Raw genomic sequence first — 72,089 nt, forward strand, 5'->3', positions numbered from 1 at the left:
AGGACCTACAATGCATGTGCTGCTGTGACCTGTGTCTGGAATCTACCATGGCCTGTGCGACTGGGGAAAGGGCCTTCACCTCGGTGGAGTTGGAGAGACTAGTGGATGGGGTCCTACCCCAGTACGGACTACTGCATGGGCTTCCAGACCAACAGGTGAGTACACTGTGAGCACAATGCATGGTGCATAAATGCATGGAGTGCTGTGTGTGAAGGCCTCATGTGGGGGGGGGTTGGTGGATGGGCCATGGGCAGCATGCAGCATGTATGCTGGGCCATGTCTGTACGAAAGAGGATGGAAAGGGCTATGGTGGACCATGAGTGTAACAGGCAGGACGATCTAACCAATATCTTTCCCTGTATATATTTCCTCAGCAGGTCAGTGCCCATCAAAAGAAGGGTATATAGCATGCCATCGCCAAGGACGTGCGGACCCTGGGGGTCTATGGCAGGCAGAGCACCCACTGTCAGAAACGGTGGGAGGACCTGAGAAGCTGGGCACGGAAGATGGTGGAGGCCCAGCTGGGGATGGCCTCCCAACGAGGAAGGGGTGCCTGTCGAACCCTGATTCCCCTGATGGCCTGCATACTGGCGGTGACCTAGCCGGATACGGATGGGCGCTTGAGGGCATCACAGCAGCACAAGGGGGTGAGTAGAGTGCCCATCATTACAACTTATGTCTGGTGGGGTGGAATCTGGGTGGGGGATGTGTGTCTGTGGGTGCCCCTAGACCAGGCCTGACATTGCAGAGTAGGTCCCATGTTGGGCAGGGATCTGATGTGAAATTCCTCCAACCTAGCTAGTAGGCATCCACTACTGGGCAGGGCTGTGTGGGTCCCAGGTATGCTGCAGTTGGCGGTATGTGTCCCTCCCCATGCCCTGGTGACTAGCATTGTTGCTGATAGTGGATTGCATAGTGCGTAGGGCTGTTCCCTGTGTGTGAGGGTAGTATTTACACCAGCAGTGGTGTTGGTGCAGCCATTGACCCAGTGTATCCTTTGTCTCTTCCACCCCTTTTTTTTTGTCACCCTGTCCTTTTATGCATTAGCATCATCTGGCGGAGGAACAAAGGCACTGGCGATGGAGGGAGCTGCATCCCACAGGACCCAGGAGGCAGAGTCCACCGACGGTGAGTGCACCAGTAGGACGGAGGGTGAGGGGAGCACCATGGCGGAGACTGGAGGGAACAGTTTGGACACGGATACCTCCTCTGAATGAAGCTCCCTGGTGGTCTCGGACACCTCTGTGACCACCCCAGCTACAGGTACAGCCGCCACCCCGTAACAGCACTGCCCTCCCAGCAGCCCCTCATGGAGTTGCCCGTGCCCTCTCACCCAGGAGGGTAGGCATCTCCTTCGCCCCAGGCACCTCAGGCCTGCCCCAGTGAGTCCTGCTGCCCTGAGTGAGGAGGCTATTGACCTGCTGAGATCCATCCCTGTTGGGCAGTCAACCATTGTGAATGCCAACCAGGGGCTGGCAGCCCTAATGCAACAGACAAATGCATTTCTGGAGGGCGTTCACTCTGGCTTGGCGGCCCAACAAAGATCAATCCAGGCTCTGGCCTCCTCTCTGATGGCAGCAATTGTCCCTGTTTCTGCCCTCCCCCTCCAACTTCCTCTTCCCAATCCCATTCCCCTTAACCCCAACCTATCCCAAGCATACAGGCAGACGAGCATGCACACAAGACAACACACAAGAGTGGCACAGGCCAACACAAGCACCACATCATCCCACAGGTACTCACACAAACACCATCCAGATGCAGACATACCAACATCCACTGCCTCCACTGTGGCCCCCTCCTTCTCGTCCTCCACCTCCCTCCCAGCTGCATCTACACTCACACCTACATGCACTACATCATCATCCACTACCTCCATCACCAGCACACCTATCAGAACACACACCTCACTGGCAGTCACCACCCCAACATCCATGCACACATCCCCTGTGTCCTCTCACACTGTGTCTGTGCCCACTCCCCCCAAAGTACACGAACGCAAGCACTCAAACACCCAACAGCCATCCACCTCAAAACAGCATCCAGCCCATGCACCTGTACCCAAACACAGAAGACAGACACCTCCTACAACCACTCCCTCTTCCTCGACTCCCAGACCTTCTCCCTCCTCCCGCCCCAGTGCCCCTAAGAAGATTTTCCTCTCCACCACTGACTTCTTCCCTACCATTCCCCCTCTGTCCTTCATGTCTGGCCAGGGTGGCTAAAACCCAGGCAAGCACCTCAGCCACCCAGTCCACAGGCCCAGTAGTGTCCACAGCAACTTGTGGTGGAAAAAGATCCCAGGCACCAGGCAGCCACACGGAAAAGGTGCCTGCCCCAAGTGCTCCTAGGAAGGGCAAAGAGCCCTTCCCAGCTGCTGCCATGAAGGTCAAGGTGCCACCCCCAGGTGATGTCAGGAAGGTCAAGGTGCCATCCCCAGCTGCTGCCAGGAAGCGCAAGGAGAAATCCTCAGCTTCTACCATGAAGGGTAAGGGGCCTGCACCAGCAGGCAGAAAGGACCAGGGGCCTGGTGCTGGGACTCAGTCAGAGCCCCCACCACCAACCATGGTGGTGGAGCCGTCTGAGGCTGCAGGGGATGGACCGAAGCCTCCCCCCACCACCACCAGCAGCAGCACCACCACCACCAGCTCCACCACTAGCAGTGGGTAGCCGTCCGAGGCTGCAGGGGATGGTCAGGACCCTCCCCCACCACCAGCACCACCACCAGCAATGGGCAGCCATCCGAGGCCGCAGGGGATGGGCAGGAGCCTCCCCCACCACCACCACCAGCAGCAGCAGCAGCACCATTGGACAGCCATCTGAGGCTGCAGGAGATGGGCTGGAGCCTCCCCCCACCACCACCCCCACCAGCAGCACCACCACTGAACAGGCGTCACCACCTGCAGACAGTCTGTAGTCCTGCGTCCATGGGCTGTTGTGTGGCCTGCCCCCTGCAAATCCAGTGGGTATGACACCCACCTGAGAGACTGTGACCTTGCGCTCCCCAAGATCTGCATCACGGGGCTCGATGGCCCCTCCAGAACCAGTGGGTATGGCACCCACTCACCCCATCCTCTCCAGGATGATGATCACAGGGCACGATGGCTTCTGGCACCCACTCACCCCATCCTCTCCAGGATGAAGATCACAGGGCACAATGGCCCCTCCAGACCCAATGGGTATGGCACCCACTCACTCCATCCTCTCCAGGATGAAGATCACAGGACACGATGCCTTCTCCAGAACCAGTGGGTATGGCACCCACTCACCCCATCCTCATCAGGATGAAGCTCACAGGGCACAATGCCCCCTCCATAACCAGTGGTAAAGACACCCACTCACCCCATCCTCTCCAGGATGAATATCACAGGGCACAATGCCCCCTCCAGAACCAGTGGGTATGGCACCCACTCACCCCATCCTCTCCAGGATGAAGATCACAGGGCACAATGCCCCCTCCAGAATCATTAGTACAGACACCGACTCACCCCATCGTTTCCAGGATGAAGATCACAGGGCACGATGCACCCTCCAGAACAAGTGGTAAAGACACCCACTTGAGAGACTGTGGCCTTGCACTCCCCAGGGCCAAGCATAGGGCATGTTGCCCTCTCCAGAGCATGTGGGAAAGTCACCCACTTGAGAGACTGTGGCCTTGCACTCCCCAGGACAAAGCAGTGGGCAAATAACCCACTTGAGAGACTGTGGTCTTGCACTCCCCAGGACCAAGCACAGGGCATGTTGCCCCCTCCAGGACCAGTGGTGTTGTTCCATCTGCCGGCTGAGGTGCCTCCCGTTCCCCATCCCCGTGAAGTGCCTGCCTATTTTCAAACTGATGCCCCTGCAGTGTTCTCTCTGTGTTGTTGCAGGAGTCAAGCGGGGACTTGGACTTTGTAATGTGGCCATGTGGCCCACACAGATTGAGGACTGGGCGGTGTCCCTTGATTTATGATGTATTTTTATTATTACCCTCACTTTCATCTATTCCTGTGGACCTTGCTTTATTCCTGTATATATATATGTTATATTGCTGCATCTGCTTGTGTGTATGGTGTTGGGGGTGTAGGTTTGTGTGTTGCGCATGTGTGTGTCACTCTCTTTTTCCTCCCCCGTGTGCTAGGCGGCTGTACTCAATGTGGTTGTCTTCGCCATCGTTGGTGTTCGTGGTGGAGCAGGAAATAAAATATCATGGGAAGATCTGCAGTTCAGGCTCCATGGTGGCGTGGTTCTTCCCTGAGTCTCCAATGGTGAGTCGTTTCCCTTCTGTGCAGTGTTTCTGCCAAGCTTTTGATGATGTTAGTACCGCCCCGGAAAAGGTGGCAGATTGGCCTGTCATAATTCAGTGGGCGGAACATTGGCTTCCTCTTGGCTGTTGGCGGCTACCGCCGTGGTGCCTATTGATTCCGCCCTGGCAGTCGGTGTGGCAAAGTAGCTGTTTGTCTGAGCTCTTTCTGCAATGGTCATAATTTGGGGGTATTTATCGCCAACCTATTGGCGGTATTACCGCTGCTTTATCACCGACTGCCAGGGTTGTAATGAGGGCCATAGTGTTCCGTGCAAGCTTTACCCATTCACAAGCAGAGAGTCATATCTTGGGAGTTTTGTACAATAGGCAGCAGCGTGTGAAGAAGGTGATTAGTAGCCACATGTGACTTGTAAGTGCACCAGTGTCAGTATATTGGCACTGGGTCAAACCGTCATTCTCACAACACAGTGATGCATCAGTTTTCCACACAAAAGTACATCTCTGTATTGTATTGTACATGTAGGACTGTATGGGTAAGGGTCCCCCAACATCTAGCCCATAAGTTGTACTCCATTTAAGTGACACTTATGTGGTATAAAATAGGCGTGCATGCAGGTCCAGGTCAGATGTGTGCTACCATCACTGTGGGGTTTTTGGGAATTGTGTTGGCAGATCAGGTGTTGATGGTTGTCCACAACTGGCCACATGAATGTAGATGTGAATGACCTATGGATACCTTATTCCTAGGTGGCAGCCCTCCTCACATGTGTTCCACTCTCTAAATCCATGTATAAATGGACATGCCTTCATGTGTGTCCTCGACAGTTGTGATGAAGCACAGAGGTAGGGGAACAACATATATGTAGGTAGATGTGATGGTCACAGTGTAGATGACAATCATCTCATTCAAGCATGCATGTGTCCCAGACAACACTGACCCCTTATGATTAGCAACTGCATACCATCCTGCCAATTACATCTACCGGTCACTGGTCTTGTGTGCTTTGAAGTTGTCTCAGATGATAAAGATTAGTGGGCCTGGGCCATGTGAAGTAGTTGCTGCCTTTGCGTTGTGGCACATTGCACTAAATCACTGCACAGATCACTTTATTTGGTCCAACTATTGTTGTGCTTTGCTGTGGTGTAAATGACATGATGGGTAGGTAGTGTTGCCATGACATTCATCAGGGAAATTGTATTATCTGGACTATGATTTGGACTGCATGTGCAAATTGAGGCAGAGTGTTAGATTATCATCTGTACATGCATCACACAATGATGACACTGATGGTTGCCTGTCTCATTTTTACAGATGCCAACATGGTTGTTGCGTAAATCAGGGCTTTCCTAAAGCGGGCAGAGCAATATCACCACATCTTGAATATTGAGTCTGGGTACCACAAGATGGCACGGCGCTATCAAAGAGAGCGAGCCACTAGGGAATGGTGTACTTTCAGCCAAGGGGGACCTTCATTGGCCACAAAAAGTGTACCCAGCACCACACGTACACAGGGGCCACAGCCACCACTGTCACATCTGCCCCACCTGCTGCACCATCAACCTCAGCACCACAGCCCACCAAACCTGCTGCAATTGACATGTCAGCAATTGTAGAGCTCCAGAGGGACATGTAAAAGGTCCTCAAAAGCTGGACAGCATTCAGAAGGATGTTGACAGGAACACAAAGAGACTGAAGGCAATCAAAAAAACAATGAGGAGGGCCAACCTGTGAACTCTTGCCTCCCCTCACTCCTAGTTCAGTCCCCTCCCTCCTCATTCCTCATCCTGTTTTGTAGTGGGTTTAAGGAGTTTAGTGATACGTTAGAGTAGGGTAGTTCTTTAGATAGAATAAGTAGGTTTGGGGGTGTTTTTTCACATTATTACATGTTAGTTTGTGGGTAGGTGGGGGTTAATGTTGGGGCTTTTGTGTATATAAATAAATGAAAAACCAAAATAATTTACAATATTAAAAAATAATAATAATAATTAAAAAAAAAAAAATATATATATATATATATATATATATATATATATATATATATTTGTTTAGTATATATTTAGGTTAGTATATTTTGTCCTGCATGTGTCTCTTCCTATAAGGGGGGTGGGGGGCAAATGTTTTGAGTGTGTTAAATGTGGTAAGCTTAGCATAGCGTAGTTAGGGTAGTTAGGGCCAGTTGTGGGTAATGTATAGTTAGTATAGATTAGGTTAGTATAGGTGCGTCACATAGTTTTAAGTTCAGTTCCATACATAGATAATAAAAATGTAGGTACTCCCTTACTGCATGTGTCATTTGCTTGGGGCTCAGGGTCTTTCAATGAGTGTGGAGTGCCAAATGTCTGTTGGCCTGTAAATTCCGTCCTGCATCCACATCCCTCTCTTGACATGTTAATTCCCACGTCCAAATGAGCTGTCACATTGCCAGCTACAACAAATTTAAATCTCAATGCATCTGCCATCCCTTGTACCCACCACTCAATGTGACTATGGTTCCCATGTATTGGACAGGTGGAGTGTTGTTTTAGCTGTAATTGTTTGGATCCTGTGTTGTGATGTTGAGCACTGTGGGATGTCTGCCTTCAGCCTGGAGTTCATGTCAACACTGCTAAACTGAGTAGTGCCAATTTCAGTTGAGGTCAAGTATACAAATTTCACTCTAATGTGTTTTACTTGTACTCCCAGCTGATGTTATTGGCCAAGCACTCTTACATAGCCATTCCTGTTGTATGTAGTTAGTGAGGAATGTATGTTTTGAAGCATATGTCACATACACAGTGACTTGCCTGTAGGAGATGTGGCCAGCATTGACGTTCATCATGTAGATACCTGGTGTGTAGCTATCTGCCCACATTATTTCTGCACTCTTGTATTGACATTCTGTGACCACAGACATGTTACACACATCACAAATCTCCAGCAAAGTAGATGTGTCACATTACACGGAGACAAAGTGGTTGTGTAGGTGCTGTTTATTTAAAGTGCTGTAGTGCAATATTTACATAGTCCAGGTCTGTGACCCCATTAGTGTAAACCATTCTATTGTGACGCAACACAAGTGCAAGGTTGAGGGACATGTCATTGGACATGCTGAGGTGAGGTGTCGTTCAGTGCAGGCGAACATGAAATGCCAATGGGGTGGTGAGAGACAATTGCAGTCCATAGTGGAAAGGTTAACAGTGTGTCGGTGAAGAGTGCATGTCACCAACTATAGCAACACTGGCATGTTGTCAAGCACTTAACAAAGGGATATCACTGGCCATGTGGCATGGGCTGGTGCTACTGGGTACTCCTATGGGTGAAGATGTTCTGTTCAACATCTTCATCCTCTGATGTGTGTGTTGTCTCCTCTCCTTTGATGGTGGTGCTGGTGGGTTTGAAGGGTCCACACACACTTCAGTGGTTGGAGAAGTGGACACCAAATTCCTGGCAGCTGTCATCTGTGGAACTACATATGGCATCACTGCAGCAAGGAGGAGCTGCTGATTATTGAGTATGGCAGCAACATCCCTGTGGTAGGCAGCCATATCTGCCCTGATGGAGGCCAGTTCCTGGTGCATGGAGTCCTGCTTGTTGTCATGCATGCAGCAGCAAGATTGGGAGGGCAGGTGTTGTGGCAACTCCCTCACAAAATGTTGGACTTCATGCAGTAGGGATTGTGTGACTTGTTTGTCTGCTCTCTGTTCTGTGGACATTATCATGCACATGTGCATCCCCTCAAGGCTGGCTGCCATAGTTTGCATCCCCACCGGACCTCCTTGGCCAGCTCCCACTGTACTCCCACTACTGTCCTCTCAAAGGTGGTCCCTGTGTCATCAGAGTCCTCAGCTGTGTTTGAGCTGGCAGGTTAAACTATTGGGGTGGTGGTTCTTCTGGGATGGCTGCTACATGTATGCTCCTCCTTGTGGAGGTGGTGTCTGGAGAGTTCCCAGGACGTCTTGGAGGGTTTCCTGGCTGATGGTTGTCAGCTGGTCATCCAGGTCATCAGGGTGGTCCAGGACAGGCAGATCCACAGGAGAGCCATCGTCCTCTGTAATGAGATATTGTACAATTAGTGTGTTTGTTTTGTGCCAGTTGTAATGTGAAATCACTGACTTCCTATTGGCACATTGTCATCTTGGTTCCCATGCAATGTTCCTGTCATTACTGTTTGCAGTCTCTCAGCCCTATGCCCCACCTGCATGTCACATGTAGTGAAGGGCAGTTTGGGCAATTGTCTGCATCACATCTTCTAGGTGTGGGTTCTGTCCAAATTGTGGCTTGCCCCCTTCTTGTCCTTATCAACCCTCCCTCTGCTTCCATTTGCATGGTGAGACCTTGCAATGATTGTTGGTGTGCTGATGCCACAGCACCACAGATGACAATATGGCCCTGTCTCAGTCTATCATTTTTCACATACACCTATGCGGTGCAGAGACGTAGCACCACACCATGCATGGCATTTCCATGAGACAAAGCACATGTTACCATTGGTAGTTTCTCATGTTGATGTTTGCGTATCTGGGCTACATTGCATTGCACTAATGGACCTGTTCTGTTTCCTCTTGTGACTGTGCAGGTGTGTTTGCTTTCCTACACACATTTGTCCTCCCCCTCAATGCAGTTGTCTTAGCACTATGATACCTGAGATGTTGCATGGTGGCATTGCAGCTATTGTGACACAGGCACAGGTGTAAAGCCAGGCATGGCCAGCATGGGTATGAGATTACTGGTGTGTACATCATTATGTATGTGACAGTGCCTGATGGTTATTAAGTCTATGGGCATAACCAGTTGACAGGAGTTGAACTTGGATAGGGATTGACGGGTATCGATCACATAGTCATACTGAACCCTCATTTTGAGTGTGTTTGTTCCATGGGCACCTAACTGCCATTTCCTAATTGACCAGTGCACACAGCACAGGTAGTTGTGGCAAATGTTGTCAATGGGGAATGCCGCATGAGCCAATTACCTGAGACTGGGCATTGTCATCTAGCTTACATTCTGACAATATCAGCTATCCTGTGACACCACCAGTTTTATATTCTACCCTACCCTCCTGGTGTGCTTCGGCGTTTCCAGCAGCCTTTGCATGGTGGTGTATCCCCATGCAAAGGTTGTTGGTGTTGTGTTGTGCTGTGCCCCTGGATCCCCCTGCACAACCCATGGAACTGCTATGGGCAGTGCAGTGAGTGCCATGCTGTGCCTCTTTGCCCTTTCCACTGTCTGATTTGCAGGGCTGACATGCATTGTGTAGTAGTTATGTGCCTCCCCTTTCTTGCACTTGACATTTTGGCATTTTGGTCTCCCATGCAACTTAACCTTCATATGTGTTGTTTCCTGGTAGTCTGCGCTTACCTGTCCTGCGATACCAGTGACGATTTACTTTGGGGTGACAGCTGCAATCATCTCCTTCATCTCATCCAGGTCCTCTTGTGGTGCTGGACTCCCACCTCCGGTCTGCAGTGCTGCCTTCCTGTTCCTTGCCATTTTCTCCTTTGTCCTCCGCTTGCAGTCATGCCAGCGTTTCTTGCACTCAGTGACAGATCTCCAGACCTCTGCCACACTATTAATCTTGTCCACAATCTGTTGCCAAATTGCCTCTCTCCTTCCAGTCGGCAATTTAGAGGTGATGAAGAGTTGAGGCTAGTGCTCCGTCACCTCTCTCACCGGTATTTTATGCTCCTCTGTGCTGAAGCAACACTTCCTCTTCTTGTCTCTCCCCTGGGTCTTGTCATTGTCCTCCTAGCTGGTTCCTGGTTGTCTGTGGTCTCCCTGGCGTCTCTCCTGGCTTTGTGGATCCATCTTGGCTCTCATTTGCACTGTTTGCGCTGTTTCCGTTGCTTTTTGGCGTTATTGCAGGAAAAAATGGTGCATTTCCGTTTTGCGACTTGTTTACATTTCGTAAACCGGATTAGAGTAATTTTTCCTGCATTAACGTCATTTTGCCTTACAACAAGGCGCAATAGTTAGCGTCAGGAAAAATTATTCTAACCTCTTCTTAGCGCCACCAAGAGTCAAAGCATAAATATGACGCACGGGTGGCATTAAGAAATGGCACTAGACAGCGCTAAACTTTTTGACGCAAAACTGCATTAGCGCAGTTTTGCGTCAAAAAGTATAAATCTGGCCCTAAATGCCAACTTTCTAAAATTGGGATTTTCTGAATTTTGACTTAAAAGTCAAACTTTACCATTAAAGAGGATTTTAAATTACAATTCCTTAGACACCAACATGACATTTCTACTTGCTCACAAGCAAAAGAAGGCACTTACTAAATGTAATTAGTTAATCCAATGTTATCTAATGGGTGTGATAGGTCTCACAGTAGTGAAAAATGAATTTGTGAGTTTTTCATTACCAGGGCATGTAAAACTTAAAAGTGCATGTCCAACCTTTGAAATACAATTCACGTTACCCTCTGGGCTCTTTAAGTCCTACCTTAAGGGTGACTTATATGCATTAAAAAGGGAGTTTTAGGCCTGGCAAGAGGTCTATTTTTCCAGGTTGGCCAGGTAGTTTAAAACTGTACAAAGGCCACAATGGCAGGTGTGAGAAATGTTTTAAGTGTGTGACACAGTAAGTGTTGCAAGCCAATCTATGGCATTTAATTTACCGGCCCTGGGTTTATGGTGTATCATTTTTCTAAGGACTCGTAAGTAAATATGCCAATCGGGATTTAAGCAAATGTTACCATGTTTAAGGGAGTGACCACAACCACTGTAGCATTGGGTAGCAATCGTAAAGTGCACAGAGTCCTAAGACCAATAAAAACAAAGTCAGCAAACCAGGAGGGGAGAAGGCAAAAGGTTTGGGGAAGACCACCCAAAGGCTAACAAGACTAACACATGTGAAAGAGAATTGTGACTTTGAGTTTGTCTCTTAGTTACCCTAAGTCATTAGAACTGCATACTTCCTTTGTTCCAATTAAAAAAATAAACATTATGTGCATCGGGAGAATACTTCTAAAAGATAAGAAAGTTTGAGGTGTTTTCCCCATTTTTCTAGCTTTCTGTTTTGTTGTGTCTTCTTCTTCCCTCATTCGCTTAAACGTCAGAAGAACTTCCCATATAGCTTTAATCCCTTGACTTTGATATTTTTTCCCCAGTTTCTGTTTTCTCTAGGAGTAGAATAAAAGAATTGTGGAATTCAAGTATTGATTAGTTCTAATTCCAAAAGACTCCAAAGGTCTTCTAGGAAATATGGCTCAATATATGAACTGATTTTGTGATACTAAAAACTGTGATCCACAAAATCACATGCTTTGCAGTTAGAAAACCAGGAGTTGCAAAGTCTAAACATTCTTTGGGAGGGTATTTTTACAAGACAGAAAAGTCTTTCAGATTTGTAATATGCATATGTAGACAGGAAAACCATCTTAGAATGGTATTTTCCATAGTTTAGCTTTGGTTTAGAGCTCCAAGATGGTTGCTATGTTGAGAAGCAACATGTTGGCAATCTTGAATCAATAATAAAGTAATACACTACTCACAATACCATTTCAAGATGGCCACAAAGTGCAATGTTTGCTGAGAGTAATCTTGGAGTGGGATTGTGCATAGTGTATCATTGTTTTAGGGTTTCAAAATTGCCAACATGTTGCATTGAAAGTGGAGGCCAGGTTGGATGTTTAAAATAATGATATATTATGCATAGCACCAGACCAATGCCCTGATTTACACTTTTTTTGCCCCGCATTACCATCATTTTTTTACGCAAAAGCGGCACAAACTTAAAGAATACAATTACGTTTATGCCGCTTTTGCATCAATAAATGACGGTAATGCGGTGCAAAAAAATGTATAAATCAGGGCCCAATTTGGCTTCTTGCTGATATGTTTCTTTTTTTGTTAATTTTCCATTGCAAGCAAATGTCCATGACAGCTGTATTTTTTCTTATTTTCTTCTATTTGTTTTATCTTGCGTGTGCATATTGAGTTTGTGCTTGTGTTTTATTATGGATGGGTCAGTGGGAGAATTCTAGTCAGTGTTTAGGTGACTGGAGGGATGAGTGCAAGGTTGAAGAGTGAAGAGCCACTTAAAAGTATAAGCACAACTTAGCGCCATTGCCAATGCTTGTTTTATTTCATTATTGCAGAAGCCATACAGTCTCACATGACCTGCCACATGACCTTCTTGATAACTGAAGTTAGATAATGATTGGGTGGGGTTAAGTTAGAAATTAAGCAAAAAAACAGGTCTACGTTGAGAACCATATTATTCTACTAATTATCACCATGCCCACAGTATATAAATATGCTTGCTTTGCACCAAAAAAGAAGCTATTCCCACTTATAATGTGTGTCTAACAGTCCTTTGTAAAAGCTGTAGATAAAGAGTATATAGCTGACTCGCAAAAGGAATATTTCATATAGCCGCTAAAAATTGTTCTCACTATTTCTTATGTCCAATGAAAACAAGTGTTTTACACAAATGTAATAGGAATAGGGGCAGCATGGTTAAAATTAAAAAATACTTTGACACGGCTGCCTGCCTCATTTTGTATGTGCATGCGCCATGCGTGTACACACCTACAAAATTATGCAGTTGTTTTTTTTTCTGTTTAATTACTATCCCAAGTTGGATCGGTAACAAACAAGAAATAAAACATGTGAAAGTGTTTTTGTTTTCTTTAAAAGTGGGAGCGGGAAAGCAAGAGGGGTGGAAGCAACACAGAGACAAACGCAACACAGTGCAGAAGCAAGATGAGTGGCTGCAACACACAGGGTAGAAGCAAGACAGTGGGAAGAGAAGACAGAAACAACTTTTGGGCTTGGGTGGGAGAACAAGAAGCAATGAGGCAGGTGGAGTAAAAGCACATTGGTGAGCAGGCAATGGTGGAACACGTAGTGCGGGGAGAGAAAGACATGAAGGAGCTGGAAAAAACAAACTCTCATAGAGTGCTTAACCCATAAAGAAAAAGTAGTGCTTCAATAGCAAGTGATGGTACAGTGACAATGCTCCCTCAGAGGGACAAACAGAAGACTGACAAGCTCGGGCACAAATAAGAAGCAGGCAAATGAGATCTACAGGAAAGCCAAGCAATAGTAAGCAATGAGTGGGACTTCAAGCCTCAGGACATTCTTGGAAAGCTCACAATATGTCTCACAAAAGGCAATACATGCGCTGTCTAGTAGGTGAGACCTAAAAAGGCCTACTCGCAACAGAAGGGAAGTGAATGCAATGTAAATGACAATGCATTTTCAGCAAAAATTGGCACACAATGTATAAGTACCGAATTGGCTCCTGTTTTTTTCTCCAGGTAAATTATACCTCAAATTCAACAAGGTATAAGCTTGGAATTGTAAAGAAATGCACTGTGGGTGTGTAAAAAAATGTTAAAATAATGCATATTTCACTTGGCCACACAAATGTTCCCTAGTCAGATTTTGTGGCATGGTCTGTGGAGTAAATGTTGTGAATCATCTGCATCTGACTGTGCATTTTACTCCACTGATGTTTTCCATGCTACTATGTTTGTGACAGGTACGATCAAAACCACCTCAAGCTGTGTGCCATACTTGTTACGGTAGGGTGACCACTTCCACCCGGTTATACAAAACAATAAAGAGATTTATAAAAAATAAAAAAATAACCAATAGCAAAAACATATATTTTTAATTATTTTGTTTTGTGACATGCTGGACAGGTAGCTTTGACACTACTGCAGAGAGATGATTTGTAAATTAAATCATGAGTATGTGTCACATGTGTATGGAATTCTCATATTTCCAATGGTGTTTGTGAAACTACTGCTGTCTCTGCCAGTGATATAGGATGTGCACAGTACTTTAGCTTTAGCCATTTCGAAAGGGAATGTATGTGAAATCTTTCCCTTCACTAACATTCTCCTCCCAATAGCCAGGATGATAAATTAGCAGGTTGAACTTGAATTGTTAAAACACATGTTGATCTACAGGTTTTATGTTTAAACTATGTCAAGGCAAACTCAGAGTTCCATCATTTCATCATTCCGAGGTCAGTACATTGAGTTCCATCACAGTGGATAATAATAACTGTTATTTACAGTGTCTTTGAAAAGACAGATGTGGCGAATGACTTGCTATATAAAAACAAACAAATACTTTTACAGCACAATATTATTAACTCCCACTAATTGGACATATTATGATATGTAATTATAGGTAATTTGTTTATCTTTTGTTTCCCAACCACTTATAATCCTGATCAATTTTCATCATAATAACTTTAATTGCAGGAATCTGGTAATAGTGGATTCTCTGTATTCTGAGCTAAGTGACATAATAGGCAGGATAAAGGGGGATTTTGTCGTAACATGGAAAGGGGATTTTAACTGTTGACTCTGACCCATTTTTAGTAATACTGTGAGCAGATTATGGGACAAAAATGTAGATGATCACTCGCATTTCCAACATAACCAATGTGGCGGTGCACTAAATAGAATATTGGTGAGGCAGAGTTGGTGTTGATCTTGAGAAAAAACAAGGGGAAAAGGGAAATGGGACTGAATTGTGGGTTGATAAAACTCTAAGAGGTAACCCTGAATAGACTGAATCACCCGGGGATCTGATGTGCAAAGGAACCATGAATCTGCAAACAAGGCCAGTCTGCCTCTTACTGGAGGTAGGCCAAAATTGAAAAACTTACAGGAAAATTGTTCTCCTTTGTTGGAATAATCTCTGCTCTGGACATCTCTTGAACGGCAGGGGTAGAAACGCGGCTTGCATCCTGAGTAGGTATCAGCCTGGTTCTGCTGATTGTAGGAGTCTCTGTTGGGATATTGCCCCTGAGAGATTGGCCGGCAAAGCAACTCCTGCCTTTGCCAGCCCTGGAGAAATCCTGTGAAGAAAAAATCTTTTTTAGATAAAGATGGGCCTTATCCAGAGTGGCAAAGGTAGAGACATATTTGCCCAGCTCTTTGATAAAAGAATCTCCGAATAATAAAACATTAGCCAAAGGCCCCTTCTCTTTGGAGGCCAGAGACACCAGCTTCCGGTCAATTTTCAATAGGAGACTTTTTATTCTCTCAATAGACAATTGAGTATTCGCATTACCAAGCATACAAATAGCCCATTGGGCCCAATTGAAAAGTGCTACAGGGTCTATAGATGACTGATCCATTTTGGCCTCTTCTGCCAAATCAAAAATTCTAGTGAGAGAACCCACCAAATCCAACAATTTATCTTGGCAACTAGACCAAGCTCTATACACACCCTTTTTAAGATCGTTTCTGAACTTTGTAAAAAACAGGAGCATGTTTGGGTCAATAACAGGGTAGTAGTGATGTTGTTAGGTAATGAGGACAGGGACACTCAGACTTCAATTTATTTCTGGTGACCTTGTCCATCGAATGATGTAAATAAAAGGAAACAATCTGTGACATGCTCAGCAGGAAACCATTTCTTTGAATTAGGATGTACCATGAAAGAAGGGTCGAACACAGGTTCCCCAGAATGGTCTACTAACATTTGAGACACAGGGTGAGCGACACCACCATCAGGAGGAGACATTTTCTTCCTTTTCTTCAGAGGCTTCTAAACATATGGATCCATAGATCAGTCTAAATCATCTGTGTGACTAAAAGAGTCATCATCAGTGTCTCTTAACTGTACAATGTGGAGGGGGGAGCAAGGGGGTCCCGACATAGAAACCTCTCGGGTGGGAGGATCAAAAGAAACAAAAACGCCTTTAGGGGGCCCAGGCAGGGTGGCCACACGTTTCTTGCCTTTTGTGGAAGGCACATCATTGACAGAAATCATTTTAGATAAAGAGGCTTCTAAGTTCTTAGAAATGTCCAACATAGAAACAGATACAGCCTCTTGAGCAGAGTCTTTAACGGCCCGCCCCCCTCGCGCCCCCATTCGCCACTCCCTCCCGCCTCCCGCCTCCCAGCTGCTCCTCCCTCCCCCCTCCCTTCTTAATGGCTGGCGCTGCGCATCGCGAGTGAGCGACCTCTGACCTGCCTTAGGTCTAGAGCTCGCCCCCCACGTTCGCAGCACCAACCTGCTGTCTCCTGCCTCTGACCCCCGCCCACGCTGCTGCTAGCGTGTTCGAGGCCCCGGTAAGCCTCATCAGACCCGTGTGACGCTTTTCGCCGCTCTGCAAGTGTTTTTTGCCCACTGTTTCAGCGCCTTGCTTCCTTGCGCTTCTGACCCCCTTGTGCCCTTCTGATTGCTGTTACCCGATTGTATTTTGTGCCCTCACTGTATTTTGTGACTGTTTTTGGAAGTTTTGCCTTCTGATTATGCCTTGTATTTCTCCAGTTTTTTCGCCCCTTGGCCGCTCCCCCTCGCTCCCCCTTGCCGATCTCCCCTTGCCGCTGCCTCCCTGCGGCCCGCCCCCCTCGCGCCCCCATTCGCTGCTCCCTCCCGCCTCCCACCTCCCAGCTGCTCCTCCCTCCCCCCTCCCCCCTCGCCCCTCCCTTCTTAATGGCTGGCGCTGCACGGCCGCGCTGCTGGCGCATCGGAGGCGCACCAGAGGCAAGCCCGTCTGCGCCCATCCGCGCCTGGACCGCGCCCAGCGCCACCACCCCAGGTCCTCACGCCCCCCGCACCCTGTGCCTTCGATACTCGGTCAGCGAACTCCACGCCCTCAACCCTGGTCCCTCCACAGAGTGCTTCCAGGCCATCCCGAAGCACACCAAAGGACCTTTTTCCTGCCGCACCTGCAACTTCTCCTGCAACAGAACAACGAAGCCAGCAACAACCAACACAAACCACCTGCACTGCATCCTCCTCAACACACGCTCCGCATGAAAACACGCCATCGAGCTCTGGGACCTGCTCGACACCACCGCCCCAGACGTGGCCTTCCTGACCGAAACCTGGTGGAACGACTCCTCGGCCCCTGACATCGCCATCGCCATCCCTGACGGATACAAGATCACCAGAAGAGATCGCACCAACGGAATTGGCGGAGGAATAGCCATCGCCCACAAATCTACCCTCAAGATCCACACCCACACGGACGACACCCTCAAGACAGCCGAACACCTCCACTTCCAGATTCACACGGACCCCAACACTACCCTCAGAGGAACCCTCATACCGCCCTCCAGGACCAAGAGCCCCCTTCAGCGACACCGTCTCCGACCTCGCAAGCACCCACGCCCTCGCCTCTCCAGACTACATCCTCCTGGGAGATCTAAACTTCCACCTGGAGAACAACAATGACGCCAACACCGCATCACTGAGCACCAACCTCTCCAACCTCGGACTCCGTCAACTGGTCAACACTCCCACCCACATCGCCGGACACACCCTTGACCCACTCTTCACTTCAAGCAACCACATCTCATTCAGCCACACCTCCGAACTCCACTGGACCGACCATCACTGCGTACATTTCACCTTCAAGAAAAACACCGAACACCACCGCACCCCTCTACCGCCTCACCGCCGCTGGGGAAAAGTCACCGAAGATCAACTAGCCAGCACCCTCGCCAAAAACCCACCACCCGACCCCACCGACCCGGACTCCGCCGCCATCAACCTCCATCAATGGATCCTCAACTGCGCCAACATCCTAGCTCCACTCAAGAGACCCACCGCCAACCAAGGAAAGAAAAAACCAGCCTGGTTCACAGACGAACTAACCACCTCCAAACGCACTTGCCAGAAACTCAAGAAAAAATGGATCCTCGAGCGCACACCCGACAACCTTGCTACCCTCAAGGAAGCCAACCGCGAACACCATCAACTGATCCGACTTGCCAAGCGCTCCCACTTCACAGAACGCCTCAACAACAACGCTCACGACTGCAAAGAACTCTTCTGCATAGTGAAGGAACTTTCCAACCCCAACGCCAACGTCAACGACGTCCCTCCTTCCCAGGAACTCTGCGACGATCTCTCCACCTTCTTCTACCAGAAAATCGCAGACATCCTCTACAGCTTCAACACCTCACCTCCGCCAGACCCCACCCCCAACAACTCCTCCCACGCCTACCGCATCACCTCCTGGACTCAAGTAGACGACGGCAAAACCCGAAAGACCATGAACTCCATTCACTTAGGATCTCCCGCTGACCCCTGCCCACATCACGTATTCAACAAAGCCGACGCCACCATCGCCCCCAAACTCCGCAAGACCATCAACCTCTCCTTCAACACCGCCACCTTCCCGGACAGCTGGAAGCACGCAGAAATCCAACCCCTCCTCAAGAAACCTCAACGATCTCAAAAACTTCTGACCGATCTCCCTCCTCCCTTTCCCAGCGAGTCATCGAGAAGATCGTCAACGCACAGCTCGCCCACTTCCTTGAAGACAACTCCATCCTAGACCCCTCTCAATCTGGTTTCAAATTAAACCACAGCACTGAGACCGCACTCCTCGCCGCCACAGATGACATCAGACAACAAATGGACAACGGCGAAACCTCAGCCCTGATCCTCTTGGACCTATCAGCCGCTTTCGATACAGTCTGCCACCGCACCCTACTAACCCGTCTCCACGAAGCCGGCATCCAAGACAAAGCCCTCAACTGGATCTCATCCTTTCTCTCCGGCAGAACCCAGAGAGTCCGACTCTCACCCTTCCGCTCCAAAGCCACCAACCTCATCTGCGGCGTCCCCCAAGGCTCCTCACTCAGCCCAACGCTGTTCAACGTCTACATGGCCCCCCTCGCACAACTGGCCCGCCAACACAACCTCAGCATCATCTCCTACGCCGACGACACCCAGCTCGTCCTCTCCCTGACCAAAGATCCTCTCACCGCCAAAACCAACCTCCACGAGGGACTGAAATCCATCGCCGAGTGGATGAGCAACAGCCGCCTGAAACTTAACTCTGACAAGACGGAAGTCCTCATCCTCGGGCGCACCCCCTCGGCCTGGAACGACTCTTGGTGGCCCACCACCTTCGGACCCCCACCCACCCCAGCCAGCCACGCACGAAACCTCGGCTTCATCCTCGACTCCGCTCTCACCATGTCCAAACAGGTCAACGCTGTCTCCTCTTCCTGTTTTAACACCCTCCGCATGCTCCGTAGGATCTTCAAGTGGATTCCAACAGGAACCAGAAAGACGGTGACCCAAGCCCTCGTCAGTAGCAGACTCGACTACAGCAACGCACTCTACACAGGCATCCCAACAAAAGACATCAAACGACTCCAACGCATCCAGAACGCATCCGCCCGCCTGATCCTCGACATACCCCGCCGGTGTCACATCTCCCCCCACCTGAAGGACCTCCACTGGCTCCCCGTGGACAAGAGGATCACCTTTAAACTCCTCACCCACGCACACAAGGCACTACACAACACCGGACCCTGCTACCTGAACTCCAGACTCAACTTCTACGTTCCCTCACGCCAACTACACTCTGCCAACCTTGCCCTCGCCATCGTCCCCCGAATCCAGCGCAAGACCTGTGGCGGCAGATCCTTCTCCTACCTCGCCGCCAAGACCTGGAACTCTCTCCCCACCTCACTACGCCAGACCCAGGACCTCCTCACCTTCAGGAGACTCCTCAAGACATGGCTCTTCGAACGATAGCAGCAACCCCAGCGCCTCGAAACCCTAACGGGTACATAGCGTGCTTTATAAATCTATTGATTGATTTAATGATTGATTTAATGATGGACTTGAAATTTTCCTTAAAAAGTTGAGACTCTTCTTCCTCAGACATGCTGAGAAGAGGAAAAAACAGTCAATTTGTTTGAAAATGCTGCTTTAAACTGTAACACCAATTTTAAACCAGCAAAAAAGGGGTTAAAAGTTAAAAATGAAAGAAAGGGGAGTGGCCAATAGGGTGGGACGTGTAAATAAACTAACTGAGTCCTACTGCTGTAAGGAGGAGGCGGTAACCCGGTGAAACCACTCAATTTGAAGTCAGGAAAGGGAAAGGAAAACTACAGCTTTATTTGAAACTAGTCACAGACATTGTGGTCTGCTGAGCCCAGCAGGCCACCGTCCCTGTGAGTGCCGCCATTCCCAAGGGGTTTGCAAAATGAGACCTACCTCATGAATATTTATGAGGTAGGTCATTTGCTACCCCATTTGTGAATTGCAAACAGTGTCATTAACAGTGTTGTACATCAGATTATCCTACTCGCAAATTACGAGTTACTAAGTCTCGCAATGTGCGACTCACAAAACCTGATCTTCCCACATGTGGCCCTTAGTCACACATTTTAGGTGCTATGGCAACCCCTGTGCCCATGCATTTTGTCAATGATGATCAGGAAAGATGCGGTCAGCATACCACATTTCACTGTATCTGGACAGCAAAGTGGGCAATCCATGTTTAACGCTACATTGTCATCATTACACACATATGATCCCTGCCATTATGTTGGCAAAGGGGGCATACCTAACTTATGTGACACTGCCAATGGGGCATTTGTTACCTACATACAACTGTGCCACATCTGTCATGGACCACTGAATGCATGATAAGTGCAGACTGCAATTTGAGCCACATTTCCATCACACTGTAACTCAGTGTCCCTTGATGCACAAGCCATAATACCCGAGTCACTTGTATTGCAGTGCACCAGGGAAGTGCCATTGAAATGTTCACACAAATACAAATCATGCCATGGAGTACCACATTAAATGGATTAGCCACATATGGTTGTTGTAGGGTTTAGCACAACATGATTGTTAGGCCCAGTGCATGTGTGCAGATGTGTGGTTATTACTCACTGGAGTGTCAGTGTCAATGTGAGTTTGCAGTGGTATGTCTGTTGTAACGTCTACTTGCAGGATCACCAGCTCACTCATGTAAAATGTTACACACTGTGATATGTTGTCCGCATGTATGTACAGTGATCTGATATAGAGCATATATTTACTTTCCATGTCTTACAGGTGGACCTGCCCCCTATACCATTGGGGAAGTGGCAAGATTTCAGGACCCAAACATATCCAGTAAGTGTGATAATGTCTGTTCCATGTAGTGATTGTGGTTGTTGTGTGAGTGACTCTTGTATGTTGCACTCATTGCAAGATATGATGAGCTGGCACATGATCTGATATTTTACTAGACTGGATGGTGACATAGGCCCTCATTATGACATTGGTGGTAAATCCCACTTACTGCCATGCTGACTGCCATCAACATACCGCTGCCCCAGCGGATTTCCATTCACCATATTATGACACACACACACCAGTCCGTCACTATTCAGCCATACTCACAAGTCCGCCACACCAAAGGTCAGTGATAAACTGGCAGTATCAAAACCCACATTGTTACGCCAACAGAAAAATGCCCACAACATTATGACCCATGAATCACCACAGCAGACATTCAATGGTGGTAAACCATTGGCAGTACATACCGCCGCGCTCAAAATACACACACACACACATACAAAACAATACCACATTGGTCAATTCAAACTACACACACCTGACAACCATACACACACCACACCCACACACTGACACCACTATAAAACACCCCCCCACATTACCCACAACGCTTAAAAACTACAAGCCATTGCCAATAGAGAGAGACAGCAACACCACTCACACAGCTACAGCCACATACCTCAATCACCTATACACCACCCACGCACCTCACAACACACACCCCAATACATCACCCCAGACACCCTCACCCACAATACTCACACAACTCCCATGGCACCACAATCACACCCCAGATTCTCTGATGAGGAGCTAAGGGTCATGGTGGAGGATATCATCCGGGTAGAGCCACAGCTATTTGGAGCACAGGTGCAACAGACATCCATTGCAAGAAAGATGGAGCTATGGCAGAGGATCGTGGACAGGGTCAAAGGCGTGGGACAGTATCCCAGAACAAGGGATGACATCAGGAAGAGGTGGAACGACTTGGAGGGAGGTACGTTCGAGTGCAGCAAGACACCAACTCGCTGTACAGAGGGCTGGCGGTGGACCCCCACCTCCTCCCCCACAACTAACAACATGGGAGGAGCAAGTCTTGGCAATCATGCATCCTGAGGGCCTAGCAGGAGTAGCAGGAGGACTGGACTCTGGTAAGTCAACTCTATAATACTATCAACCCCCTAACTGCATGCCATCACATACCACCACCCTCACCATCACACCCATCACTCCACCACTTTCCACACACCTCACCATCACATCTCACTCATCACAATGCCAATCCCTGCATGCTCTACCAATGCATGGACACAGCTCACAGACCTACATGGACACTCATCACTAAAGCATGCACACTATAGAGAACTAATCATCCCACCATACACCAATGTGCCCAGGTGAAAGCTTCCAGGGCAAAAACAACCATAGAGGGCAACCCACCCATGCACAATATGTCACACACAGAAACAATAACACTGTATTTACATCCCCACAGGTATCCCAGCCAATGTCACCGGAGAAGAGGTGCCAGCAACTTTCAGTCCCCCCACAGAAGAGGCCCACAGTGATGACAGCAACTCTGCTCGCCTGGATCTGGATGTCCAACCTGGCCCATCAGGGACCTCCGGAAAGTCGGTTACCCAGCCACAGTCACACACCCTCCCCCCTCAGGAAACACCACCATAGCACCCACCCAGCGTGACCATACCTCTGTCCCCAGGACACGTCAATCAGCAGTGTGTCCACCACTACAGGGACCCCAGGGCACACCACAAAGCCAAGACAATCCAGGACCTGGGGTCTGTGGCAGTGGGCACACTGTTCAGGGGACAGAGGCACAGGACAACAGGGAAGCTGGGAGGACTGCTGGGTGCCACAGGGAGGACAGGCCCAGGGAAACGACTCTCCAGGAGGCACTCACCAAGATACTGGGAGCATACCAACATTCCCAGGATACACTGGGCCAGATCCTGGACAATATGCAGGCGACTGCAGGAGGGACAGTACCAGGAGATCAGGGAGGACTTGAAGGCTATTAACACCACCTTGGTCACCATTGCAGGGGTTCTGGCAGACAAGACCAATTTAATGAGGGCGGCAGTGTCGCACTAGCGGGCCCCTGACACTAGTCAGACTACTGAACAGCCCTCCACCTCTGCTGCCGCTAGTGGAGAGGAGGACCTGCCACAGGACCAACAGGCCACCAGTACCCCTCCCCCTGCAGATGGAGAACCACCCTGTAAACATTCCCTGCGATCCAGGCAGAAGCCAAAGACTATTGCTAAGACCCCGCCAGGAAATGAGACTCTCCTGATTGTCACCCTTGAGTCCCACCCTGTCACCCTGTCCACCTTGAACTGCAATTGCTCACCTTCCTATGCACCCATGGACAATGCACCTGTGCTACAATTAGACTGGAACTATACCCTGGACTTTCCTCCATCATCACCCAGCCCATTGCACTTCTCCCTTTTCTTCATAGCACTACAATAAACGCACTTTGAAAAAATATAGGGATGGAGTATGTCAAATGATTGAAGTATGTATTTGTTTAACAAGGTTTAAACATTGCAATTCAACTGTACAGTAATGTTAACATAGGAAAGACCTGTAGTTGGCTGCAGTGACAACACCAGGAGCGATAGTGGGGCACCAAGATCTGCAAATAGAGTTGCCAAAGGATACAGTGAGTGGCCATAGAAGTGGGAAATCACAGCCTGCCAGTGACAATGTGAAACAGAAAACTGACAATGAAATGTGAAGTAACACTGTCTTACCTGTGTGTCATTGGAAGTATTGTCTAATCACTGCAGATCTGTTGTCCTCATCCTCATCCTCTGCCTCCTCATCTTCACTGAACCTAGGGTCCACTGCTGCCACATGGCCATCTCCAGCCTCCTCCTCCTGCAGAAAAGGCACATGATGTCTCAAGGCAAGGTTATGCAACATGCAGCATGCCACGATTATCTGGCAGACCTTCTTGGGTGAGTAGCGCTGGGATCCACCAGTCAGATGGAGGCACCAATCCTGGTCTTCAGGAGGCCAAATGAACGTTCAATGATCCTTGTTGTTCGCCCGTATGCCTCATTGTAACGTTCCTCAACCCTTATCCTGGGATTCCTCACAGGCGTCAGTATCCATGATAGGTTGGGGTAACCTGAGTCACCTGCAAATATCGTTGGACAACTGTAAGCCACCCACTATCTCTTTTGGCCCACACCATACCCATATACCAACATCCACTGGGTGATAACCAGGGCTCATTAGCCACACACTGTGCCGCTGTATTTGGACCATCACATTTGGGATGCTGCTATTTCCCAGGACAAAGGCATCATGCACTGACCCAGGATAATTAGCAGTGACATGGGAGATGTACTGGTCCGCCAAACACACCATCTGCACATTCATCGAGTAAAAACCTTTGATTTCTGAAGACCTGTTCATTTTGCTGGGTGGGGACAAAGGCAAAATGTGTTCCATCAATCGCCCCAATTATGTTGGGGATATGTCCCATTGCATAGAAGTCAGCCTTCACCGTGGGCAAATTTTCCACCTGGGTGAAAACAATGTAGCTGCACATGTGTTTAATCAGGGCAGCCAACACTATTGTCAGCACAATTGAGAACATTGGCTGTGCCATTCCTGCTGCCAAGCCCACTGTCACTTGGAAAGAACCAGTTGCCAAGAAATGGAGCACAGATAGGACTTGCACAAGAGGAGGGATCCCAGTGGGGTGACGGATAGCAGATATCAGGTCAGGCTCCAATTGGGCACACAGCTCCGTGATTGTGGGTGAGGATAATGTGCCTGTCCTTCATTGTTGCCAAGTCCACCAGGGGTCTGTACATGGGAGGATGTCTGCATCTCCTATTCATCCGCAGCGGTTGCATTCTATCGGGAAAAAGAGTGAGGAGACGGTCATAAATTGTACATTTTAGCCACTACAGTTCAATGCATGATGTGAATTTTAAATGTATTAGTAGCATATGTCCTGTATGTACAATTGTGATCCGTGACGCAGTTATGTTCCATGCACTGCCCCTCCCTGAAATGGCGACTGCGTGTCCTGTATGGAGGGGAAAGGTGGAAGTGAGTTTATTCTGCTGACGTGCACCATTGCGGGAGGTGGTCGGGATCCACTGTGCAATGCTTCATTGGATAATATTGGGACCTTTGGGATACAGTGACCAATGGTGATGTACGCTGGCGGTGACGGTATGCACCGCCGCGGACGTCACCGCCATTTTCTATCTGTTCACTCACTTGCTACCTGACTTTCAACAGGAGAGGACCTACAATGCATGTGCTGCTGTGACCTGTGTCTGGAATCTACCATGGCCTGTGCGACTGGGGAAAGGGCCTTCACCTCGGTGGAGTTGGAGAGACTAGTGGATGGGGTCCTACCCCAGTACGGACTACTGCATGGGCTTCCAGACCAACAGGTGAGTACACTGTGAGCACAATGCATGGTGCATAAATGCATGGAGTGCTGTGTGTGAAGGCCTCATGTGGGGGGGGGTTGGTGGATGGGCCATGGGCAGCATGCAGCATGTATGCTGGGCCATGTCTGTACGAAAGAGGATGGAAAGGGCTATGGTGGACCATGAGTGTAACAGGCAGGACGATCTAACCAATATCTTTCCCTGTATATATTTCCTCAGCAGGTCAGTGCCCATCAAAAGAAGGGTATATAGCATGCCATCGCCAAGGACGTGCGGACCCTGGGGGTCTATGGCAGGCAGAGCACCCACTGTCAGAAACGGTGGGAGGACCTGAGAAGCTGGGCACGGAAGATGGTGGAGGCCCAGCTGGGGATGGCCTCCCAACGAGGAAGGGGTGCCTGTCGAACCCTGATTCCCCTGATGGCCTGCATACTGGCGGTGACCTAGCCGGATACGGATGGGCGCTTGAGGGCATCACAGCAGCACAAGGGGGTGAGTAGAGTGCCCATCATTACAACTTATGTCTGGTGGGGTGGAATCTGGGTGGGGGATGTGTGTCTGTGGGTGCCCCTAGACCAGGCCTGACATTGCAGAGTAGGTCCCATGTTGGGCAGGGATCTGATGTGAAATTCCTCCAACCTAGCTAGTAGGCATCCACTACTGGGCAGGGCTGTGTGGGTCCCAGGTATGCTGCAGTTGGCGGTATGTGTCCCTCCCCATGCCCTGGTGACTAGCATTGTTGCTGATAGTGGATTGCATAGTGCGTAGGGCTGTTCCCTGTGTGTGAGGGTAGTATTTACACCAGCAGTGGTGTTGGTGCAGCCATTGACCCAGTGTATCCTTTGTCTCTTCCACCCCTTTTTTTTTGTCACCCTGTCCTTTTATGCATTAGCATCATCTGGCGGAGGAACAAAGGCACTGGCGATGGAGGGAGCTGCATCCCACAGGACCCAGGAGGCAGAGTCCACCGACGGTGAGTGCACCAGTAGGACGGAGGGTGAGGGGAGCACCATGGCGGAGACTGGAGGGAACAGTTTGGACACGGATACCTCCTCTGAATGAAGCTCCCTGGTGGTCTCGGACACCTCTGTGACCACCCCAGCTACAGGTACAGCCGCCACCCCGTAACAGCACTGCCCTCCCAGCAGCCCCTCATGGAGTTGCCCGTGCCCTCTCACCCAGGAGGGTAGGCATCTCCTTCGCCCCAGGCACCTCAGGCCTGCCCCAGTGAGTCCTGCTGCCCTGAGTGAGGAGGCTATTGACCTGCTGAGATCCATCCCTGTTGGGCAGTCAACCATTGTGAATGCCAACCAGGGGCTGGCAGCCCTAATGCAACAGACAAATGCATTTCTGGAGGGCGTTCACTCTGGCTTGGCGGCCCAACAAAGATCAATCCAGGCTCTGGCCTCCTCTCTGATGGCAGCAATTGTCCCTGTTTCTGCCCTCCCCCTCCAACTTCCTCTTCCCAATCCCATTCCCCTTAACCCCAACCTATCCCAAGCATACAGGCAGACGAGCATGCACACAAGACAACACACAAGAGTGGCACAGGCCAACACAAGCACCACATCATCCCACAGGTACTCACACAAACACCATCCAGATGCAGACATACCAACATCCACTGCCTCCACTGTGGCCCCCTCCTTCTCGTCCTCCACCTCCCTCCCAGCTGCATCTACACTCACACCTACATGCACTACATCATCATCCACTACCTCCATCACCAGCACACCTATCAGAACACACACCTCACTGGCAGTCACCACCCCAACATCCATGCACACATCCCCTGTGTCCTCTCACACTGTGTCTGTGCCCACTCCCCCCAAAGTACACGAACGCAAGCACTCAAACACCCAACAGCCATCCACCTCAAAACAGCATCCAGCCCATGCACCTGTACCCAAACACAGAAGACAGACACCTCCTACAACCACTCCCTCTTCCTCGACTCCCAGACCTTCTCCCTCCTCCCGCCCCAGTGCCCCTAAGAAGATTTTCCTCTCCACCACTGACTTCTTCCCTACCATTCCCCCTCTGTCCTTCATGTCTGGCCAGGGTGGCTAAAACCCAGGCAAGCACCTCAGCCACCCAGTCCACAGGCCCAGTAGTGTCCACAGCAACTTGTGGTGGAAAAAGATCCCAGGCACCAGGCAGCCACACGGAAAAGGTGCCTGCCCCAAGTGCTCCTAGGAAGGGCAAAGAGCCCTTCCCAGCTGCTGCCATGAAGGTCAAGGTGCCACCCCCAGGTGATGTCAGGAAGGTCAAGGTGCCATCCCCAGCTGCTGCCAGGAAGCGCAAGGAGAAATCCTCAGCTTCTACCATGAAGGGTAAGGGGCCTGCACCAGCAGGCAGAAAGGACCAGGGGCCTGGTGCTGGGACTCAGTCAGAGCCCCCACCACCAACCATGGTGGTGGAGCCGTCTGAGGCTGCAGGGGATGGACCGAAGCCTCCCCCCACCACCACCAGCAGCAGCACCACCACCACCAGCTCCACCACTAGCAGTGGGTAGCCGTCCGAGGCTGCAGGGGATGGTCAGGACCCTCCCCCACCACCAGCACCACCACCAGCAATGGGCAGCCATCCGAGGCCGCAGGGGATGGGCAGGAGCCTCCCCCACCACCACCACCAGCAGCAGCAGCAGCACCATTGGACAGCCATCTGAGGCTGCAGGAGATGGGCTGGAGCCTCCCCCCACCACCACCCCCACCAGCAGCACCACCACTGAACAGGCGTCACCACCTGCAGACAGTCTGTAGTCCTGCGTCCATGGGCTGTTGTGTGGCCTGCCCCCTGCAAATCCAGTGGGTATGACACCCACCTGAGAGACTGTGACCTTGCGCTCCCCAAGATCTGCATCACGGGGCTCGATGGCCCCTCCAGAACCAGTGGGTATGGCACCCACTCACCCCATCCTCTCCAGGATGATGATCACAGGGCACGATGGCTTCTGGCACCCACTCACCCCATCCTCTCCAGGATGAAGATCACAGGGCACAATGGCCCCTCCAGACCCAATGGGTATGGCACCCACTCACTCCATCCTCTCCAGGATGAAGATCACAGGACACGATGCCTTCTCCAGAACCAGTGGGTATGGCACCCACTCACCCCATCCTCATCAGGATGAAGCTCACAGGGCACAATGCCCCCTCCATAACCAGTGGTAAAGACACCCACTCACCCCATCCTCTCCAGGATGAATATCACAGGGCACAATGCCCCCTCCAGAACCAGTGGGTATGGCACCCACTCACCCCATCCTCTCCAGGATGAAGATCACAGGGCACAATGCCCCCTCCAGAATCATTAGTACAGACACCGACTCACCCCATCGTTTCCAGGATGAAGATCACAGGGCACGATGCACCCTCCAGAACAAGTGGTAAAGACACCCACTTGAGAGACTGTGGCCTTGCACTCCCCAGGGCCAAGCATAGGGCATGTTGCCCTCTCCAGAGCATGTGGGAAAGTCACCCACTTGAGAGACTGTGGCCTTGCACTCCCCAGGACAAAGCAGTGGGCAAATAACCCACTTGAGAGACTGTGGTCTTGCACTCCCCAGGACCAAGCACAGGGCATGTTGCCCCCTCCAGGACCAGTGGTGTTGTTCCATCTGCCGGCTGAGGTGCCTCCCGTTCCCCATCCCCGTGAAGTGCCTGCCTATTTTCAAACTGATGCCCCTGCAGTGTTCTCTCTGTGTTGTTGCAGGAGTCAAGCGGGGACTTGGACTTTGTAATGTGGCCATGTGGCCCACACAGATTGAGGACTGGGCGGTGTCCCTTGATTTATGATGTATTTTTATTATTACCCTCACTTTCATCTATTCCTGTGGACCTTGCTTTATTCCTGTATATATATATGTTATATTGCTGCATCTGCTTGTGTGTATGGTGTTGGGGGTGTAGGTTTGTGTGTTGCGCATGTGTGTGTCACTCTCTTTTTCCTCCCCCGTGTGCTAGGCGGCTGTACTCAATGTGGTTGTCTTCGCCATCGTTGGTGTTCGTGGTGGAGCAGGAAATAAAATATCATGGGAAGATCTGCAGTTCAGGCTCCATGGTGGCGTGGTTCTTCCCTGAGTCTCCAATGGTGAGTCGTTTCCCTTCTGTGCAGTGTTTCTGCCAAGCTTTTGATGATGTTAGTACCGCCCCGGAAAAGGTGGCAGATTGGCCTGTCATAATTCAGTGGGCGGAACATTGGCTTCCTCTTGGCGGCTACCGCCGTGGTGCCTATTGATTCCGCCCTGGCAGTCGGTGTGGCAAAGTAGCTGTTTGTCTGAGCTCTTTCTGCAATGGTCATAATTTGGGGGTATTTATCGCCAACCTATTGGCGGTATTACCGCTGCTTTATCACCGACTGCCAGGGTTGTAATGAGGGCCATAGTGTTCCGTGCAAGCTTTACCCATTCACAAGCAGAGAGTCATATCTTGGGAGTTTTGTACAATAGGCAGCAGCGTGTGAAGAAGGTGATTAGTAGCCACATGTGACTTGTAAGTGCACCAGTGTCAGTATATTGGCACTGGGTCAAACCGTCATTCTCACAACACAGTGATGCATCAGTTTTCCACACAAAAGTACATCTCTGTATTGTATTGTACATGTAGGACTGTATGGGTAAGGGTCCCCCAACATCTAGCCCATAAGTTGTACTCCATTTAAGTGACACTTATGTGGTATAAAATAGGCGCGCATGCAGGTCCAGGTCAGATGTGTGCTACCATCACTGTGGGGTTTTTGGGAATTGTGTTGGCAGATCAGGTGTTGATGGTTGTCCACAACTGGCCACATGAATGTAGATGTGAATGACCTATGGATACCTTATTCCTAGGTGGCAGCCCTCCTCACATGTGTTCCACTCTCTAAATCCATGTATAAATGGACATGCCTTCATGTGTGTCCTCGACAGTTGTGATGAAGCACAGAGGTAGGGGAACAACATATATGTAGGTAGATGTGATGGTCACAGTGTAGATGACAATCATCTCATTCAAGCATGCATGTGTCCCAGACAACACTGACCCCTTATGATTAGCAACTGCATACCATCCTGCCAATTACATCTACCGGTCACTGGTCTTGTGTGCTTTGAAGTTGTCTCAGATGATAAAGATTAGTGGGCCTGGGCCATGTGAAGTAGTTGCTGCCTTTGCGTTGTGGCACATTGCACTAAATCACTGCACAGATCACTTTATTTGGTCCAACTATTGTTGTGCTTTGCTGTGGTGTAAATGACATGATGGGTAGGTAGTGTTGCCATGACATTCATCAGGGAAATTGTATTATCTGGACTATGATTTGGACTGCATGTGCAAATTGAGGCAGAGTGTTAGATTATCATCTGTACATGCATCACACAATGATGACACTGATGGTTGCCTGTCTCATTTTTACAGATGCCAACATGGTTGTTGCGTAAATCAGGGCTTTCCTAAAGCGGGCAGAGCAATATCACCACATCTTGAATATTGAGTCTGGGTACCACAAGATGGCACGGCGCTATCAAAGAGAGCGAGCCACTAGGGAATGGTGTACTTTCAGCCAAGGGGGACCTTCATTGGCCACAAAAAGTGTACCCAGCACCACACGTACACAGGGGCCACAGCCACCACTGTCACATCTGCCCCACCTGCTGCACCATCAACCTCAGCACCACAGCCCACCAAACCTGCTGCAATTGACATGTCAGCAATTGTAGAGCTCCAGAGGGACATGTAAAAGGTCCTCAAAAGCTGGACAGCATTCAGAAGGATGTTGACAGGAACACAAAGAGACTGAAGGCAATCAAAAAAACAATGAGGAGGGCCAACCTGTGAACTCTTGCCTCCCCTCACTCCTAGTTCAGTCCCCTCCCTCCTCATTCCTCATCCTGTTTTGTAGTGGGTTTAAGGAGTTTAGTGATACGTTAGAGTAGGGTAGTTCTTTAGATAGAATAAGTAGGTTTGGGGGTGTTTTTTCACATTATTACATGTTAGTTTGTGGGTAGGTGGGGGTTAATGTTGGGGCTTTTGTGTATATAAATAAATGAAAAACCAAAATAATTTACAATATTAAAAAATAATAATAATAATTAAAAAAAAAAAAATATATATATATATATATATATATATATATATATATATTTGTTTAGTATATATTTAGGTTAGTATATTTTGTCCTGCATGTGTCTCTTCCTATAAGGGGGGTGGGGGGCAAATGTTTTGAGTGTGTTAAATGTGGTAAGCTTAGCATAGCGTAGTTAGGGTAGTTAGGGCCAGTTGTGGGTAATGTATAGTTAGTATAGATTAGGTTAGTATAGGTGCGTCACATAGTTTTAAGTTCAGTTCCATACATAGATAATAAAAATGTAGGTACTCCCTTACTGCATGTGTCATTTGCTTGGGGCTCAGGGTCTTTCAATGAGTGTGGAGTGCCAAATGTCTGTTGGCCTGTAAATTCCGTCCTGCATCCACATCCCTCTCTTGACATGTTAATTCCCACGTCCAAATGAGCTGTCACATTGCCAGCTACAACAAATTTAAATCTCAATGCATCTGCCATCCCTTGTACCCACCACTCAATGTGACTATGGTTCCCATGTATTGGACAGGTGGAGTGTTGTTTTAGCTGTAATTGTTTGGATCCTGTGTTGTGATGTTGAGCACTGTGGGATGTCTGCCTTCAGCCTGGAGTTCATGTCAACACTGCTAAACTGAGTAGTGCCAATTTCAGTTGAGGTCAAGTATACAAATTTCACTCTAATGTGTTTTACTTGTACTCCCAGCTGATGTTATTGGCCAAGCACTCTTACATAGCCATTCCTGTTGTATGTAGTTAGTGAGGAATGTATGTTTTGAAGCATATGTCACATACACAGTGACTTGCCTGTAGGAGATGTGGCCAGCATTGACGTTCATCATGTAGATACCTGGTGTGTAGCTATCTGCCCACATTATTTCTGCACTCTTGTATTGACATTCTGTGACCACAGACATGTTACACACATCACAAATCTCCAGCAAAGTAGATGTGTCACATTACACGGAGACAAAGTGGTTGTGTAGGTGCTGTTTATTTAAAGTGCTGTAGTGCAATATTTACATAGTCCAGGTCTGTGACCCCATTAGTGTAAACCATTCTATTGTGACGCAACACAAGTGCAAGGTTGAGGGACATGTCATTGGACATGCTGAGGTGAGGTGTCGTTCAGTGCAGGCGAACATGAAATGCCAATGGGGTGGTGAGAGACAATTGCAGTCCATAGTGGAAAGGTTAACAGTGTGTCGGTGAAGAGTGCATGTCACCAACTATAGCAACACTGGCATGTTGTCAAGCACTTAACAAAGGGATATCACTGGCCATGTGGCATGGGCTGGTGCTACTGGGTACTCCTATGGGTGAAGATGTTCTGTTCAACATCTTCATCCTCTGATGTGTGTGTTGTCTCCTCTCCTTTGATGGTGGTGCTGGTGGGTTTGAAGGGTCCACACACACTTCAGTGGTTGGAGAAGTGGACACCAAATTCCTGGCAGCTGTCATCTGTGGAACTACATATGGCATCACTGCAGCAAGGAGGAGCTGCTGATTATTGAGTATGGCAGCAACATCCCTGTGGTAGGCAGCCATATCTGCCCTGATGGAGGCCAGTTCCTGGTGCATGGAGTCCTGCTTGTTGTCATGCATGCAGCAGCAAGATTGGGAGGGCAGGTGTTGTGGCAACTCCCTCACAAAATGTTGGACTTCATGCAGTAGGGATTGTGTGACTTGTTTGTCTGCTCTCTGTTCTGTGGACATTATCATGCACATGTGCATCCCCTCAAGGCTGGCTGCCATAGTTTGCATCCCCACCGGACCTCCTTGGCCAGCTCCCACTGTACTCCCACTACTGTCCTCTCAAAGGTGGTCCCTGTGTCATCAGAGTCCTCAGCTGTGTTTGAGCTGGCAGGTTAAACTATTGGGGTGGTGGTTCTTCTGGGATGGCTGCTACATGTATGCTCCTCCTTGTGGAGGTGGTGTCTGGAGAGTTCCCAGGACGTCTTGGAGGGTTTCCTGGCTGATGGTTGTCAGCTGGTCATCCAGGTCATCAGGGTGGTCCAGGACAGGCAGATCCACAGGAGAGCCATCGTCCTCTGTAATGAGATATTGTACAATTAGTGTGTTTGTTTTGTGCCAGTTGTAATGTGAAATCACTGACTTCCTATTGGCACATTGTCATCTTGGTTCCCATGCAATGTTCCTGTCATTACTGTTTGCAGTCTCTCAGCCCTATGCCCCACCTGCATGTCACATGTAGTGAAGGGCAGTTTGGGCAATTGTCTGCATCACATCTTCTAGGTGTGGGTTCTGTCCAAATTGTGGCTTGCCCCCTTCTTGTCCTTATCAACCCTCCCTCTGCTTCCATTTGCATGGTGAGACCTTGCAATGATTGTTGGTGTGCTGATGCCACAGCACCACAGATGACAATATGGCCCTGTCTCAGTCTATCATTTTTCACATACACCTATGCGGTGCAGAGACGTAGCACCACACCATGCATGGCATTTCCATGAGACAAAGCACATGTTACCATTGGTAGTTTCTCATGTTGATGTTTGCGTATCTGGGCTACATTGCATTGCACTAATGGACCTGTTCTGTTTCCTCTTGTGACTGTGCAGGTGTGTTTGCTTTCCTACACACATTTGTCCTCCCCCTCAATGCAGTTGTCTTAGCACTATGATACCTGAGATGTTGCATGGTGGCATTGCAGCTATTGTGACACAGGCACAGGTGTAAAGCCAGGCATGGCCAGCATGGGTATGAGATTACTGGTGTGTACATCATTATGTATGTGACAGTGCCTGATGGTTATTAAGTCTATGGGCATAACCAGTTGACAGGAGTTGAACTTGGATAGGGATTGACGGGTATCGATCACATAGTCATACTGAACCCTCATTTTGAGTGTGTTTGTTCCATGGGCACCTAACTGCCATTTCCTAATTGACCAGTGCACACAGCACAGGTAGTTGTGGCAAATGTTGTCAATGGGGAATGCCGCATGAGCCAATTACCTGAGACTGGGCATTGTCATCTAGCTTACATTCTGACAATATCAGCTATCCTGTGACACCACCAGTTTTATATTCTACCCTACCCTCCTGGTGTGCTTCGGCGTTTCCAGCAGCCTTTGCATGGTGGTGTATCCCCATGCAAAGGTTGTTGGTGTTGTGTTGTGCTGTGCCCCTGGATCCCCCTGCACAACCCATGGAACTGCTATGGGCAGTGCAGTGAGTGCCATGCTGTGCCTCTTTGCCCTTTCCACTGTCTGATTTGCAGGGCTGACATGCATTGTGTAGTAGTTATGTGCCTCCCCTTTCTTGCACTTGACATTTTGGCATTTTGGTCTCCCATGCAACTTAACCTTCATATGTGTTGTTTCCTGGTAGTCTGCGCTTACCTGTCCTGCGATACCAGTGACGATTTACTTTGGGGTGACAGCTGCAATCATCTCCTTCATCTCATCCAGGTCCTCTTGTGGTGCTGGACTCCCACCTCCGGTCTGCAGTGCTGCCTTCCTGTTCCTTGCCATTTTCTCCTTTGTCCTCCGCTTGCAGTCATGCCAGCGTTTCTTGCACTCAGTGACAGATCTCCAGACCTCTGCCACACTATTAATCTTGTCCACAATCTGTTGCCAAATTGCCTCTCTCCTTCCAGTCGGCAATTTAGAGGTGATGAAGAGTTGAGGCTAGTGCTCCGTCACCTCTCTCACCGGTATTTTATGCTCCTCTGTGCTGAAGCAACACTTCCTCTTCTTGTCTCTCCCCTGGGTCTTGTCATTGTCCTCCTAGCTGGTTCCTGGTTGTCTGTGGTCTCCCTGGCGTCTCTCCTGGCTTTGTGGATCCATCTTGGCTCTCATTTGCACTGTTTGCGCTGTTTCCGTTGCTTTTTGGCGTTATTGCAGGAAAAAATGGTGCATTTCCGTTTTGCGACTTGTTTACATTTCGTAAACCGGATTAGAGTAATTTTTCCTGCATTAACGTCATTTTGCCTTACAACAAGGCGCAATAGTTAGCGTCAGGAAAAATTATTCTAACCTCTTCTTAGCGCCACCAAGAGTCAAAGCATAAATATGACGCACGGGTGGCATTAAGAAATGGCACTAGACAGCGCTAAACTTTTTGACGCAAAACTGCATTAGCGCAGTTTTGCGTCAAAAAGTATAAATCTGGCCCTAAATGCCAACTTTCTAAAATTGGGATTTTCTGAATTTTGACTTAAAAGTCAAACTTTACCATTAAAGAGGATTTTAAATTACAATTCCTTAGACACCAACATGACATTTCTACTTGCTCACAAGCAAAAGAAGGCACTTACTAAATGTAATTAGTTAATCCAATGTTATCTAATGGGTGTGATAGGTCTCACAGTAGTGAAAAATGAATTTGTGAGTTTTTCATTACCAGGGCATGTAAAACTTAAAAGTGCATGTCCAACCTTTGAAATACAATTCACGTTACCCTCTGGGCTCTTTAAGTCCTACCTTAAGGGTGACTTATATGCATTAAAAAGGGAGTTTTAGGCCTGGCAAGAGGTCTATTTTTCCAGGTTGGCCAGGTAGTTTAAAACTGTACAAAGGCCACAATGGCAGGTGTGAGAAATGTTTTAAGTGTGTGACACAGTAAGTGTTGCAAGCCAATCTATGGCATTTAATTTACCGGCCCTGGGTTTATGGTGTATCATTTTTCTAAGGACTCGTAAGTAAATATGCCAATCGGGATTTAAGCAAATGTTACCATGTTTAAGGGAGTGACCACAACCACTGTAGCATTGGGTAGCAATCGTAAAGTGCACAGAGTCCTAAGACCAATAAAAACAAAGTCAGCAAACCAGGAGGGGAGAAGGCAAAAGGTTTGGGGAAGACCACCCAAAGGCTAACAAGACTAACACATGTGAAAGAGAATTGTGACTTTGAGTTTGTCTCTTAGTTACCCTAAGTCATTAGAACTGCATACTTCCTTTGTTCCAATTAAAAAAATAAACATTATGTGCATCGGGAGAATACTTCTAAAAGATAAGAAAGTTTGAGGTGTTTTCCCCATTTTTCTAGCTTTCTGTTTTGTTGTGTCTTCTTCTTCCCTCATTCGCTTAAACGTCAGAAGAACTTCCCATATAGCTTTAATCCCTTGACTTTGATATTTTTTCCCCAGTTTCTGTTTTCTCTAGGAGTAGAATAAAAGAATTGTGGAATTCAAGTATTGATTAGTTCTAATTCCAAAAGACTCCAAAGGTCTTCTAGGAAATATGGCTCAATATATGAACTGATTTTGTGATACTAAAAACTGTGATCCACAAAATCACATGCTTTGCAGTTAGAAAACCAGGAGTTGCAAAGTCTAAACATTCTTTGGGAGGGTATTTTTACAAGACAGAAAAGTCTTTCAGATTTGTAATATGCATATGTAGACAGGAAAACCATCTTAGAATGGTATTTTCCATAGTTTAGCTTTGGTTTAGAGCTCCAAGATGGTTGCTATGTTGAGAAGCAACATGTTGGCAATCTTGAATCAATAATAAAGTAATACACTACTCACAATACCATTTCAAGATGGCCACAAAGTGCAATGTTTGCTGAGAGTAATCTTGGAGTGGGATTGTGCATAGTGTATCATTGTTTTAGGGTTTCAAAATTGCCAACATGTTGCATTGAAAGTGGAGGCCAGGTTGGATGTTTAAAATAATGATATATTATGCATAGCACCAGACCAATGCCCTGATTTACACTTTTTTTGCCCCGCATTACCATCATTTTTTTACGCAAAAGCGGCACAAACTTAAAGAATACAATTACGTTTATGCCGCTTTTGCATCAATAAATGACGGTAATGCGGTGCAAAAAAATGTATAAATCAGGGCCCAATTTGGCTTCTTGCTGATATGTTTCTTTTTTTGTTAATTTTCCATTGCAAGCAAATGTCCATGACAGCTGTATTTTTTCTTATTTTCTTCTATTTGTTTTATCTTGCGTGTGCATATTGAGTTTGTGCTTGTGTTTTATTATGGATGGGTCAGTGGGAGAATTCTAGTCAGTGTTTAGGTGACTGGAGGGATGAGTGCAAGGTTGAAGAGTGAAGAGCCACTTAAAAGTATAAGCACAACTTAGCGCCATTGCCAATGCTTGTTTTATTTCATTATTGCAGAAGCCATACAGTCTCACATGACCTGCCACATGACCTTCTTGATAACTGAAGTTAGATAATGATTGGGTGGGGTTAAGTTAGAAATTAAGCAAAAAAACAGGTCTACGTTGAGAACCATATTATTCTACTAATTATCACCATGCCCACAGTATATAAATATGCTTGCTTTGCACCAAAAAAGAAGCTATTCCCACTTATAATGTGTGTCTAACAGTCCTTTGTAAAAGCTGTAGATAAAGAGTATATAGCTGACTCGCAAAAGGAATATTTCATATAGCCGCTAAAAATTGTTCTCACTATTTCTTATGTCCAATGAAAACAAGTGTTTTACACAAATGTAATAGGAATAGGGGCAGCATGGTTAAAATTAAAAAATACTTTGACACGGCTGCCTGCCTCATTTTGTATGTGCATGCGCCATGCGTGTACACACCTACAAAATTATGCAGTTGTTTTTTTTTCTGTTTAATTACTATCCCAAGTTGGATCGGTAACAAACAAGAAATAAAACATGTGAAAGTGTTTTTGTTTTCTTTAAAAGTGGGAGCGGGAAAGCAAGAGGGGTGGAAGCAACACAGAGACAAACGCAACACAGTGCAGAAGCAAGATGAGTGGCTGCAACACAAAGGGTAGAAGCAAGACAGTGGGAAGAGAAGACAGAAACAACTTTTGGGCTTGGGTGGGAGAACAAGAAGCAATGAGGCAGGTGGAGTAAAAGCACATTGGTGAGCAGGCAATGGTGGAACACGTAGTGCGGGGAGAGAAAGACATGAAGGAGCTGGAAAAAACAAACTCTCATAGAGTGCTTAACCAAAAAAGAAAAAGTAGTGCTTCAATAGCAAGTGATGGTACAGTGACAATGCTCCCTCAGAGGGACAAACAGAAGACTGACAAGCTCGGGCACAAATAAGAAGCAGGCAAATGAGATCTACAGGAAAGCCAAGCAATAGTAAGCAATGAGTGGGACTTCAAGCCTCAGGACATTCTTGGAAAGCTCACAATATGTCTCACAAAAGGCAATACATGCGCTGTCTAGTAGGTGAGACCTAAAAAGGCCTACTCGCAACAGAAGGGAAGTGAATGCAATGTAAATGACAATGCATTTTCAGCAAAAATTGGCACACAATGTATAAGTACCGAATTGGCTCCTGTTTTTTTCTCCAGGTAAATTATACCTCAAATTCAACAAGGTATAAGCTTGGAATTGTAAAGAAATGCACTGTGGGTGTGTAAAAAAATGTTAAAATAATGCATATTTCACTTGGCCACACAAATGTTCCCTAGTCAGATTTTGTGGCATGGTCTGTGGAGTAAATGTTGTGAATCATCTGCATCTGACTGTGCATTTTACTCCACTGATGTTTTCCATGCTACTATGTTTGTGACAGGTACGATCAAAACCACCTCAAGCTGTGTGCCATACTTGTTACGGTAGGGTGACCACTTCCACCCGGTTATACAAAACAATAAAGAGATTTATAAAAAATAAAAAAATAACCAATAGCAAAAACATATATTTTTAATTATTTTGTTTTGTGACATGCTGGACAGGTAGCTTTGACACTACTGCAGAGAGATGATTTGTAAATTAAATCATGAGTATGTGTCACATGTGTATGGAATTCTCATATTTCCAATGGTGTTTGTGAAACTACTGCTGTCTCTGCCAGTGATATAGGATGTGCACAGTACTTTAGCTTTAGCCATTTCGAAAGGGAATGTATGTGAAATCTTTCCCTTCACTAACATTCTCCTCCCAATAGCCAGGATGATAAATTAGCAGGTTGAACTTGAATTGTTAAAACACATGTTGATCTACAGGTTTTATGTTTAAACTATGTCAAGGCAAACTCAGAGTTCCATCATTTCATCATTCCGAGGTCAGTACATTGAGTTCCATCACAGTGGATAATAATAACTGTTATTTACAGTGTCTTTGAAAAGACAGATGTGGCGAATGACTTGCTATATAAAAACAAACAAATACTTTTACAGCACAATATTATTAACTCCCACTAATTGGGCATATTATGATATGTAATTATAGGTAATTTGTTTATCTTTTGTTTCCCAACCACTTATAATCCTGATCAATTTTCATCATAATAACTTTAATTGCAGGAATCTGGTAATAGTGGATTCTCTGTATTCTGAGCTAAGTGACATAATAGGCAGGATAAAGGGGGATTTTGTCGTAACATGGAAAGGGGATTTTAACTGTTGACTCTGACCCATTTTTAGTAATACTGTGAGCAGATTATGGGACAAAAATGTAGATGATCACTCGCATTTCCAACATAACCAATGTGGCGGTGCACTAAATAGAATATTGGTGAGGCAGAGTTGGTGTTGATCTTGAGAAAAAACAAGGGGAAAAGGGAAATGGGACTGAATTGTGGGTTGATAAAACTCTAAGAGGTAACCCTGAATAGACTGAATCACCCGGGGATCTGATGTGCAAAGGAACCATGAATCTGCAAACAAGGCCAGTCTGCCTCTTACTGGAGGTAGGCCAAAATTGAAAAACTTACAGGAAAATTGTTCTCCTTTGTTGGAATAATCTCTGCTCTGGACATCTCTTGAACGGCAGGGGTAGAAACGCGGCTTGCATCCTGAGTAGGTATCAGCCTGGTTCTGCTGATTGTAGGAGTCTCTGTTGGGATATTGCCCCTGAGAGATTGGCCGGCAAAGCAACTCCTGCCTTTGCCAGCCCTGGAGAAATCCTGTGAAGAAAAAATCTTTTTTAGATAAAGATGGGCCTTATCCAGAGTGGCAAAGGTAGAGACATATTTGCCCAGCTCTTTGATAAAAGAATCTCCGAATAATAAAACATTAGCCAAAGGCCCCTTCTCTTTGGAGGCCAGAGACACCAGCTTCCGGTCAATTTTCAATAGGAGACTTTTTATTCTCTCAATAGACAATTGAGTATTCGCATTACCAAGCATACAAATAGCCCATTGGGCCCAATTGAAAAGTGCTACAGGGTCTATAGATGACTGATCCATTTTGGCCTCTTCTGCCAAATCAAAAATTCTAGTGAGAGAACCCACCAAATCCAACAATTTATCTTGGCAACTAGACCAAGCTCTATACACACCCTTTTTAAGATCGTTTCTGAACTTTGTAAAAAACAGGAGCATGTTTGGGTCAATAACAGGGTAGTAGTGATGTTGTTAGGTAATGAGGACAGGGACACTCAGACTTCAATTTATTTCTGGTGACCTTGTCCATCGAATGATGTAAATAAAAGGAAACAATCTGTGACATGCTCAGCAGGAAACCATTTCTTTGAATTAGGATGTACCATGAAAGAAGGGTCGAACACAGGTTCCCCAGAATGGTCTACTAACATTTGAGACACAGGGTGAGCGACACCACCATCAGGAGGAGACATTTTCTTCCTTTTCTTCAGAGGCTTCTAAACATATGGATCCATAGATCAGTCTAAATCATCTGTGTGACTAAAAGAGTCATCATCAGTGTCTCTTAACTGTACAATGTGGAGGGGGGAGCAAGGGGGTCCCGACATAGAAACCTCTCGGGTGGGAGGATCAAAAGAAACAAAAACGCCTTTAGGGGGCCCAGGCAGGGTGGCCACACGTTTCTTGCCTTTTGTGGAAGGCACATCATTGACAGAAATCATTTTAGATAAAGAGGCTTCTAAGTTCTTAGAAATGTCCAACATAGAAACAGATACAGCCTCTTGAGCAGAGTCTTTAACGGCCCGCCCCCCTCGCGCCCCCATTCGCCACTCCCTCCCGCCTCCCGCCTCCCAGCTGCTCCTCCCTCCCCCCTCCCTTCTTAATGGCTGGCGCTGCGCATCGCGAGTGAGCGACCTCTGACCTGCCTTAGGTCTAGAGCTCGCCCCCCACGTTCGCAGCACCAACCTGCTGTCTCCTGCCTCTGACCCCCGCCCACGCTGCTGCTAGCGTGTTCGAGGCCCCGGTAAGCCTCATCAGACCCGTGTGACGCTTTTCGCCGCTCTGCAAGTGTTTTTTGCCCACTGTTTCAGCGCCTTGCTTCCTTGCGCTTCTGACCCCCTTGTGCCCTTCTGATTGCTGTTACCCGATTGTATTTTGTGCCCTCACTGTATTTTGTGACTGTTTTTGGAAGTTTTGCCTTCTGATTATGCCTTGTATTTCTCCAGTTTTTTCGCCCCTTGGCCGCTCCCCCTCGCTCCCCCTTGCCGATCTCCCCTTGCCGCTGCCTCCCTGCGGCCCGCCCCCCTCGCGCCCCCATTCGCTGCTCCCTCCCGCCTCCCGCCTCCCAGCTGCTCCTCCCTCCCCCCTCCCCCCTCGCCCCTCCCTTCTTAATGGCTGGCGCTGCACGGCCGCGCTGCTGGCGCATCGGAGGCGCACCAGAGGCAAGCCCGTCTGCGCCCATCCGCGCCTGGACCGCGCCCAGCACCACCACCCCAGGTCCTCACGCCCCCCGCACCCTGTGCCTTCGATACTCGGTCAGCGAACTCCACGCCCTCAACCCTGGTCCCTCCACAGAGTGCTTCCAGGCCATCCCGAAGCACACCAAAGGACCTTTTTCCTGCCGCACCTGCAACTTCTCCTGCAACAGAACAACGAAGCCAGCAACAACCAACACAAACCACCTGCACTGCATCCTCCTCAACACACGCTCCGCATGAAAACACGCCATCGAGCTCTGGGACCTGCTCGACACCACCGCCCCAGACGTGGCCTTCCTGACCGAAACCTGGTGGAACGACTCCTCGGCCCCTGACATCGCCATCGCCATCCCTGACGGATACAAGATCACCAGAAGAGATCGCACCAACGGAATTGGCGGAGGAATAGCCATCGCCCACAAATCTACCCTCAAGATCCACACCCACATGGACGACACCCTCAAGACAGCCGAACACCTCCACTTCCAGATTCACACGGACCCCAACACTACCCTCAGAGGAACCCTCATACCGCCCTCCAGGACCAAGAGCCCCCTTCAGCGACACCGTCTCCGACCTCGCAAGCACCCACGCCCTCGCCTCTCCAGACTACATCCTCCTGGGAGATCTAAACTTCCACCTGGAGAACAACAATGACGCCAACACCGCATCACTGAGCACCAACCTCTCCAACCTCGGACTCCGTCAACTGGTCAACACTCCCACCCACATCGCCGGACACACCCTTGACCCACTCTTCACTTCAAGCAACCACATCTCATTCAGCCACACCTCCGAACTCCACTGGACCGACCATCACTGCGTACATTTCACCTTCAAGAAAAACACCGAACACCACCGCACCCCTCTACCGCCTCACCGCCGCTGGGGAAAAGTCACCGAAGATCAACTAGCCAGCACCCTCGCCAAAAACCCACCACCCGACCCCACCGACCCGGACTCCGCCGCCATCAACCTCCATCAATGGATCCTCAACTGCGCCAACATCCTAGCTCCACTCAAGAGACCCACCGCCAACCAAGGAAAGAAAAAACCAGCCTGGTTCACAGACGAACTAACCACCTCCAAACGCACTTGCCAGAAACTCAAGAAAAAATGGATCCTCGAGCGCACACCCGACAACCTTGCTACCCTCAAGGAAGCCAACCGCGAACACCATCAACTGATCCGACTTGCCAAGCGCTCCCACTTCACAGAACGCCTCAACAACAACGCTCACGACTGCAAAGAACTCTTCTGCATAGTGAAGGAACTTTCCAACCCCAACGCCAACGTCAACGACGTCCCTCCTTCCCAGGAACTCTGCGACGATCTCTCCACCTTCTTCTACCAGAAAATCGCAGACATCCTCTACAGCTTCAACACCTCACCTCCGCCAGACCCCACCCCCAACAACTCCTCCCACGCCTACCGCATCACCTCCTGGACTCAAGTAGACGACGGCAAAACCCGAAAGACCATGAACTCCATTCACTTAGGATCTCCCGCTGACCCCTGCCCACATCACGTATTCAACAAAGCCGACGCCACCATCGCCCCCAAACTCCGCAAGACCATCAACCTCTCCTTCAACACCGCCACCTTCCCGGACAGCTGGAAGCACGCAGAAATCCAACCCCTCCTCAAGAAACCTCAACGATCTCAAAAACTTCTGACCGATCTCCCTCCTCCCTTTCCCAGCGAGTCATCGAGAAGATCGTCAACGCACAGCTCGCCCACTTCCTTGAAGACAACTCCATCCTAGACCCCTCTCAATCTGGTTTCAAATTAAACCACAGCACTGAGACCGCACTCCTCGCCGCCACAGATGACATCAGACAACAAATGGACAACGGCGAAACCTCAGCCCTGATCCTCTTGGACCTATCAGCCGCTTTCGATACAGTCTGCCACCGCACCCTACTAACCCGTCTCCACGAAGCCGGCATCCAAGACAAAGCCCTCAACTGGATCTCATCCTTTCTCTCCGGCAGAACCCAGAGAGTCCGACTCTCACCCTTCCGCTCCAAAGCCACCAACCTCATCTGCGGCGTCCCCCAAGGCTCCTCACTCAGCCCAATGCTGTTCAAAGTCTACATGGCCCCCCTCGCACAACTGGCCCGCCAACACAACCTCAGCATCATCTCCTACGCCGACGACACCCAGCTCGTCCTCTCCCTGACCAAAGATCCTCTCACCGCCAAAACCAACCTCCACGAGGGACTGAAATCCATCGCCGAGTGGATGAGCAACAGCCGCCTGAAACTTAACTCTGACAAGACGGAAGTCCTCATCCTCGGGCGCACCCCCTCGGCCTGGAACGACTCTTGGTGGCCCACCACCTTCGGACCCCCACCCACCCCAGCCAGCCACGCACGAAACCTCGGCTTCATCCTCGACTCCGCTCTCACCATGTCCAAACAGGTCAACGCTGTCTCCTCTTCCTGTTTTAACACCCTCCGCATGCTCCGTAGGATCTTCAAGTGGATTCCAACAGGAACCAGAAAGACGGTGACCCAAGCCCTCGTCAGTAGCAGACTCGACTACAGCAACGCACTCTACACAGGCATCCCAACAAAAGACATCAAACGACTCCAACGCATCCAGAACGCATCCGCCCGCCTGATCCTCGACATACCCCGCCGGTGTCACATCTCCCCCCACCTGAAGGACCTCCACTGGCTCCCCGTGGACAAGAGGATCACCTTTAAACTCCTCACCCACGCACACAAGGCACTACACAACACCGGACCCTGCTACCTGAACTCCAGACTCAACTTCTACGTTCCCTCACGCCAACTACACTCTGCCAACCTTGCCCTCGCCATCGTCCCCCGAATCCAGCGCAAGACCTGTGGCGGCAGATCCTTCTCCTACCTCGCCGCCAAGACCTGGAACTCTCTCCCCACCTCACTACGCCAGACCCAGGACCTCCTCACCTTCAGGAGACTCCTCAAGACATGGCTCTTCGAACGATAGCAGCAACCCCAGCGCCTCGAAACCCTAACGGGTACATAGCGTGCTTTATAAATCTATTGATTGATTTAATGATTGATTTAATGATGGACTTTAAATTTTCCTTAAAAAGTTGAGACTCTTCTTCCTCAGACATGCTGAGAAGAGGAAAAAACAGTCAATTTGTTTGAAAATGCTGCTTTAAACTGTAACACCAATTTTAAACCAGCAAAAAAGGGGTTAAAAGTTAAAAATGAAAGAAAGGGGAGTGGCCAATAGGGTGGGACGTGTAAATAAACTAACTGAGTCCTACTGCTGTAAGGAGGAGGCGGTAACCCGGTGAAACCACTCAATTTGAAGTCAGGAAAGGGAAAGGAAAACTCTGCGTTAAGAAACGCAAGCGGAGTGGAAAAACGGCCTGTAAAGCTGAGGAACTGCTGACAGCCACAACAAACGACCGCCCAGCGCACCTCTAATGGTAGAATGACGACCGTTAGGAGACGCGCTGTCACAGGGAAACAAGCGCGCAAGAGACATGAATCAAGATTCCTAATTCCCAAACAATAAAGGTTAGCTAAACATTATATAAACATAAATAAATGGCAAATATTGATTACAAGAAATGAAAAACAGTGAGAGTACTTAGCTTGACTGCGAGCAGCAAGAAAAGAGAACTTGTTGTTCGCAGTCAATATATTAATAGTTATACTCAACGTCCCATTGGCTGTTCCCATTATTATGTCACTTGTAGTTTTATCACTTTTTTTCTTGGGAAATGTAGTTCTTCTTGGCTGCTGTAAAAATGAAAGCAAGAAAAGACTGCATAATATGAGCCTCCGGTCTTGTAATAAAACTGCTGTGTATTTTGTACATGTGCTGATGAACTGATCTATAGCTTGTAGATACACTTTTTTAGTTCCTATCATTTCGATCTCATAATTCAACCCTGCCACAACTGCATTCAGCACAGAAACTGTACCTCATGTACAACGCAACGTGATTGGAAGCTAATGTTTTGCAACATACATTATTGCTGTTATCGTTCTGCTATATAACTGATATGCCGGCTTTCTGGCAATGTCCCTCAAAAGCATGTTTATGCCCGGCTATATGATCGATTGTAACGCCTGGGGAACCTGAGAATGGACTGACTTTTATGCCACATTTTTTGGCAGTGGTTTTAATGAAACTGGTTTTATACAGTATATAATGAATCGTACGGTGTGCTTTTTAAAATATTATTTTATGTGTGAATGCTTAGAACGGAGACCTTCAATTCATGCCTCAAACTGTTCCCTTTTAAATTAATACTAAGGAGCAGATTTATTTAAAAGTGGTGCAACGAGGTGCTGAGCCAAAATTGACAGTGCTGCGTCACTTTAGGATGTGCAGTATTTAACTGCGCTGGCGCTAAATTTAGCTGCCAGCGCCAACGCAGGCATCCTTGCACCATTGTGCAAGGATGTCTGTGTTGAGAGGTGTGATTGTTTATGTGGGGGAAGGTGTCCCTTCCTGGACATAAACAATCACAAATGGTGCTTTGTCACTTCTGTGTGTGCTGCAAAATGCAGCACACACAGAAGTGCCAAAGCGTCATTATCAAATGATTGTTTATGTGCCGGAAGGGACACCTTCCCGCACATAAACAATAATTTCTGGCATTTTGCTTTTCCAATGCATGCAGCAGAATGCAGCACGCATAGAAACAGCAAAAAATTATGAGGAATAAAAGTATTCCTCCTCAATGTGCCCTGCTAACGCCACCCTTGGCGGTGGAGTTAGATTTTGGTGCTGTCTCAAGTTTACGTAATTACATAAATCTGAGGCAGCGGCAAAATGCAATGGGTGTTGCTCTGGCACTCCCAGGGCAAAACCCATTGCACGCCCCTTCCAAGCACAGTGCTACGTGGGAGGGGCCGCATTTACAGGGTGGTGTTAAGCCACAAAAAGTGGCTTAACGCCACCTTGTGAATACAGCGCTGTGCTAAGCACCACAGGAGCATCACAAAAAGTTTCTCTCAAACAAATGGATTAACAAGCAGCGAGTGGGCAGTGCGGTAAGTTTGTATCTGGTAAAAGTGACTGAAGTGTATAGGAAAGTTTAGGAACTGTGAACCTGAGTGCAATGGAACATACGAGGAAGAGGGAGCTGGAAACAGAGACGTGGAGAATACATTAAAAAAAATAGATTGTAATTATTTTGTGGTCTTTGAACCTACAGTTTTCTGCATATAAAATACTTAGTCCAACTCCATTCTTACCTGATGGTTAAGCATGTTTTATTTGTTTCTAAGGCAAACATTGTTGACATTTAAACTCACCTGCAGTTTTGAAGAGAGCTATTCATCTTGTATTGGATTCTGTGACACACAGATTATGCACACACCCCACCACATATACCACTGTGATTAGAACCTCTGAACAATAAGCCACACACAAATCACTTCAATAGGTGCATTAACCCAATGAGCTTTCCCATTGGCAAAGCAAGATACTATCTCTCCTAAGAGGGTCTAATAATATCATAGTGCAAATCTTCTACTATAATCTTGCCCACTGTGCTAATCTGTGAGATCTAATGTAACAAAATATCTGTAGGCCTTAATAGTAATAAAATAACAAAAAATACCAACAATTCACCTTTAAATGTGTATTAACTTTAATATAAGCTTTTTGCAATTAATATGTTAGGCTTAATGCCTTAATGACAAATGTTTCATAAAAAAAATAAACATGCCCATGATCTTTATCAGTGGCTTATTACTATATCCAGCTCAGATCTAAAAGTGTTGGACAGAATCTTTTCAACACAACACCTACAGGTATACTGTAATAAAGTTAAAAATCTCTGCTCTGGAGGATATAAACAGGCTTTAAAATGAGGTGCATTTTCCCACTGAGGTTTTTTGCCTGAAATTAGAAACTGCAGCCTGGTCTAATGGAACTCACTTGCGTCCTAACCCATCCTTATTTCTCGCTTCATTTGTCCTCTTCCTCCTTGCTCTTTCTCCCTCTGCCACTCACCCATTTCTTTCCCCTTTTTCCACCTTCACTCCCTGTTATCTCTCTAGCTCCCCTTCTCTTGAATTAACCCTTCACTCCCTTCCTCTCTCTCTGGCTCTATCTTCCTCTCTGTCTCTCTCCCTCATAGAAACATAGAGTCAGAGTGAAAAGAAACTCAAAGGGACAGGCAGAGGGATCCCAGCTATCTCAGGATCTACTACACATTGAGCAGCATTATATACCCCTTCACAAGCATTTGTCTTTTGCGCTCTTAATATGCAGATCTTTCACACAATATCACATTTGGAAATCAGGTCAGAGTCCCACTCTACCAAGTTGTCTATGTCCTCCTGAGGTCCCGGGTCTAACAGAATAGCTTTCAAAGGTCAGTTTAATAAGCACCTTTACCAATGCTTTTATTTAAAAAAATGTTTAAGATTCCTAGGTAACAAATATTAGCAATGTTAATATGTCTTGCTTACGCATGAAAGTGCCTTTAGTGTCATTAGTGAGGTTAGTCACTCAATAAGTCATCATAAATGCATTCTGTCACTCTTGCATTCATTCATTGACTCATTCTAGCAATCACCATCTGACACAACCACAATAAAATATTTATATTTATACTTTTCGACGCACAACTGCGGCAACGCAGTTGTGCGTCAAAAAATCTAACGCCGGCTAACGCCATTCTGAAGCACCATGCGGGCGCGGTATTTATTCAATGACGTTAGCCGGCGTTAGCCGGCGGCGCTGCCTGGTGTGCGTAAAAAAAAATGACGTACACCAGGCAGCGCCGGCGTAGGGGAATATGGAGCTTGGGCGCCAAAAAATGGGGCAAGTCAGGCTGAGGCAAAAATATCGCCTCAACCCGATTTGCGCCATTTTTTTCGACTCCCAACCCCCATTGAAATGACTCCTATCTTAGCAAAGACAGGAGTCATGCCCCCTTGCCCAATGGCCATGCCCAGGGGACTTCTGTCCCCTGGGCATGGTCATTGGGCATAGTGGCATGTAGGGGGGCACAAATCAGGCCCCCCTATGCCACCCAAAAAAAAAAAAAAATACTTACCTGAACTTACCTTATGTTCCCTGGGATGGGTCCCTCCATCCATGGGCGTCCTCCTGGGGTGGGCAAGGGTGGCAGGGGGGGTCCCTGGGGGCATGGGAGGGCAACTCTGGGCTCCTTCCGAGCCCACAGGTCCCTTAACGCCTACCCTGACCAGGCGCTAAAAAACGACGCAAAAGCGGCTGGACGTCATTTTTTTGACCCGCCCACTCCCGGGCGTGATTTTTGCCAGGGAGTGTAAATACGGCGCACATGCCTCGGAGTCAATTTTTTAGACGGGAACGCCTACCTTGCATATCATTAACGCAAAGTAGGTGTCCACGCAAAAAAATGACGCAAACTCCATGGACTTTGGCGCTAGACGCGTCTAACGCGAAAGTATAAATATGGAGTTAGTTTTGCGTCAGAATTGCGTAAAAAAAAACGACGCAATTCCGACGCAAACAGAGTATAAATATGCCCATCAGTCTCAACAAAATATGCAAGATGAATTGAAAGAAAACAAGAAGAAAAAATAAAGCATGCTGCTGCCTAAACAATGTGGACATATGCATTCAATAGTTAAACTAAATATAGCAGTGGGTGTCTGTCTTGCCTTGGTATTACACATAGCCTATCATTGTTTTAAAGTTCCAGCATGTCCACCGCATTTAGGACCAATGTATTGGCCATTTTGGAATGGTAAAACAATGATACACTATGGACAACAGCATTCGATAATGGCTGCCTGGCTTAGAACAAGTGGCAACACAAGATATGGCACACTGGAGGTGAAATAAGCAGCAAGCGAGCATCCCATTAGCCCTGCCGGGAGAGTTGTAGCTGTAATACAAAAAGTGGAGACAGAAATAAATGAAAGGGGAACTATAAAAGTAGGACATTGAAAACTATGCGAGTGGACAACCAGCCCTGACAATGAAGTACACTCATTTTCAGGTGGATGTGCACATGCAATCAGAAAATACTGAGCAAGAGGCCCAATGACTTATGTGGACTGAACCACTGCTCCATGCAGTATGCTGTCATGGAAAGCAGAGGAGTTTAACACTCAGAGAGACCAATAGCAGAAAATGTCTGACCCAAACGCTCTATACTGTATATGTATCAACAGACATGTTGGTATATAGATGAGGGTATTTATTATTTAAAGATTTGTATTAACAAGATCCTGGCTGACAGCTAAGCTTGTCAGACTTTCTGAAGAGATTCTAGCCAGAATTATTACAGTGGAAACCTTTTTGTCCTCAGGTTGTTCAAAACGGGTAATTAACACCAAATCCTTCCTGTTTGATATTTGATGTAATAAAATACGTAAAACACCCGACTGTAGGCTATAACATGAAAACAATCAACCTGTGCAGACATTTTGCCTTTAACGTATGCATTAGATAGTAAATAGATCAGTCCTACGGCCTTTGTGATACATTTTTATCATAAACAGATCAAAACTATAGCATATGAAGTACATTTCCCTAGAGAACTGATGAGACCTATAACTTTATTATTGGTTTTTAACTATAACCAACTCATGTGTACTGAAGTGCGTTTATGCTTTTCCTCAAGGAAACCATCAGGCATACATTCATAAAATTACAAATACATACAAAATTACAGTTGTCAATGCAAAATAATATGTCTTGTAAGAGGGCCTAACAAGGACTCTCATAGTGCAAATTTTCTATAGACAAGATTTGCCAGAGGGGACATCTAACTCTAAAACCCTTGCCTATTGTGATAATCTGTGAGATCGAATGTAACAAAATATCTGTAGGCTTTAATAGCAATAAAATAAGAAACAAATACCAACAATTCTCCCTTAACTGCCTATTTAATTTAACATATGCTTTTCAGAATTAATTTGTCAGGCCTTCTGCATTTTTTATAACTTTTATTAAAAAAAACATGCTTATGATCTTCATCAATGGCTTGTTACTATACCCAACTCAGATCTCAAGTGTGGGACAGAAGCTTTTCCACAAGTTACCTTCAGGGATACTGTATAAAGTTACAAATATGTAAAAACATTGCACTTGTCCCAACAACATACAATCTTTCCTACTACTTTAATCTGTGTGATTAAGTGTAATAAAATATGTGCTATAGCCTTTATCACACTGTTAAAAGCCTACTGGATTAAACAAATGTTTCTCACAATAAAAGCTCCAGGCTATTGCTTTGTCATAACTTTTCAAAATAGGCAGATCAGGCTTGTGGCATTGGACACTACTTTTCCCAGTGCACCATTCAAGCCTCTAGCGTGTCACTATAACCAACTCACCCTACTGTTTTGAGTGTAACCTTTCCAGCAAGCCAACTGTTAGAAATTGGGTCTCTAGCTGTCAAAAGTATACATCCTTGTCCAAGTAGGGACCACAATCCTAGTCAGGGTAAGGCACAATACAACCCAAAATTATTCTGTGCTCACCCTCTGATGGCTTAACTTAGAAGGCAATGTGTAAAGTATTTGTGCAATAATTCATACAGTAACACAGGTAAACACAGGTTTAGAAAAATAGACAATATTTATCTGAATGAAATAAGGTCAAAACAATGAAAATCCAATGTACCCACGCAAAGTTATAATTTTTTTAAGATTAAATCCAACTAATGCACTTAGAAGCTCAATAACTCCAACTGGGGCTATCACGGCATCATTGACGGAGTCATTCCCAATAATCTGCCACCACAGCCACCGGTCACGGCATCGCACGGACCCACTGGCACAATACCTTTGGAAGCGAAGAAACAAAGACGTTGCACAGAGTCGTGGAGATGAAGCATCACAGGAGCCGATGCAGCCTCAGTCTCTTACGGCATCCGGGGAGGTGAAGGGTCGGTTATGCACTGTGAGGCAGGGGAGGCGGAATGTCAGTTCCGTCCAGCTACGGTGGGAGCTGGTGTGGCATCGATGGCGAGGCGACGGTTCCTTGTTACCCGGCGGGGTTGATGAATTCAGTCGGTCAAGACGTGATGAGTTGACTTCACAGTATCGCATTCACACTGTGTGACATCAGAGGCACTGTGGCAATGTTGGACTTGTGATGCAGGCTGCTGTCAGTGCATGCAGCGAGGTCCACAGGAGCAGCTGGGGCGTCTATGCTGTTATCGCTGAAGTTGTTCTTGGCATCGCTGAAGTTGAAAACCTAGCTAAAAGCTAGCTGGTGAAGTCTTTGTTGGCCCTGAGACTTAAAACTAGGAGGCAAGCTCAATCCAAGGCCTTTGATAGCACTTTTGGGGGAAGGCAGAGTCTTTCAAGCAAAGTCAGAGGCCAGCAGGCAGCAGGACAACAGCAGGGCAGCAGTCATTCTCAGCAAAACTGTCCAGATGAGTCCTTTGGGCAGCCAGTCAGTTTCTCTGACAGAGTTTAGGTGCAGATCCAGAAGTGGCTACTACTTTCAGATCAGAATCTACCACTTACAAGTATACAATGGCAATTCTAATACTAGTCTATGAGAGGAGCAGGCCTCACAGAAGTGGAAAATGAATTGGTGAGATTTTCACTACCAGGACATGTAAACCACATATGTACATGTCCTGCCTTTTTCTTACATAGCACCTTGCCCTGTGGGCTACCCAGGGCCTACCTTAGGGGTGACAAATGCAGAAAAACTGAAGTTTAAGACTTGGCAAGTAGTTTTAAATGCCAAGTTCAAGTGGCAGTGAAGCTGCACAGACAGGCCTTGCAATAGCAGACTTGAGGCATGGTTAAGGGGCTACTTATGTGGGTGGCACAATCAGTGCTGCAGCCCCACTAGTAGCAATTATTTTACCATCCCTGGACACGTGTACTGCACTTTACTAGGTACTCACAAGCAAATTAAATATGCCAATTGGTTATGAGCCAATGTTATCATGTTTTTAGAGAGAGAGCTCAAGCACTTTAGCACTGGTTGTGAGTGGTAAAGTGTCCAGAGTCCTAAAGCCATCAAAAATGAGGTGAGAAAAAGAGGAGGAGAAAGACAAAAAGTTTGGGATGATCCTTCAGAGAAGGCTATTTTCCAACAGCAACTGTCGGTCAAAATCATGAAATTACAAAGGTGTACAAAATTACGGTTGGCTACGCAAAATATTCTCTCTTGTAGGAAGGCATATAAGGATTCTCACAAAGCATATCTCCCATATCTTTTGTTTGTCAGAGGAGGTAACCAGTACCAAAACCCTTGCCTACCACAGTAATGTGTGAGATTCCATGTGACAAAATTCTTCTCTATTGGCTTTCATGCAGAGTAATAACAACCCATCCTTAAATAGATTGATGATAACCTATGTTTTCCACAATAAATATGCCTGCTGTACTGTCTTTATTGTAACATTTCATAAGTAAAAAATCAGGCCTATTGCATGACCTATAGCATGACTATTGGCTTACTAACATAACCAACTAATTTTGAGTGTAAACAATCCAAAACTGTAATACAAACACTCCCTTCAGGGGAAGCACACAAGTTTGTTCCAAACAAATTCTGTACTCAAGGGAAACAATATGTGTGTGGAGTCTAAGCCCCTCTCTCAGTAATATTCTGAAAGTTATTTTTTCTTGATCACCTATGGTGTTGTGATATATAAGCTGTCAAGCCAGACTGGAACATAGAGCATCACATCTTTGAAAGGTAGCCTACTTGGAATATGCTATTAACTCTTAACAAAATAGGGAGTTACATTGACTGGCATATTCGAAAGCTAAGGAATGTTTTTGTGCATTGTTGAACATTATAATGCTTTTGCTTTAGTAGCTGCAATTACAGCCAATTGCACATATGTATTTTTTCCAAAGCAACCCCTGCAAACTACCCCATCTCCTTTTCAGAAAGGAAGGGTAGCATGCTGCTCTGTAGGTCATGCTTAATTGACAGAGTGTAGATGTTTAGACCCATATTTAAGGAGGGTTAACGTTCGCCTTAGCACCATTCATTTTGACACTAAAGTGGCGCTAGCTTAACTCCATATTTATGTTTTGATGCTAGACCTGTCTAGCATCAAAATATTGGAGTTAGCACCATTTCAAGGAAGTGCCAACCAACCCTGCGTCAATGAGATGCAAGGTAGGCGTTCCCTTCCTAAAAAAGACGCTGGTCCCCCACCACCATGTTTAACTCCTGATGCTGAAATGATGCACAAGTAGGAGGCAGCCCTAAATAATGGTGCTGAGCCCACTTAGCGCCATTATTTAACACCTGGTCAGACCAGGCACTAATATACAGGTAGTCCATTTTTCATGGGGAAACACCATGGACTGGGCACAGAGATGCCCACCCCAACCTTCAGCATCACCGCCATCCACACCACAGGGACACTACAGGAGTAGGAAGCCCATCCCAGGTAAGTTGCAGGTAAGTGTATATGTATGTGTGTGGTGTGCCACTGGGGACCCCTTACATGGGACCCCCTGGCTGGCACTGGGTATTTTAGGCTTGCCCTTGGGACACTGGTCTCCTGTGGTGGGCATTGGGGTAGTGGCAATGACTCCTGTCTATACTTAGACATAAGTCATTTTTTGGCTGCTTGTGCATCAAAAAATTTAGCTAGGCTGACTAGTGGCAGATATTTTGCCGCTAATCAGCCTAATGTCATTTTTGACCCACTAGCACCAATTCCCCTAATGCCATCTGTCACCGGCTAGCGTCTTTTTTTGAGACACTAGCTATTCTTTAGCACCATGATGCGTCATTTTATAAATAGTGCAGTTGTGCACCATTTTTCATAAATATGGGCCTAAGTGTGGCCTATGTAAGAGTTGTTTTAAGTCCATGCATGATTACCAGGGTTATTGATTTGAAGTGTCATAAGTAGCTGTCCTTGAACTTACGGTGGAGCTGAGAAGAGTGAGACATAGACAGATAGAATGCTACTCACCCTGATTTTCATTTGTTGTTTAGTGGAACTTAGGTGTAAATAAGTTTCAAAATGTGCAATTTTAAAAATACTTATAGTAAGTTTCAAATATTCATATATAATAACTAGCTCATGCAGATAACATCTCAATGAAAAACAGAAAAAGGCCTCTATCATAAAGTGAGCACTGGAAATGGTGATTTAAAGAATGGAGCCATTATCACATAAAGTGCACACTGGAAGCGGTAATTTAAGACACATCTCTGTGACAGGGTAGGGCTGAGAGATGTTCTAAGTAATTAAAGAGGTGGAACAGCAGTATTTTATTACATTCGACAACGGTAAATTATTCACTGGAAATGTAAAGGAATGTTCTAGATTTGTCTGTTAATGTAGCAACATGTATTGGCATCTCTTGATGATACTGAAGAATACAACAATATCCCTTAACACAAAGAAAAACAAAAACACATCTCAAGCACAACAGATTGCAACACAGCAAAACAGTATAACTGTATTCAAGTCAACCAACAAAGTGCAAGAGAACAACACAATGCAATAATGCAGCACAGAAATAGATAAAACAACAAATCATCACCACAATAATGTACAAAACAACAAATATGCACAAACATTATTGTCCTACGTCACCATCTCCATATATCTGCTTTGATAGTACGATCACAAAAAACGTTTGGACCAAATACTGTGTTACATGCCACAAAGGATATGTAATAGGGTCAGTTGAAAGTACGTTCAGATAGATACCCCAGGCTGTACCATATGGTTGGGCTGACTGATGTCTTAAGTAGTCGAAGTTTTGTTTTGTAGCAGCGGTATGTTAACAGGTAAGTCAGTGTTTTTCACTAGAACTTTGGGAATGTGCTGTTTTTGTCTGGAACCGTAGCAATGTTAATTGGCATAGCTAAAGTGATTACACAGCCCAATAGAACATAATGTTAAAAGGTAACATGAAGCAAAATAGCACAAAAAAACATAATAGGCACACTATAAAAAACTATCAAAACTGAATACAACACACCAACACTGCATACATTTACAAATGTAAATTTATTAGGGCTGATGTCATGCCAAACAAACATTTTAAAATATAATGTGTATGCACTTTTCTACAGATAAATAGATTTTAAAATGCACTATGCAAAAAGTAGGTACAGCCCCATGATCTCCACCCCCTTTAATAACTGAAAGCAACCTCAGCTTACCATTCTACTAATATTTACGTTGGGGCTAAAATTACTAAGATCGGACATTACCCCTCAACCTACCCAGAGAGCATATCCACTAGATAAACCCAAAAGCAGCGTGGATAATAAAGTGCATTTATAATTTAGAAGCTAGAAACAATTTTTCTAAATACATACAAAAACTTATGTTAGAATCGTAAGGTCAAGAGTGCCTTTGTTGACTAAGAACATCCAACAGGTTTTAACATACTTAACAGAAACCTGTCTTACGTCCTGCCTCCACCTCATTAATAGCAAGCCACAAATTAATCATATCAGAGGGTTGACCTAATCAAAAATACTAAATCATTACCTCATTTCATAAATAAAAGCATCCCACAATTGTTCCAAAACTCCTGTAAGCAAAAAAAATATTATTTGAGATCCTTTTAAAATCTTTTTATTAGAGCTCCAAAATATAAAGTGCAGTAGTGACCTAGAAGCAGGCAACCATTATATTAAATGCCCACTAACATCATAGTTTACAACCTGCCTCTGCTTTGATGACCGTTAACCTCGAATTAATACTCTAAAAAAATGCCTAATCCACAAGAGGACAAGGCAGAGTAGCAATTTGCCTGATACCTAAAACTCTAAATACAAGTAACTAAAAGGCTTTTTTTTTCTTGTAAAAAAAAAAGCTGTGCAAAAAAGTAATAGGGGACTCAGTGACAGTGGTCCAATTATACAAAATTGATAGGGTCTAGGGCATTCTAATTGGTTTATTATTCCAGTTTTCTGTATCATCCAGTCAATAAACTGAGGCACCTGACCCAGTCTTAACTTCAACATCCAACGTAGGATCCCCCTTGCCTTTCTATCTTTTAGGGTTTGTTGCATTCTACCTATTCCCGCAATGTCCGACATGTGGGCAAGATGAGGACGGTGACCACAGTTCGTGGAATCACATAAAATGGCTGATTCCTTAATCAGAAATGTAAATACCTTCTTGTTACTGGCTCTTTGACAGTGAATCTCATTTAAGGACCCCTTTGGGTCCACGAGCATGTTATTTTACTCAGATTTGTCAACCATGGCAATGAGAGCATAGACAAAAGGTATGATTTAAGTATGTACCTAGCAGTGCCATTGATTGCTTCTGTGATTCTTTCCCAATAATTCAGGAGTCTTTGGAAGTATTTAAATGTAATATTCACAAGCCCTTACTCTAGTCCCCGTGCTGAGTTAAATAACCCCCCTTGACAAACCTATCCAAGACTTCCAAATATTAATTGAAATTAAATTGAAACTTCGAACGCCTTTCACTATCACAATTTAAGCACCATATATAACAAATATGTAATTTTCAAGTTACATATCTCTCTTAGCACTCCAAAGTGTTGTGGCCCAGATTCTTATCCAATATGGCCAATGCATCCACAACTGCTTTGCTACTCTGTTCCTACCTTCTGAAATGGCTTTGACATTAAGATTCTGACTAAAAGTCATGGTCAAGTATCTATATTCTATTACAAACTCAACCCGTTGTCCATTTAACTATAGTTACTGAGAAAAGTCATGGCTTTGATTTTTGCCACATTGATTATCAGGTCATTCCAAGCATAATATTTGTGAAAGCCTCCAGTAGTCTCTACATACCAACTAGAGTACGATCTGTAATGATTGTATCATCTGCTTAAAATAGATACGGTATTCCAACTTGCCCAGCCTTGATGGAAAAGACATGACTCTCATAATAGTGCTTAGGATAACTGCTGTTTAGAGTTTCCATTTTTTTAGGCAAGGCTCTGTTACTACCTAGCTCTATTGGTGTCCACAAACTCTCATGTAATTGGACTGCAAGGGCCAGGAACTCCCTGGGGTACCCCAGCTTTCCATTTTTTCCACAGCCTTGGCTGATTAATGGTGTCGGGTGTGGATGTGATATCGCTGTACGTCACAAATAGCTCTTGATGCTTTTGTAGGCAATAATTCTCTGCAAGCAGCTTAATGTAAAGCATCTGTCAAATGTTGAGTGCCCCTCCCTCAAGCCAACCTTCATCATAGGTGAAATCTTTTTATTCTCAACCCATTCTTTCAGGAATTTCAGCAGCAATTTAGCACAAATTTTGCTAGGTAAATACCAGTGTGATTATTTTTATAGTTCTGTGGAAGATCTGCTGGGCCCTTCTTATATATTGAAACCTTGTTGCTGCCATACCAGGACTCTGGGATTCTATTTTCTTTTATAACTGCCTCATAAAGAGGTGTACAAACTTAGGTCAGTAGTATTGGGTTTGTCTGCAATATCTGTTCAGATAAGCCATAAGGACCCTGAGCTCTTGATTTTTTAGGTTCTTTATTAACTTTTCAACCTCCTTAACAGATGGGATCAGATCTGTATGCAAGATGAAAGCTGTCATGTTTTACAATCTATGAGGATGAAGCTGACTCCCACTGTTCGCCAGGCTTTTCCTCTTGTGCAGAGCAGGTATATGTTGGACCCAGGTTTCTTTCCTTATGGGGCTAACAATGATCTTTTTAGTGATATCAGATTCCAGAAGGGTTGATTCCTTTTCTACCTTAGGGCTATGATACTGTTGACAATCTCTTTTCCCTTTCAGACCTACTTATTCACCTCACTACTTTCTGGTATATCTTTCTCACTATCTTTAATGCTACCTCTCTCTTCAGTGAGTCAGGTTTACAGGCCTTCCTTATGTTAGTATAAAGGTAGATTTTGCTTTTTCACAGCCAGGCTTCTGGGCTATGATCATATTATGTGCTTGAAACAAGTCAAAACTTTTTGTTTTTGTTTTTTATCAAGTTACCACATCCTTACAAAATATCTTTAGGAGTATGAGACCTATATTCAACTAATAAACCAGATATCCACCTCTCAGTCTCTTGTTTCAGCTTAGTCAGAACAATAATTAATCTTGATACCTACACCTAATCTATTTGCTGGTAACCCAAGTGTTCCTATTACTCACATCATAATGATTTGTCAATTGCAGAAGCTCGTGGGCACTCCCCACCTTATCTCCCAACACCATATCTATTACCATAAAAAATATTCAGATATAACCGCATAATCAATCAGTGAAGTCATTCTCCCATTGTCAAATGTGCTTGTAGCAGGGCAGCAAATGATGTGCCTCTCATTTATGACTGTCAAGCTTGTCTCATCAGACACCTTCCACTTTTCTACATATATGTCAAAACCCACACATCTCACATTATCAATGGCCTTTAAGACTAGCTCAAGAACTGCTCTTGGGTGAAAATGGACTATGGTATATGTCCAACCTGCACAGCCTGCCTTTTCATATGGTATGGATTCCAATGAAATACCTTTTGATGTAATCTTAAATAAGGAGGGAATGGAGCTTAAAATTGTTTAAGATATTAGACCTATTTGTATGTAGGTTAGGAACACAACCTGCAAAAAAATCTACTATTTTAGGGACCTTGACTCTTCCTAATTATAGTGAGACTTAGGTTCTTCATGTGTTTTTGCTGAAAGTTAGAAAGATGTTTCATTGTGGTATTATGAGCCTTTGCCCTTCTATTGGGAACAAGCACTTTTAGGATGCTGTTTGGTTCATGATTAGTTGTATACAAGCATCACTTTCCCTTTTACTACCCCACAAAATTGCTCCATCTATTTGTGTTCCATTCCCCTGAGTTTGAGACTTTCCATGGGGCATTGTGTTAGGAGGATCATCTGTATGAATACACTGGCCCCACCTACACTCGACTGATCTAAACAAGCTTCTAATTTCTGAGAGTCTTTAGCTGATGGGACATTTATGTCAGGGAGAACATGAAAACACAGTTAGACTTTTTTTTCATTCTGCTATTCTTTTTCTTCCTTTTATCACAAACTCTCCTCAGTTTATTTGATTGAAAACTTGGAAACGCTTCTTTATGGGATACCTCATCACTTTTTTCTGGCAATTAAGCCATGACTGGATCTGTCACAAATCCCATGTCATTTTTTGTATCAGTCTTAAAGTCCCTCAACTTTACTATTGAGAAATTCTCTTGCTTAATACTTTAAACTATGTAGGGTGTTTCTTTGGTTTGAATGCACTTATCTATCTTCAATGCCCACTGAGAAGCTAAATTCTGAAGAGTTTGTGTACTACTGTTTTCTTTTGTCACAATCACTACTGGTTGTACTGTTTTGTCGATGGTGTGTGATTTAGATTCAAATAGGTGATTTAATATAGCTAAGGTAATTTTGATGTTATGGTCAGAATCTTTTAACACTTTGTCTAGAAGATGTAATATAGATTCTAGAAAATATCAAATGGTTACCATCACTGTAGACCAATTAGCTGGAATAATGCCTGGATCACTACCTTATTTGCCCCTAACAGGGAATCATTTTACTTCCTCTCATACAATTCTACTGTGTAAACTACTATTTGTAATTTATGTATCAACAACGTAGTGAAAAGAGAATCTACTAATTTTTTGAGTCAAGTGATGGATCGAATAGCCAGGGCTTGTTGTTTCGGTTGTGGGGTCAATCGCAATTGGTCTTGATTTTTTTTGCATTTCTAATAAATCAAATTGGATGGACATCATTGAGCAAAGCAGCATATTTATTAATTCGTTAGATTCCAGTCTCACTTGCAAGGATTCAAGAATGGAAACTCATGTTTCTGTTGCGCAGAGCACAGACATTCTGATTTTAAGTTCTTCCACTGGGTTGAAGCCTCCACCCGATGCTACTGACCATCACGTAGTGGCATATCATTTATTTTTACCCAACTTACTTTCAACCTTATTTCAGCACCTGTAGACCACTCCTTAACACCCTTTTCCACAACTTGCCCTTTGTCACTTTAAAATATATCTTGCCTTTCTTTCTCCAGAAGATCCACAATCGACTTGTTGGATAGGTACATTGTTGTTGGTTGTCCTTGTTCCATTGAACTGCTCAATCTATCACATCCAAGAGTTACCACAGGTTATTTATGTAAAGGATGGATCTCAGACTTTGTCTGGAAACCTGATCTTTTTTATGTTTGTTAGGGGGATCAACAACCTTTAGCCCTCCTTTACCACACTTCAATTTGTCATTACTCCCTTGAAGACTTCTACTCACTTTAAGACCCTTAATTGATCTAGTTGCTTTAGTTTCCATTTCACAGAGGGTTGATAGAGGTCCAAACACCTCGATCTTCCTGATTCTTATTCATACAGTTATTGTATTGCTCTGGGCTACTTCATTTATATAAGCTGCTCCTGTGCCTAAGAGTTCCTTCCAACCCTGGAGAAGGGACTCAGGAGTCTTCTTTATTGATGTCATATAATCCATTATTGTTTGATTCCTTGAACTGTGACTAAAGGCCTCAAGACATGTCTTTTGTTTAGCCCTACTCGATATAGAGCTCTTGTTTATCTATTTTTTTCTAATTGAGCTGTTCATCTAGATTAAAGACAATGTTTAGAGGTAATTGGGGACAGATAGAACTCATGTCAAAAGGGGGGCCTGGTGTATAACTCATACAACTCCAAAGAGAGTGAGAGTTTTTTTGTGGTTGGTTGTCAATTTCTAAGAGCATAGGGGTACAAACAATTTTGCTATATTAATAAGAGATTAGATTTTACTGTAGAATTATCATTTAATTTCTTTTTACTCTTTACTATGCCCTTCACAATGCATTTTGGGATCTTATTGATCTTTTCACCGTACAGTATCTGCTGTTACTTCCTTGTTCTTCATTGTTGTCATCGGGATTTACCTCCAAACACTTTTTTATTGCATGTGTTCATTTAGAGACCCCTGGCCCTGTTGACATGCTGGTTGTTTCACAATTGTTAGCGAACCCTAGACAACAATCTACAGTCAGCTGCTTTACGTGGAGCTTCGGATTTGCATAGCAGACTGCTAAGAGCAAACAGCCCCTTAAAGCTCCTCTCAACACCCATAGTAGGAGCTTGGCAGAGTTTGGGGGTGGTAAATATTTACGACTGCTCATCCTTGCCCCTTGATCATGGTGGTGATATCTGGCCCAATATACTAATAAATTATGATTTCCAATGTAAACTGCAGTGATAACATAGCACAAGTTGCAGAATGCTGCTGCTGCTCTTGATTAATGGGATGTAAAATGCGTAATGCTTTCAATCCCACCTTGTGCCTCCAGCAGGCCTCCCCTGTACATGGAGGCAAAAGCCAGCTACCACAAACTCCACTAGATCCTTTTTCACTGCCTGGAACATCCATCTACCCCATTGCCCTCATACAACTCCTCACATAAATAAGGGAAGACAGAGGAACAGGTTTGTCACAGCACTCATCAGCCATAGATGGACTGAGACCAATTTATTGTCAAGCTACTTAATTATCAGAGGGCTGGCACAAGCACAACAGGTACATTGAAGTTTCTAAAACACTGAGTGTGAGAAAACAGGGCTGATTGCAGAGGCCCCCTAACGTTTTGCCCCCATTTTCCACTTTATGCTGGTGTTTTCCTGACTCTGATGGTGCCCTGGGTACTGCTAACCAGTCCCAGGGCCTGTGCTCTGTGTAAAATGGATATGCAAATTAGGCTAATTATAATTGGCTAAGTTAACCTACCTATAAGTCCCTAGTATATGGTAGGGCATGTAGGTTTAGGGACCACAGCATAGGTGGTGCACACCTAGGTGCACTGCTGAGGTGCCCAGTGTCATTTTAAAGGCAGGCCTGCCTTGCTGGCTGCTTTTAAATTAAAGTTATATGCAAATTCGACTTTGGAATTAAAAGTACTTCCAAAGTCTTAAACTACCTTATTTTTACATATAAGTCACCCCTAAGGTGTGCCCTATGTGCCCCTAGGGCTGGGTGCCATGTAACTATAAGCAGGGACTTTATAAAAATAGATTTATAAACCCTGGTGAGGTAAAAACAGCCAAATTCGTTTTTCCCTCATTGAAGTAAATGGCCTTCATAGGCTAGAATGGGGAGACTTTATTTTAAATTTTAAAGTCTCCTTAAATGTTGCATACCAAGAATTTGGTATCAAATTAATTGTTGTAATAAATCCCACAACTTCCAGTTGTGGAATTTAATATAACTTGTTCAGGTAAAGAGTTATAGACTTTACCTAAAAAGTTGCCAATTTCAGCCCTGCATTGTTTTTGCTGCTGTGCTCTGATTGGCCAGCCTGTAGCAGCTTAGGCAAGCCGCCTTGATGAGGTGTGAAGTGGCCTGGCTTCACACAAAGGAATGTGCTTGGGGGAGAGAATCTCCCCTCAGCAGATGGTGAGGCAGGAAGGGGGAGGGCTGCCAAACTGGTCTTCAAAGGCAGAGAAGGACATTTGGAGCAACCAGCAACACCCCCACATCCTGCAACCCCAGACAGCTAGGTGCCCCCTTGATTAGATTAGGAGAGGGCAAGAGAGGGGTGTGTTTATGATTTTTAGCCACACCAGTGGGTGGGCTCAGCCAGATGTAACCTCCAAAAATCAGATTCAGCCATGTTGGATTTTTAGAGAATGTTGCCCACTGGGATGGATTTTTGCCACACTTCCCAGGAAGTGGTCATCACAGGGGGACGACCCTGTACCTGATTGGAGAACCAGGACCCCTCTGCTTTTCACCCAGGAGCAAGGATAAAACTGGCAGACCTGCACCCACACCTCAGATCCCTGCCAGATTTCAACAAGAAAAGAACTAAAGGAGAAGAAGGACTGCCCTGCTGGACCCCTGGCCTGCACCTGGAACCTGCACTCAGAAGGACTGCACCAGCTGCACACTTGGGCTTCACCACAAGAAGGACTTTGCCTGGCTTCAACTGGTTCAAGGAGGGACTCCCTGTTTGCTACAGGTGAAAAATTGCTATCCAGAGACCCCCCTGCACCAATTCCTGAAAAGTGACCAGCTGACCACTGTCCAGTGGCCAAAAAGGAGTTTGCGCCAGGTGCATTCTGGGAGTTGAAGTCTGCACCCCCCAAGGACCATCTCAGAACTTCTGGACCCTTGGGGTGAGCTGTGGACCCCAAAAGAACCTTAAAAGAACATCTGGGTGAAGCCCCAGAAGTTTGGAGAAGATTTGAGAATTTTTGTAAAAAAGCTCCAGAGAGGGACCGACCCGCCGTGGAAATTCTAGCCGGCTTGCCTCAACCGTGACCCGGCCTGACTTGGTGGTTCGTCCCGGTAAAGAAAAATCTCCGAAAAAGAGACTAAGTCCGAAGGTAAAAAGTTGACCGGGACCTCCCAGCCATCGTACCCGAGAAGGGCTCCACGGACGTCGGATCAAGATCCAGGTTTACCCCGGTCGAAGGATTTTCACCTCGAAAAAACGACTAAGTCTGAAGGTAAAAATCTCCACCGAGGAATCCAGCATCGCGTATCCGGACAAGGGCTCCAGGAGGTCGGATTCGACTGGCAGGTTCGTCCCGCTGAAGAAAATCTTCAAAATAAAGACTAAGTCATAAGGTAACTTTTTAACCGAGGCCTCCCGCGACTTGTAGACGAGCAGGGCTCCATCGCGGTCGGCCTGAAACTTTGACTTTGCCCCAGTCGTGGTGCAACCAGATGACCCCATTGGTGCTTTTTGTTTCTAAGCGCTAGAAAAATAATAATTCTTTAAAAATTCATATCTCCGGTTCCCATTATCTGATTTTATTCGTTTTTGTGTAATTTTAAAGATAAAAATATAAACTATTTTTATAAATTGGTTTTGGATTTTTAAACTGTTTCCTGTGTTTTATTTAATTACTGTTTTGTGATATTTGAATGCTTTACACACTGTCTCCTAAGTTAAGCCTTGACGCTCGTTCCAAGCTACCAAGGGTTGAGCTGGGATTAATTTACTGAGACCTAACTGTACCTAAGTGGAGGTTGGTGGCTTGTTGCTAGGTGTAGGTACCTACCTGCCCTTACCAATAACCCATTTTCCAACATTTTTGGTGGCAGCGGTGGGATCCTGTACTTGTGTTCAGTATCACGTTACAGTTTTAAGTAAAACAAATTAAAAATCCTTTAATTGTCCTAGTGCAAAAAAATTTTTTTTTTTTTTAATTTTTCTTTTTTTTTTTATTAATTTGGATTAATTTCAATTATTGAATTTTTTAATTTTTCTAAATTATTGTTTCCAATTTTTGCAAAAAGTTTTTGTTTACACAAAACTAGGGAACCATGGAGCTTGATCTGGCTAGCCTACCCACACTGACAGTAGTCCAGCTTAGGGGGTTGTGTACTGAAAGAGGGTTGCCTGCAACCACTGACCTCAGGAAGCAAGTCCTGATCAAATCCCTGACAGCATGGGCTGAGGCCCAAGAGGTAGACCTAGGGGAGGCTCCAGAGGAGGGAGAAAATGGGGAGGATGCTAGCTCTAACCACTCAGGGGAGGGGAGGGAAGGCATCTGAGCCTAAGTGAGGACGAGGAAGAACGGTCCTCAGTAAATACAGTCACTAGGGGCAGACCCAAAGCTAGTGGTGGGAAGGGGGTCCTTTCAGGAGGAGAGAACCCATCCATCAGAGAAAGAGAGCTGGAGGCCCAGCTAGCATACATAGCTTTGGAAGCAGACAAGCTGGCCCTAGAAAAGAAAAAGTGGGCAAACAAGGAGAAAAGAGATGGTGGCAGCAATAAAGAAGCTGAGGTGTCCCTGGGTGGGGTTTTTTCCCCTAGATTACCCAAAGGGGTGGTTCCTGCCTATGTAGAGGGGGATGACATAGATAAGTGGCTGGGGGCCTTTGAGAGGGCCCTCCAGATGAGGAGAGTCAAGCCTCAGTACTGGGGTTCACTTCTTTGGGAGTTAGTTCCCAACTCTGGGAGGGATAGGCTCCTAACCATGAGGGGGGAGGATGCAGACTCATACCCCAGTATGAAGAGTTGCTTGACTAAAAAGTTTGGTCTGACCCCAGAGCAGTATAGGCTCAAGTTTAGGGACACCCAGAAGGTCAGTACCCAGTCTTGGTTTGACTTTGTAGACACCTCACTAAAGGCACTGGAGGGCTGGATTATTGGTAACAAAGTAAATACTTATGAGGGGTTATACAATCTGATCATGAGAGAGCACATCTTGACCAATTGTACCCAAGAAAGGTTACGCCAGCATCTAGTGGACTCTAAGCAGACCAACCCTAGAGAGCTAGGGGAGGCAGCTGATGAGTGGTTGAGAACCAGGGTGGTTGTCAAGTCCCGGGGGGAGACTCCAAGAAGGGGGGGCAGGTCCCCAAAAACCTAAGGAGGGAGGTGGAAAGCCCACCACAGAGACTCCCTCTGTACCCCAGAACCCTAAGAAGGAGGAGAGTAAATCCCACTCCCACTCTGACAAGCAGAGACAGGGAGACCCAGGGTTAAAAAAGCTCTTGGCAGTAGGGCTTGCTTTGACTGTCAGCAGACAGGTCACTTCAGAGGGGATGCAGCCTGTCCAAAGAAGGTGGTTAGCACTGGGCTGTCCAGTGTAGCCATGGAGGAGGACTCCTCAGATGATGAAGTCCTCCTAGCATTGTGCTGGGAGACAGGACCAGATGGTAAGCTGGTGATCCCTGAGGGTGGAAGTAGGCACTTCCACCCCATTCAGGTGAATGGGATCCCTACCACTGGCCTGAGAGACACCTGTGCCAGTCACACTATAGTGAGTGACCGGTTAGTGCCCCCAGACATGTATGTCCCAGGAGAGACAAGGAAAGTCAGGATAGCCACAGGGGAGGTCACCACCAAACCTGTAGCCATAGTGCCCCTAGAGAGGGAGGGTATCCTTGACTGGTTTAGGGTGGTAGTCAGTGCTGACCTCCCCCTAGATTGTATCCTGGGCAATGACCTCCCAGAGGTGGGTCTGGTCCCAGATGGGGCGGTCGCCCAGGGCGCCCCCCAAACCAAAGTCCTGGGGAGTCAGTCCCTACAGTTAGGAGACAGGGGTCCCCAAGAAAAGGAAAGAAGAAAAGGAAGGGTAGGCCACTCTTAAAGAGAGTTCCAGGGAGCCAAAGGCCTTCTGCCCCAGTAGGGAGGGAGCCCAGAGTTGGCACTGGTGAGGCCTCCCCTGACCCCAAGGAAGTCCTGAGTAGTCAGGCAGCTGTCCAGATGCAGGGTGTTGCCCCTGCACTGACAGAAGGGAGAGTGGAAGTAGGGTGTCTGCCACAGGAGGTGGTAGCCCCCCACTCTAGACAGCAAGAGGGGTGCCAGGACCCCAAAGTTGCCCCTAAAGCAGCTCAGCCACCTGTCAGTGGAGAGCTTAGGGTGTGGTTCTGGGTACTGACAGCTGTCAGTAGCCTCTGCTGGGTGCTAGCCTTCCTGGCAGCACTGTACTTGGCCTGGGAGGCAGACCCCAGGGCCAATAGCAAAGTAGGCCCCCTGACCCTGTTGGTCATGGTGGGGTTGCTCAAGTGTTGGGTGACTTCTTTGGGTAAGCTAGGTGTTGCCCTAGCAAAGTTAGGAGTAGGGGAGGTGGGCACCTCACTACCCAAGTTGGCAGAGAGAGAGGAGGAAGACCCCCCTAGAGGGAAGTTTCAGTTTGAGATGGGTCCTTTCACTGTTGGGATGGCTTCACTACCCAGAGGGAGTGACCATGACAGGAGGATGTAAGGCAGAGTAGGCCCTGCAAAGGGACAGACAGTTTTCTTCACTGTCTTCCTCGCCTAACAAGCCAGGAAGACTCTCCCAGGGTTGGGCTGAGTCTCCTGGGCGTGTGGGCTGGGGGGGGGCTTGTGTGAGAAAACAGGGCTGATTGCAGAGGCCCCCTAACTTTTTGCCCCCATTTTCCACTTTATGCTGGTGTTTTCCTGACTCTGATGGTGCCCTGGGTACTGCTAACCAGTCCCAGGGCCTGTGCTCTGTGTAAAATGGATATGCAAATTAGGCTAATTATAATTGGCTAAGTTAACCTACCTATAAGTCCCTAGTATATGGTAGGGCATGTAGGTTTAGGGACCACAGCATAGGTGGTGCACACCTAGGTGCACTGCTGAGGTGCCCAGTGTCATTTTAAAGGCAGGCCTGCCTTGCTGGCTGCTTTTAAATTAAAGTTATATGCAAATTCGACTTTGGAATTAAAAGTACTTCCAAAGTCTTAAACTACCTTATTTTTACATATAAGTCACCCCTAAGGTGTGCCCTATGTGCCCCTAGGGCTGGGTGCCATGTAACTATAAGCAGGGACTTTATAAAAATAGATTTATAAACCCTGGTGAGGTAAAAACAGCCAAATTTGTTTTTCCCTCATTGAAGTAAATGGCCTTCATAGGCTAGATTGGGGAGACTTTATTTTAAATTTTAAAGTCTCCTTAAATGTTGCATACCAAGAATTTGGTATCAAATTAAGTGTTGTAATAAATCCCACAACTTCCAGTTGTTGGATTTAATATAACTTGTTCAGGTAAAGAGTTATAGACTTTACCTAAAAAGTTGCCAATTTCAGCCCTGCATTGTTTTTGCTGCTGTGCTCTGATTGGCCAGCCTGTAGCAGCATAGGCAAGCTGCCTTGATGAGGTGTGAAGTGGCCTGCTTCACACAAAGGAATGTGCTTGGGGGAGAGAATCTCCCCTCAGCAGATGGTGAGGCAGGAAGGGGGAGGGCTGCCAAACTGGTCTTCAAAGGCAGAGAAGGACATTTGGAGCAACACCCCCACATCCTGCAACCCCAGACAGCTAGGTGCCCCCTTGATTAGATTAGGAGAGAGCAAGAGAGGGGTGTGTTTATGATTTTTAGCCACACCAGTGGGTGGGCTCAGCCAGATGTAACCTCCAAAAATCAGATTCAGCCATGTTGGATTTTTAGAGAATGTTGCCCACTGGGATGGATTTTTGCCACACTTCCCAGGAAGTGGTCATCACAAGGGGACGACCCTGTACCTGATTGGAGAACCAGGACCCCCCTGCTTTTCACCCAGGAGCAAGGATAAAACTGGCAGACCTGCACCCACACCTCAGATCCCTGCCAGATTTCAACAAGAAAAGAACTAAAGGAGAAGAAGGACTGCCCTGCTGGACCCTTGGCCTGCACCTGGAACCTGCACTCAGAAGGACTGCACCAGCTGCACACTTGGGCTTCACCACAAGAAGGACTTTGCCTGGCTTCAACTGGTTCAAGGAGGGACTCCCTGTTTGCTACAGGTGAAAAATTGCTATCCAGAGACCCCCTGCACCAACTCCTGAAAAGTGACCAGCTGACCACTGTCCAGTGGCCAAAAAGGAGTTTGCGCCAGGTGCATTCTGGGAGTTGAAATCCGCACCCCCCAAGGACCATCTCAGAACTTCTGGACCCTTGGGGTGAGCTGTGGACCCCAAAAGAACCTTAAAAGAACATCTGGGTGAAGCCCCAGAAGTTTGGAGAAGATTTGAGAATTTTTGTAAAAAAGTTCCAGAGAGGGACCGATCCGCCGCGGAAATTCTAGCCGGCTTGCCGCAACCGCGACCCGGCCTGACTTGGTGAATCGTTCCGGTAAAGAAAAATCTCCGAAAAAGAGACTAAGTCCGAAGGTAAAAAGTTGACCGGGACCTCCCAGCCATCATATACGAGAAGGGCTCCACGGACGTCGGATCAAGATCCAGGTTTACCCCGGTCGAAGGATTTTCACCTCGAAAAAACGACTAAGTCCGAAGGTAAAAATCTCCACCGAGGAATCCAGCATCGCGTATCCGGACAAGGGCTCCAGGAGGTCGGATTCGACTGGCAGGTTCGTCCCGCTGAAGCAAATCTTCAAAATAAAGACTAAGTCAGAAGGTAACTTTTTAACCGAGGCCTCCCGCGACTTGTAGCCGAGCAGGGCTCCATCGCGGTCGTCCTGAAACTTTGACTTTGCCCCGGTCGTGGTGCAACCAGATGACCCGATTGGCGCTTTTTGTTTCTAAGCGCTAGAAAAATAATAATTCTTTAAAAATTCATATCTCCGGTTCCCTTTATCCGATTTTATTCGCTTTTGTGTCATTTTAAAGATAAAAATATAAACTATTTTTATAAATTGGTTTTGGATTTTTAAACTGTTTCCTGTGTTTTATTTAATTACTGTTTTGTGATATTTGAATGCTTTACACACTATCTCCTAAGTTAAGCCTTGACGCTCGTTGCCAAGCTACCAAGGGTTGAGCTGGAATTAATTTACTGAGACCTAACTGTACCTAAGTAGAGGTTGGTGGCTTGTTGCTAGGTGTAGGTACCTACCTGCCCTTACCAATAACCCATTTTCCAACACTGAGGCAACACCTCTTCACAAGCCTTCTTATTGACTCTGCAGGCTGTATGTAGAGCCAGTGATTTAGCAGTTGTCTTTTAGTCACAGTTTGACGCATTGGTATATATTCATAAGCAAAGAGTAATGGACTGTAGTTTAGCAATATTTCTGTATGTTTTTTAAGGAGTTCTATAGACATATATCATCTTGCCCTCCTTGTACTGCCTAAGCTGTTCTCCATGCACACCAAAGGACGAATGGACCTCAACTAGTCCCTGGGTAGCATATGTTTTTTTACTATACCAACAATGTCCGTAATTGCTGCAGTATCCACAGTATCTGCAATATCTACTACAATACCCACCCAAATCAACACTGCTCTTCTCAGATTCCATTCAGGCTCCAATCAGGCAGCCCCCCATTTGACTTTAGTGGAACATCTGCCTTCCAACCTCAGTGGCCAATCCTGGATGGCACCACCCACCATTCACTGTTCACCAAGAATACCACACAACCACAAAATGTAGTTGAGGCCGGATCTGGGTAACACTGGGTGACTCTGGGAGACTCTCAGGTAACTCCTGCATCCCAGCTGCAGCAAGTGTAGACAAAAGCAGAGCAAAACAGGTGTTGGGGACATGGTAATCAATACTCTCACCCTCAACATGAGGATCTCAGCTTGGAGGTAGACTGTCATTGGTTGGCTTTCACTGCAAGCACCGGATCTTATGCTGAGGTGCTGCCTTCTACTTCCCGCCTCAGCAACTGCCTTGAGCCACCAGATGTAACTTGCCTGCCTGCCACGGTAACTCCTGGGGCCCAACAACTCCTCCATTGCACCTTCAGCCCACCACCTTGTTGCCTCATTGTGCTTGAGGCTTGCTGCTCGTCTGCAGCCACACCTACACCTCCTCCGACACCTTTGCATGCAGTGTATACATATGTCAAATTCGTCAAATTAGCTAATTGGTTCGACACTGCTTTTATTTTCATGTCACCTCAAATATTGCTGCTCTCTCTGATTTCCAAGGTCTCGGCCAGTGAAATTTGGCGTATAGTATGTGAAACAAAAGTGATAGTCAGCTATCTCACAACTACAGTATGACAGAACACCACAGAGCAATGAAGCACCTCAGGAACACAAGAGCACATAAAACAACATAGCACATCACCACCATAACAAAATATAACAGAGCATACATGTACAAACCTAGTTCTCACACATTATGACCTCCACAAATATGCCTTCATATTATGGTGGTAAAATGTGTTTGTACCAAGTACCGCTTTACTTACCACCTAGCCCATCCATTATTTTATATCCAACTGGGTGCGAAGCTCCAGGGTAGAGGATTGTCGGTGTCCCTCATCTGGCTATCCCAGGAAATGCCTGAGGATGTCCTATTTTTTTGCCCTGCCTACCAGAGCAATAGGAAGACCTGAATACTACCCTTGTGCTGCAATCTGGGTGTCAGAGAACACAAGGTGGCCCTGAGAATTATGACATCTGACTCTAGCCAATTAATGTCATTTGTACTCTGTTATCTGATATCAATTTGGAGAGTTAGACAAAAGCCTTGCACCTCCCCAGAGACCGAAGGTAGCACCGCTGTTCATATTGTATAAAATTTGCCTTATTGACTACATCCCACACACCCACCACGGGCTAATCAATTTTTTTTAGACTGGTATGAACTATTTATGACTTTGTTAGAAATGGGGTCTTTGGTTGGCAGTCAGGTTACCCCCTGTCCAAGCAAGGACCCTCACTCTAGTCAGGGTAAAAGAGAATCACCCTCAGCTAACCCCTGCTCACCACCTTGGTAGCTTGGCACGAGCAGGCAGGCTTAACTTCAGAGTGCTAGGTGTAAAGTATTTGCACCAACACACACAGTAACATA

The sequence above is a fragment of the Pleurodeles waltl genome, chromosome 2_2 (genome assembly GCF_031143425.1).
Source record: "Pleurodeles waltl isolate 20211129_DDA chromosome 2_2, aPleWal1.hap1.20221129, whole genome shotgun sequence".
Classification (NCBI taxonomy): Eukaryota; Metazoa; Chordata; class Amphibia; order Caudata; family Salamandridae; genus Pleurodeles; species Pleurodeles waltl.